The sequence below is a fragment of the Capricornis sumatraensis genome, chromosome 13 (assembly GCF_032405125.1).
Source record: "Capricornis sumatraensis isolate serow.1 chromosome 13, serow.2, whole genome shotgun sequence".
NCBI lineage: Eukaryota > Metazoa > Chordata > Mammalia > Artiodactyla > Bovidae > Capricornis > Capricornis sumatraensis.
Window position 1 is genome coordinate 57,658,358 of NC_091081.1, and position 72,089 is coordinate 57,730,446.

A 72,089-nucleotide genomic window follows, 5' to 3' on the forward strand; every position below is an offset into this window, starting at 1 on the left:
GACCTATGAAATTCTGAGATTCTTATATATGTTGGGCTAAATTCAGAGGTATCTATGTTTCTTCCTTTCACTATTATTATGCTTCTGTTAGAAATCACATAACCAGATATTTGCCTCAGGAGGATGTCACAATGTCTTTTGAGTTACAAATTGGATATGGACTTCATATTTTCTGATGTGGCTAATCATATTCTCAGTGGAAAACTGCATAGCTTTTGCTGCAACAGTAGAAATGGCTTTACTGCCCACCAGCAATTAAGACATGAAACATTTCACTTGGACAACTGTTTGGGTCCCCAGGGAGCTCTAAACAAAACTGCACTGCTAATGATGCTGCCTGACTCTGCCTATTGATATTAACTGGGACTAAACAGAGCAACTCACATGTCAGCACACGTGTGTGACATGTGTATATGTGTACAGATGTGGACTCACAGGCGTATTGGGAAATGAGCTAAGAAGAGACATATTTGCCTGCTTATAGAAAAAGGTAATGTGCTTAGTATGGCTTTGTAAAGTCTTTTTACCTCACACATTAAGACAATATTGATTCAATTCAATTAGCCTGATAAGTGCAAATATTCGGTATTAAAGATAAATAGAGATGGGAGGAGGAAACATATTTATTAAGCCCTTACTGTATACACACCTTCATTACCCTCCTGTATTTAGAGGTAGTAATAATAGGTATAATGGGCTTCCTACATGGCTCAGTGGTAAAGAATCTGCCTGCCAATGCAGGAGATGTGGGAGATGCAGGTTCAATCCCTGAGTTGGGAATATCCCCTGGAGGAGGAAATGGCAGCCCACTCCAGTATTCTTGCCAGGATAATCCTATGGACAAAGCAGCCTTGTGGGCTACAGTCTCTAGGGTCTCAAAGAGGTGGGCACAACTGAGCGACTGGACATGCACACACATGCATACACAATAGTAGGTATTCTATTTTCAGTTTATGGATTAGGAAACAGTTTAGGGAGATCAAGCCACTTTATATGTCAAAGCCAGGGTTAAAGCTCAAGTGTGAATCCAAATGTTGTGCTGTGACCATGATACTAAGATGTCTCTTCACCCAGTAGGAGTTCACGGTCCAGTCTGTTGTTATGTTCATGGATATAACTGACACTGTTCATTTACTGACACTCTGTTGATTAAGATGAAGGTGAATTTTACACATTTGTCAGAAAGGATTAAATAAACGAGGTTTTAAAAATATCTTTGTGGAAATTATAGTCATAGACACATTTACATAAAAGGAGACTCCTAACTGTGTTTTAAAAATTTTACACTTCTTCCTTGTGATGTTTAATAAGGACTGATATAGAGAAAAGTAGTGCTTAAGGTGCCTGTTTAATTATTCTGTGTAAAAAAATCTTATTGGTGTCTATGTATTTGATATCACTTAGTTTTTTGATATATTTCTTACAAGAAAAAATTAGAACAGCCTTTAAGGGGAAGACCATGGATGCCATCTTTAAAGTGTCTATGCCGTATTTGAAAGTGCAAAATACTTGACCCATATATATCTTATATGCAATTCTTTTAACAACTGTATGTTTGGCATTAATTTTCAACCATAAAACAGAGGATCTCAAAGCTGTAGAGGTTAAGTAACTTATAAGCATTGGCACCAGGGTTTAAACCAGTCTTACTGTAAAACCAGACTATTTCTAGCTAGGACACGTTGCCTTCTCAAATACAGACTTGAGTAACAGGTATCAAGGAGGCTATTCAGGATGATTGCTACATTAATTTGAACTAGAAAGGTCAGGAAATGAATGATAGAATAACAATGTATTTTTTTTTAAATCACTGAGTTAGAATAGCAGCAGGGAGAATTCAGAGGTCAAAAATAGTTTCAAGTGGTAATCTGTTAGCTCTATCAAGAGTAGCTATGAGAATGACATCACCAGGGAAAAAAAAGAGTAAATATTTTGGCAGACAGTTAATCTCCTTCAATTAGCAGATCTAAAACAAAGCATCATTGATAATCCTCCATTTCCGTTTTCCTGGCTACAGTGCTGGAAAGAGCTATATGAACATATGACTGAAATTGTTTTGCAAGACTTGGTGACCTACAGCTGGTTCACAATTAATTGCTGGAGCCTCACTGGAGATGTAAATACTGTAGTTTTGGGACACGTACCTGAAGAGCACAAACCTCTATGTAATAAATCAGAGAGCAGCAGTTCATTTCTTGATGCCTTTTTCACATATGCACCATCTGCATACTGAATAATAATGACATGCATGGAAAATGTGTTTAACAGTGAAGAAACAGAAATGTGTACTGATTTTTGAGCTCTTAGTTTTGTGTCATGAAAATAAATGTCAATCCTGTCTGTCCCATTTGTTAGCTGCATCTGTTTTTCTATCAGTACAATGCATGTGATGCTCTTGGGACAGTTATTATGTAAGTTAAATAGATGAGTGCTTGTAAAAACACTTGGCGTGGTGCCTAGAATAGAGTAAGACATCAAACAATAGCTGCTGTTATTCTGTAGGATATAGAGTTCTGCTACCTGACTCTTCTGAAAAGGAAACTAATACCCAAATTTGTCTCATGTGAGTTTTAGTCCCATGGGATCAACTATGAAGGCTGCTAGCAGAACTCAATGGGAGAAAACCCAGTGTCTGACTTGTGGCTACAGAGAGCTAGTACTTACATTTGGGTTGTGCCTTTGGTCCCTTTTAGTCTGGCCAACCTGGTCCTTTACCAGCATGAAGCTACTTCTTCCCAAGGTTTTCACTCGCAGAAACAAGAAAACCCTGGGGGCCAACAACTAGTTACTTATTTTTAAATGTTTTAAAATAAAAATAATAGTGTGAGGCTTTTGCTTCAGCTCTCTTTCTGAAATGACTCTTGACAGGAACTGGAAATAGTTCCTGCCAATGTAGTCCCCCTCTCTCTCGTGACCAAACAGGATGAAGGAGGTTGGGTGGAATTTTCTGAGTTCTTTGTATACCTAGGAATGAAATGTCTGTCATTTAGTTAAAATAAGTTATTCGTTTTATTTATTTTTTTTTCTTTTAGGATTTTATTTTTTTAATTTATTTTTATTTTTTTTATTTTTATTTTTTAAATTTTAAAATCTTTAATTCTTACATGTGTTCCCAAACATCAAATCAAAATATTGAGCCAAACAAGCAGGTACTGTACTTGAATTCTCTCTTATTTGTAAGAGCCGTTTTTCACCATTTCATGAATAGTGGGGGAAAACAAGGGGTTATAAATAACAAAAACATGTTTTGGGCTTCATGAAATGCATAGAAGCAATTACAGGACAGTCTGGAAAAAAGTTGAAATGACCATTATTTCTCAGGTGGAAAAAAAAATCTTTCTTGCCTTATCAAATAAGCAAGCTGACAATATTCTCTGAAAACAATTTTAGAATATTTAGTTCCTCCTTTCACTGGAGGCCTGTGCTGAACTCAGATCATTTCTTCTAGAGTCCTGCACTTTCTCTCCTTTCTGTGAATAAGTGTGGTAATTGTCTTCAGCATCACTTCAGGGCTTAGACTTGAAAAAAATCTTAAGAGCAAGACAGGTGATTGGTTTTGCTTGAGGGAACTAGAGAAAGCTAGACACACATTCAAGTAGAATAGTAGACTAATTACAGATAGCTTTAGCAGATCAAGTGTTGACTTCTTCCGGTAATTAAGAGATGACACAATTTTGGGTTACTGTGTTGTTCCTTCAGGACTTGCCATATTTAAATATCCATGGCCTGGGAGTAAATGGGCAATGATAACTCTAGTCTCTTGTTTAAATTACCTCCAAAGCTCTATTTGTCTCAGAAAATTAAGAAATAATTCAGAAACTCCTAGATTCTTAGCCTGAGAATCTGAATTTCCTTGCTCTGCTTCTGTCCAATTCCTGTGGTTCTATATCTCTCTTCTAAGCTTGGGCTTCACATGCTAAACAAATAACTGTCTCTGAATTCTCTCAGAAATGTGCCTCTCTGCCTTTGAATTCCATATGCCTTTTGTCTTGAATGGCCTCACTCCCTTTGTTTCCTAAAATAAGTGATAAATTATCATTTAAAACATGCTGCTGGTGGTTGTTGGTTTAGTCGCTAAGTTGTGTCTGACTCTTGCGACTCCATGGACAGAGGAGCCTGGCAGGCTACAGTCCATGGGATTCTCCAGGCAAGAATATTGAAGTGGGTTGCCATTTCCTTCTCCAGGGGATCTTCCCAACCCAGGAATCAAACCCAGGTCTCCTGCATTGTAGGCAGATTCTTTACCAACTGAGCTACGAGGGAAACCTCTTTAACATGGTACTCAGCTCCAAATCTCGGTTGCATGTACTTTCTATGTTATTTCAAAGTATCCCTTATTTATCTCAGTCATTATATTTATTACGTCATAATCTACTGCTTCATTATTTGCATCTACATCCAAACCAATGACTTTGATTTAACTGGTCTTAGGTGGGTAGAGCATGGTGGGCTGCCATCTATGGGGTCATACAGAGTCAGACACGACTGCAGCAACTTAGCAGCAGCAGCAGCAGGTGGGTTCCAAATCAGGAAAGGAGTATGTGAAGGCTGTATATTGTCACCCTGCTTATTTAATTTCTATGCAGAGTACGTCATGAGAAACGCTGGACTGGATGAAACACAAGCTGGAATCAGGACTGCAGGGAGAAATATCAATAACCTCAGATATGCAGATGACACCACCCTTATGGCAGAAAGCAAAGAAAACTAAAGAGCTTCTTGATGAAAGTGAAAGAGGAGACTGAAAAAGTTGGCTTAAAACTCAGCATTCAGAAAACTAAAATCATGGTATCTCGTCCCACCACTTCGTGGCAAATAGTTGGGGAAACAACGGAAACAGTGACAGACTTCATTTTGGGGGGCTCCAAAATGACTGCAGATGGTGACTGCAGCCATAAAATTAAAAGACACTTGCTCCTTGGAAGAAGAGTTATGACCAACCTAGAAAGCATATTCAAAAGCAGAGACATTACTTTGCCAACAAAAGTCCATCTAGTCAAGGCTATGGTTTTTCCATTAGTCACGTATAGATGTGAGAGTTGGACTATAAAGAAAGCTGAGTGCCGAAGTATTGATTCTTTTGAACTGTGGTGTAGAAGGCTCTTGAGAGTCCCTTGGACTGCAAGGAGATCCAATCAGTCCATCCTAAAGGAAATCAGTCCTGAGTATTCACTGGAAGGACTGATGCTAAAGCTGAAACTCCATAACTTTGGCCACCTGATTCGAAGAACTGACTCATTAGAAAAGACCCTGATGCTGGGAAAGATTGAAGGCAGGAGGAGAAGGGGCCGACAGAGGATGAGATGGTTGGATGGCATCACTGACTCAATGGACATGAGTTTGAGTAAACTCTGGGTGTTGGTGATGGACAGGGAGGCCTGGCGTGCTGCAGTCCATGGGGTCACAAAGAGTTGGACACAACTGAGTGACTGAACCGAACTGAGGTGGGACCTTCTTTTCAGTGGTCTGTTTTAAAAGCTGCCTGGTGATTTGGTTCACAGTGAGAATTAAGACAATGGATTAGAGTGACAACTCCATTAAGATAGGACAGTTGACTAGTTTGTCATCATACTCCATCCTAATTCAGTGCTGGAAACATGGTAAATACTCAAGAAATATCTATGGATTAAATGTCATTGTATTCTAGTGATGGATTAAATGTCATTGTATCCCCAGTGCTTGGTCCAGTATAAAACATTAATGAATACATTAAATTCTGCACAAACTAGTAAACCACTGTGTTTGCATTTTAAAAAGTGATAGATAGGGATGAGGGAAATTAGAAAAGTACACCAAGAATTCTGATGTAATCACTCATACAGTCAATGGTAAAAATATTTACAGTGGTTGTAGTACTTTCTTATGGAGAATATCTTTTGTAGTGGGGATCTTTCTTCTTTCTGAACGCACAAATTTTCCAAGTGGTTTGGCAGACATCCAGTTAAAGGAAGCTTTGAGCAAAGTCTGTTCAAATTCTTCAGAAAACTGCTAAATCTTCTGAGGTCATTCCAGACCATTTGCCTTTCTCTGTTATGCACTAAGGCAGGAAATGTTTTCCTCCTCTTTGAAATGAGCAATTCTAGGGGCAGTAAAGAATGCACGCCCTGAAACATGCTATCAGCCCCCTCCAGCTGTTTACCATGGTCTTTTTCATTCTTAACAAGGGCATCAAGTTCTTTTGGATACTAGTTATGGTTTTATATATAAGACAAAATAAACATTTCCTGGAGGGCTTCAGAAGGTTACTACTCTTAGATCTTATCTTGCATTTTCTTTCAATCAAAAGAGGAAAAAAATAAGATTTAATTTGAAAGATGACTACCATTTATCAGGTTATGCAGTAGCCAGTCAGTTGGTGCATTTCTTTCCATTTTCTTTTGTATAAGCCTGAAAGCAGTACAACCCCTCAGCCTGACTTTCTCCATCGTGAATTACTTAATTTTTTATACTTGTAAGTGGTCATGGCCCCTACCCAAGGTCATCTGAGAACAATAGTACCTGAGTCACTGACATTCTTAAGGTCTTGTTTGGAAGAGGTTGTTTGGAACTGCTGCAGTCTGACCTGAGTCATCCCACACTGGGCCAGGGAGGCTGAAGAACTGGACTTTTCCCAAAGGAACACTTGTTATTGTAGTGAATCTCCAAAAAGAGACATGGAGTGAGAGCTAGGAGAACGTGCAATTTACTGTTGTATAGGAATAGACCATGACCTTTTAATCAGGATAGGCTTAGACTGGATATTTTGTACAAAGTAAATTGGCTTCTGGTGGAATTCCCCAGAGAGACCACCCTGGAGGAAGATATGAAGATTTAGTGAGACCATGGGATTTGGAGTTAGATAGACTTAGGAGAAGGCAATGGCAACCCACTCCAGTACTCTTGCCTGGAAAATCCCATGGATGGAGGAGCCTGGTGGACTGCAGTCCATGGGGTCGCACAGAGTCAGACATGACTGAAGTGACTTAGCAGCAGCAGCAGCAGCAGACTTAGGTTTAAATCCTGTCTCAACCTGTCTTGGTATACTGTCTCTAACATGTACTATGTGAGTTAGGTAAGATGCTTAACCTCTTTGAGGCTTAGGTTTCTCATCAATAAAATATCATCACCTACTAAGTGTTAGTTGTTCAGTCCTGTTGAACTCTTTGAGACCACATGAACTGTAGCCCGTTAGGCTCCTCTGTCCATGATAACCTACTAAAGAAATACACTATTAGTGAATTTGTCAGACACACACTTTATTTTAAAATATTAGTTAAAGCTACGCTGTATGCTGTAGAAACAGAAACAGAGTTCATGTCCTACTATTCATATTAATATAGAAAAACATATAGAACAGACACTTGAATAATGGAGAGCAGAGAAGCATAATGGAAAAAGCATTGAATCTGAAATTCAAAGACCTGGTTCCTAGCCTGAACTCTATTTGTGGAACATGAGGCTCACTTAAAAGTAGAAATAGTATCTGCTTGAATATTTTTGTTTAGAAAATCGAATGGTGTAGTGTTTATAGATCTACCTTGATAGATCTATCTTGAAAAGCACCATAACCATATTAATTAATAAGAACAGGTTTCATTTCTTCTCCTGCTAACCAAACCCAGAGTATTTTAAGAGTGAGGAATGGTACACAGTTGGGGAAGGGGTATTTCAGAAGCCAGAAAGGAAGATGGTAAGTTTAGTTATAATATGTAGCTGAGAGCATAATATATGCATTTTCTCAACTGCCCCTTAGAAGCAGGGCTAATGTAGGAGGCCCAAGTATTTGTTCAGTGGTGTGATTTGATGGAGCTGAGACAGAGACCTGCCTGGAAATACAGTAGTCCTTCATAAACTGGGTGATGTGTTTGTGAAAAAGACCATGGTGTGTGAAACTATGGAGGGCGAGATTGAGGACTTAAAGAAAATAGAGGTTTGTGGAAAGAGCAATAAAAATGATGTATATGTGTTTTTATTTAAACATCACAGTTCATAAATGTTCTCAAAGGTATCCACTACTAAAACAAACTAAATTTACTGGTGTTAAAATGTTGCTTCAATAAGTAATCATTTTCTTGACTGTCCCTCTGAATTGTTCTGGAAGTCTCCCAAACAGATTTTTCCATGAGTCATATGTTTTGCAAGCTCGTTTTAAAACTTTTGGACCCTACTGACTTGAGATTTAACATTTTTTTGCACTTATCATTTGGTTAATTTCCTCAAGTATTAGAAACATGTTTGTGCAATCTCTCTGCCCGGGCCTGGTCTTCATCCTACATACCTAAGAGGTGGAGCCTAGTCAGGTGGCTCTTTTGTACTCTGTGTCTCTAGTCTTTGGGGGCATGAAGGGAAGCAGTATGCCTTCAGGGGTCTTGTTTAAAAGGATTGAAGTACACAAAATATAGATAACAATATTGCAGATTTTTAATTTGTCATGAAAACATAAAACTGCATATTCTTGTAATTTGAAGCCCATATATATAAAAAGTCACTCATTTGGCTGAGTCTTAGGAATTGGTATGGTATGTTGTTGTGAATAGATAAACACTGAGTTTCTCATTTATAAGCACTCATTTGAAGTTAGTTTATCAAACATGCAAATAAGTTGCCTATAAGGTTAGAGAAATGTTGTGAGGGTAGGAGGGGTATTCAGAGAAGGTCTGGGGACCTAGATGATGATCCCAAGGAGTACACAGTGGGAGACCCTCATGGTGGTATGAATATGATGAAGAGTTGAATGGCAGAAGGAGACACAAACAAAATTAAAGGCAGAAGACCACTGTTTTGTCCTTTCTTGTTTTTGCCTACAACTGACCCTGTTTAGAAACAAGGCCTCAGCATTGCTGGTTTTGCCATGGTGAAGAGTTTAGTTGAAAATAGAGTTGAGTCAATTATTGTGGCAACAGCTAACAGACTTCCTTATACCATCCTGTCAATTCTAATCTTCGTATATGTGAAAAGACTAAGAGTAGAAACTCAGACTTTTTGTGTAAATACTTGACTTACTGTGTTCTTTCGCTCACCTTTACAGTTTCTGTTTCCTAATGTATTTTTTGCCCACTTAGAATCAAAGAACAAGTCATGGTGGTTACATTTTATTATATATCTGTATACATCCACAGAGTGTACAACACCAAGAGTGAGCTGAAATATAAATTATGGTCTTTGGTGATAATTATGTGTCAAAATAGGTTTATCAGTTGCAATAAATGTACCACTCTGATGGGGGATGTTGATAATGGCGGAGCGGAGTGCGTAGCACTGTGCATGTATGGAGTCAGAGGTAAAGGAGAAATTTCTGTACCTTCATACTCAGATTTACTGTGAATCTAAAACTGTTCTAAAAAATAAAATCTCAATAAAAACAAAATAAAGCCCAACAAACTAGATGAGAAGTGAGAGCAAAGGCCTGTGAGAGATGGGAAAATTCAGACTTGGTTTTGGAAAGAAGGGGCACAAAGATCAAGTAAGAGCTCAGTGAGATATCAAATCTGAGATGGACCTTGAAGGGAGGATGAGATCTGAAGGAGATCAGCCCTGGGATTTCTTTGGAAGGAATGATGCTGAAGCTGAAACTCCAGTACTTTGGCCACCTCATGTGAAGAGTTGACTCATTGGAAAAGACTCTGATGCTGGGAGGGATTGAGGGCAGGAGGAGAAGGGGACAACAGAGGATGAGATGGCTGGATGGCATCACTGACTCGATGGACGTGAGTCTGAGTGAACTCCGGGAGTTAGTGATGGACAGGGAGGCCTGGCGTGCTGCGATTCATGGGGTTGCAAAGAGTCGGACACGACTGAGTGAATGAATTGAACTGAACTGAACCTTGATGTGGGAACAGAATGGACAAAAGTACTGAAGTGTGGTAACAACTCAGGTTACATAAGTGGTGTTGTGTGGAGTGGCTGGATTGCAGAGATGAAGGTGACTGATTGGTGGTAGCCACTGTCATGCTAAATATTTCTTCCTGAACTTAGAGGAAAAATTGAACTGGACAACATGTTAATTGGAAATTCTTTCCATATTACTAACATGAGACATGGGAGATCTAGAAAAGAATAATGTAAAAATTAATCAAAATAAACCATTTAACATTCCTATTTAAAACTGCTCTTTGATTTCAGATCTCCTTTGCTTTGTGAAGTATTATTTTCCATGTTAGCTAAATTATACCTTAAAAATATTTTAGTGGCTGTTTTCCCATTTCATTATAATATTAGTCATTTTTTTAAAAAAAAGCAGAATCATAAAATTAAAAGAACATAATATTTGAAGAATCTGTGAATTTATAAGCTTCTCTTTGTCTAGTTCCACATTCATAAATTGGAAAAGAAATATTTGTCCAGCCAAACGGTAAAAAAAACCTGAAAATATCAACCCAGCTATACCTTCAGATTTCAGCAATTCACCCCATGGAGCTGCCTTTGCTCGGCTCCTCATGGATCATTAGAGGACACAGAGAGATATTTGTTCACTACCAGAGCTATTACAATAGCTGCTCAGCACTATTAGACTGTTTCTAGTTAGATAATTTAGAATATATGTGGATTTATCTTTTTCAAAGTCATATGTTTTAGGTTTTGTCTTATCCACTTTCTTTCATTATAACTTTAGTTATCTACTAGGAGAACATTGTATTTTTAAAAATGTATTTAAGATTGGGAAGTGGTATCCTTACAGTTCTTTTCTAAGAAAATTATATTTTTTGAAACTGGAGATTTTAAAAAGTTAGATAAGCATCAATAAAATCTCATTATAGTCTTCAGAAGAGAACCAAACCAGTCATACTTTGTTCACACTTGACCTTTGATAGTGGTCCCTCCTAATACAGTTTGAAACCAGACATCTTCAATCATATAGGTCATTTGATCCAAAGTGCCAATTACATTCTATTCTTTGTGGATAACCTTGGTAAATTTAAATGGATCCTAGAATTATTTGCCTTTGTCACCAGCCATGATTCCAAGTGTGTAAAGAAGTGTGTGTATACAGTGCCTGTCACAAAGAAGACCCTCAAAAACTATGCTTTTGTTTAATTAATGCAGATGATTTTAGTATTATAATAGGCAAAATGTAAGTAGAAGGTATAATTGAACTCTAAATACTTACATATTAGATTTAATGTTAAATAGAAAAAAATGGTATCTTTGCTTCTTAGGTCTTTATAAGTTTCAAAGCATTCAGAACTTTGAATGCTGAATATGATTACTTCTATCCATACATGGATATCTAAAAATTCATTAACAGCAAGAGCTTTGGAAATAAGCTTGACAAAAGAAAGATACTTGGGTCCTGGGTCTATAGTCTACACTTTCAGTTTTCTCCCTTCACAATATTACAAACATGAATTGTCAAAGGTTATATATTTTTATATTGTGTTTGATGTAAGGTTGATAAGAACCGTACACATCTAACATTCAGGGTAAGTTTACAGGTGCCTTCTTATAAAAAAATAAAAATCTGGTTGTTAATAATAGAAGAACACAACAGGTTAATTTCTTTAATGACCTGTTTATTAGATAACTTCCTCATTTTGTAATGTTATTTAAAGTTATTTGTGGGTGTCAACTTTTCAGATACTGTGCACAAATCTACATCAAATCAGAAGAATGCTAGAGGAAAAAATATATTAAAATGCATGATTTAGCTGCTTTAGCTTTTAAGAACTTGAGAGACAGTTCAGGAAACACTGGCAATACTATAAACAAATTCAACACTGTTGAATATCCATTGATCTAGACAATAATGTGATTTAAAGGTGACCAAAATTGATACCTCATGCTATTTCACAACATGGCTTTAGACAACCCTAATGATTTTATTAAAGGTTATATCATGATTGAAATTTGTAACATGGTCAAGTGTTTATTTTTTCCCGATAGTTAGTTATATTAAAACATACTTTTCCAGATCCCTACAGCAACACATTATTTGAGGACCTACTATGTACTAGGCCCTGGAAATACAAAGATAAACAGATGTTGTCTTTAACCTTATGAGTAATCAACCCAATATGACTTTTCATATGAACAGTCAATCACATTGTGCCAAAGAAATGACACTCTGAATTGCTATTGAATTATGCATGGTCATGAAAAACAGAAAAATTAATCCAAAGAAAATAGAAGGAAGGAAACAATAAAGAGCAAAAAATAATAACAGTGTGGAGAAACATTCAATATAGAGGATCAACACAACAGAAGAGAGTAGTTCATTGAAAAGGCTAATAAATTTGACAAACTTCTGATGAAATTAACCAAGGAAAAGGTAGAAGTCACAAAAAATACTAGGAATACATGGATGCTTCAGACCCTGAAATGAAATAGCATGTTATGAACACCATTTTTTTGCCAGGAAATATGAAAAATTAAGTGTAATAGAAAAATTCTTGTAAAAACACTATTGACTCAGGAAGGTACAGAAAACATTAATAGTCCTATAACTATTAAATAAAACTTGTAAAAAAGCACAGGAGATTGTCACTTTCAGCCATGACATAGCAAGCAATAATGAATGGCCTCTCACTTAAAAACATGCAAATGTTTTAGATGACAGTTTTAGATACCAGCACTGAAAAACTGGTATCACAGGACTATAATCATGTAAATAAAGGACAGACACAAGATTTTCCCAGTATTTCCAAGATTTCCCAGTATTTCCCAAGATTTCCCACTAGTATTTTCCCAGGTGTTTTTGTTTGTTTTAGTTTTTCACTTGAGTAGATTCTTGCCACAGTACAGGGATGGGGGGCCCATGGTCTTGCTGAGCTTTGGAGGCAGAGATTAGGGTTTGAGTATGCCTAAAGCAGCTGGAATTTAACACGGTATGAAAGAGGAGGCTGCATGAGAGTCGGAACCAGAAACTTGTATGAGAATTCACCATACATCTGGCGAGATGTTAGCCAAGATTAAGACAAGATTCCATGGGACCTTGCTCAGCCCTGAATGAGGGCTGTTGAATGGGCTGAACAGCAATGCCAGAGGTTGTAAATTGCTGAGAGATGTTAGAGTTCTGTCTTAATACGAGAGCAAATTTAAAAAAATTTTGTTATAGATACACAGATCTTCTTCACTTTATGATAAGGCTCAGTTCAGTTCAGTGGCTCAGTCATGTCCGACTCTTTGTGACCCCATGAACTGCAGCACACCAGGCCTCCCTGTTCATCACCAATTCCCAGAGTCCACCCAAACCCATTTCCATTGGGTCGGTGATGCCATCCAACCATCTCATCCTCTGTTGGCCCCTTCTCCTCCTGCCCTCAATCTTTCCCAGCATCAGGGTCTTGTCAAATGAGTCAGCTCTTCGCATCAGGTGGCCAAAGTATTGGAGGTTCACCTTCAACATCAGTCCTTCCAATGAACCACCAGGACTGATCTCCTTTAGGATGGAATGGTTGGATCTCCTTGCAGTCCAAGGGACTCTCAAGAGTCTTCTCCAACACCATAACTCAAAAGCATCAATTCTTCTGCACTCAACTTTCTTTATAGTCCAACTCTCACATCCATACATGACCACCGGAAAAACCATAGCCTTGACTAGATAGACCTTTGTTGGCAAAGTAATGTCTCTGCTTTTGAATATGGTGTCTAGGTTGGGCATAACTTTCCTTTCAAGGAGTAAGCATCTTTTAATTTCATAGCTGCAGTCACCATTTGCAGTGATTTTGGAGCCCAGAAAAATAAGGTCAGCCACTATTTTCACTGTTTCCCCATCTATTTGCCATGAAGTGATGGGACCAGATGCCATGATCTTCGTTTTCTGAATGGTGAGTTTTAAGCCAAAATTTTCACTGTTCTCTTTCACTTTCATCAAGAGGCTCTTTAGTTTTCTTCGCTTTCTGCCATAAGGGTGGTGTCATCTGCATATCTGAGGTGATTGATATTTATCCCAGCAATTTTGATTCCAGCTTGTGCTTCCTCCAGCCCAGCATTTCTCATAATGTACTCTGCATATAAGTTAAATAAGTAGGGTGACAATATACAGGCTTGACATACTCCCTTTCCTATTTTGAACCAGTCTGTTGTTCCATGTCCAGTTCTAACTGTTGCTTCCTGACCTGCATAGAGGTTTCTCAAGAGGCAGGTCAGGTGGTCTGGTATTCCCATCTCTTTCAGAATTTTCCACAGTTAATTGTGATCCACACAGTCAAAGGCTTTGGCATAGTCAATAAATCAGACACAGATGTTTTTCTGGAACTCGTGCTTTTTCTATGATCCAGCAGATGTTGGCACTTTGATCTCTGGTTCCTCTGCCTTTTCTAAAACCAGCTTGAACATCGGGAAGTTCACAGTTCACATTCTGCTGAAGCCTGGCTTGGAGAATTTTGAGCATTACTTTACTAGTGTGTGAAATGAGTGCAATTGTGCGGTAGTTTGAGCATTCTTTGGCATTGCCTTTCTTTGGGATTGGAATGAAAACTGACCTTTTCCAGTCCTGTGGCCACTGCTGAGTTTTCCAAATTTGCTGGCATATTGAGTGCAGCACTTTCACAGCATCATCTTTCAGGATTTGAAACAGCTCAACGGGAATTGCATCACCTCCACTAGCTTTGTTCATAGTGATGCTTCCTAAGCCCATTTGACTTCATATTCCAGGATGTCTGGCTCTAGGTGAGTGACCACACCATCATGATTATCTGGGTCGTGAAGCTCTTTTTTGTACAGTTTTGTGTATTCTTGCCACCTTTTCTTAATATCTTCTGCTTCTGTTAAGTCCATACCATTTCTGTCCTTTATTGAGCCCATCTTTGCATGAAATGTTCCCTTGGTATCTCTAATTTTCTTGAAGAGATCTCTAGTCTTTCCCATTCTGTTCTTTTCCTCTATTTCTTTGCATTGATCACTGAGGAAGGCTTTATCTCTTCTTTGGAACTCTGCATTCAAATGGGTATATTTTTCCTTTTCTTTTCACTTTCCTTCTTTTCACAGCTATTTGTAAGGCCTCCTCAGATTTGCTTTATTGCATTTCTTTTTCTTGGGGATGGTCTTGATTTCTGTCTCCTATACAGCATCTGGGAGTTGGTGATGGACAGGGAGGCCTGGCGTGCTGCAATTCATGAGTCACAAAGAGTCGCACACGACTGAGCGACTGAACTGAACTGAACTGAATTGATACAGTATCACGAACCTCCATCCATAGTTCATCAGGCACTCTATCAGATCTGGTCCCTTAAATCTATTTCTCACTTCTACTGTATAATCATCAGTTCAGTGTCCGACTCTTTGCGACCCCATGAATCGCAGCACACCAGGCCTCCTTGTCCATCACCAATGCCCACAGTTCACTCAAACTCATGTCCATCGAGTCAGTGATGCCATCCAGTCATCTCATCCTCTATTGTCCCCTTCTCCTCCTGTCCCCAATCCCTCCCAGCTTCAGGGTCTTTTCCAGTGAGTCAACTGTTCACATGAGGTGGCCAAAGTATTGGAGTTTCAGCTTTAGCATCATTCCTTCCAAAGAACACCCAGGACTGATCTCCTTTAGAAGGGACTGGTTGGATCTCCTTGCAGTTCAAGGTACTCTCAAGAGTCTTCTCCAACACCACAGTTCAAAAGCATCAATTCTTCGGTGCTCAGCTTTCTTCACAGTCCAACTCTCACATCCATACACGACCACTGGAAAAACCTAAGTCTTGACTAGATGGACCTTTGTTGGCAAAGTAATGTCTCTGCTTTTGAATATACTATCTAGTTTGGTGATAACTTTCCTTCCAAGGAGTAAGCATCTTTAAATTTCATGGCTGCAATCACCAGCTGCAGTGATTTCAGAGCCCCTCAAAATAAAGTCTGACACTGTTTCCACTGTTTCTCCATCTATTTCCCATGAAGTGATGGGACTGATTTGATTTAGGTCATACCTGAATGGTCTAGTGATTTTCTCCACTTTCTTCAATTTCAGTCTGAATTTGGCAATAAGGAGTTCATGATCTGAGCCACAGTCAGCTCCCAGTCTTGTTTTTGCTGATTATATAGAGCTTCTCCATCTTTGGCTGCAAAGAATATAATCAATCTGATTTCAATGTCGACCATCTGGTGATATCCGTGTGTAGAGTCTTCTCTTGTGTTGTTGGAAGAGGGTGTTTGCTATGACCAGTGTGTTCTCTTGGCAGAACTCTATTAGCCTTTGCCCTGCTTCATTCTGTACTCCAAGGCCAAATTTGCCTGTTACTCCAGGTGTTTCTTGACTTTGTACTTTTGCATTCCAGTCCCTTATAAAGAACAGGACATCTTTTTTGGGTGTTAGTTCTAGAAGGCTATATCCCAATAAATTGTATTGTGAATTGAAAATGTCATAAGTTGAAAATGCATTTAATATACCTAATCTACCAGAACATCATAGCTTAGTCCAGCCTACTTTACCACTTATATTAGCGTGCAGTTGGACAAAATCATCTAACACAAAGCTTATTTTATAAACTGTTGAATATCTCATGTGTGCTGAAAGTGAAAAACAGAATGGTTGTGTGGGCACAGAATGATTGTATGGGTACAGAATGGTTATGTAAGTGTATCGGTTTTTATCCTCATGACTGTGTGGTTGACTGGGAGCTACAGCTCACTGCCAGTGCCCAGCATCACGAGATCTCTGTGCTGGACCAAATATTGCCAGCCTGGGAAAAGGTCAATGTTTACAATTTGAAGTACAATTTTAGCTGAGTCTGTTTCCCTTTTACAGCATTGTTAGGCTGAAAAATCATTAAGTCAAACCATCATAATTTGAGGACCTTTTATATATTTTCAATTTATGTTATCTATATACTTACCTAAATATAATAATAGTATACTCTGTTGCTCTCTCTCTAACCACCTCTGTAAATATCATTTTAAGGTAGTATAAAATAACTTGCCTGTATGAAAGTGTGTCTATTCCCCAAGTCCTGCTGTAGTAATACTTAGGAATAGAATTATCTGTAATTTATCCTGTGTTACTATTATAAAATTAGCACAAATTTGTAAAGCAGTGGGTAAAGAAGTTGCCATTTAAATCTAATAATCTTAATACAGTATTGAGTCAAAATAGAGGAACATTGAATTCACAGACTTCAAATTATTTCAAAATTGATCTTGGCTTATAGTTCTCAAAACTGATTTTTCTAATGAACTTTCAGCTTTAGATGTAAGAATTAGGATTTGAAAAATCAGTCCAGATTACATTTTTACTTTGGCATTAAATATCATATTTTTTCCTACATATACCAAAATCCTTTGATATAGAGTTAAAAACATTGAATAATTTGCAAATTAAGAACAAGAGGAAATTATATATTTCAGGAATAATTTTGAGTTTGGGTAGAAACCTATACCATTCCAGTGTTGAAAACTTTATCCCCAGACATTTTCAAACCTTGGAAAATAAAAAGTTGTCATTTGTTTAATTTAGAATAAAGTTATTTTGAGCTACCTTGTGTATGTCACTAACTCAGCACAAATTATAGACAGAAGACAAGCACAGTCTTGAATTATTAGCAGGGGAGCAAAAACAAGACCTCCTGGTATAAAATAGCCTTGAACCAGTGGCTAAGTGTACTCCACAGCTGTTTAGACTCTTCAAAAGTCTTGCTATCTTTATAATGCACAGTTTTAGCGTCCTGTGTTGTACTGCATGTATCTAAGTTTCTTCATGCTGAACCGAAAACAGTTTATGTATGTTTGTTTCTAGCATCTAAGCAACTTTACTGGTACTATTTGTTTATTTATTTTGGTCACTTTCTTTTAGCTTGGATGTTTGCCAGTTTATTCAAGTATGAAGTGCAAAAGGGGAACCATGTAGAGTGACTTTCTGTGTTTCTTGTTCAATTGGTCAGTCGTGTCCGACTCTTTGTGACTCTATGGACTGTAGCCCACTAGCCTCCTCTGTCCGTGAAATTCTCCAGGCAAGAATACTAGAGTGTATTGCCATTTCCTTCTCCATTCTGTGTTTCCTAGAGGTATTGGAAAGTGCTCACAATTATTTGTAAAATTTGAGTCCCTGGATGTGACAGATATATACATAATAAGTAAATTATATAGTATGTTAGAGAGTGATAAATGCTATGGAAAAGAAATGCAGTGGGTTAATGGATATCAGATATGTAAAGATTGAGGCTGGACTTTAGGTGTGTTGGAAAAGGGATCATTGAGAAAGTGAAGTTACAGCTAGCACTGAGTTGTAAAAATTTGGGAAGAAAGCACCCCAGGCAGAAGGAGGCACCCCAGGCATGAAACCTGAGGCAGCAGTATAGCTAATATGTTGGAGGCTGGAGGCAAGTATGGACCAAGAATAGCGTGGGCAAAAGTGGTAAGATCAGGTCAGGGACAGGAATCCAGACAGGGTAGGGCATTGTGGGCCATTGTCAAAATTAGGCATCTCCTTTTAGGAGACAGGAGGGGAATGGAGTGCTTAAACATGACTGATGTTTTTAGAAGACCTGACATTATTAAAAGAAACAATGACTCTTCTGCTGAGAATGGGACAGTGGTGGATCAGGAGAGGTCAGGGAAGAGATTACTGCAGTAATATAAAGAGATAATGGCAGCCTTTACTTGTGTGGTAGCTGTGAAACTGGTGAAAAATGGTTAAATTTTGAATATATTTTGATGGTAGATCTAAGAGATTTCCTCATGGACTGGTCAGAAATATTAAGGCAAGAGAGTTGGAGTTATGGATGAACGTAACATTTTTGGTCTGAGCAGTTGGAAAGATGGTTCATTTCTTCACCATTTCTCATCTATTTTAATCCTCTCTTTTTTAAAATATTTATCCTCATTGATTTATGCTTGTTTATATTTCTTAAATGATAGTTTAGTGGGACCCTGGGTGGAAGTGATGATAAATCCGTGTGTTTTAACTCAACATATTTATCTAGAAGTTCATATAGTTGTTTTGATAAATTAATTTTACTTAATTTTGATTTGTGGGGAAAGAAACACCTTTGGAACTTAACTGCAATGTGATACTTTATTTTTCAAAAGGTGATGGGAAAATAAATGTCCCTGACCCAAAACAGTGTGGCTCAAGGCCATGAAACACATGTGATTCAATTAGAATTTCTTTGTTGTATTTGGTTTCCATGGAGAGGGATTATTTTTACCTTTGCACCACTGCCAAGATGATGTCCACGAATTAACTTCTCTGTAATTAAACTAGTCCATTTTTGTATTTTGAAATGATGGCTGGAAATCGTCCAAGAACTTTTATGTGCCCAAAGAGACACCACAGACCCTGCATAATTCTGCAAGGCATGGAAAAAGCCCAATTAATCAGAGCAGGTATTTAACATTTTTTCTTTTTTTTTAGGTACTATTTTTTTAAATTAGAAGATAATTAGTTTACAATATTGCATTGGTTTCTGCCATGCATCAACATGAATCAGTCATAGGTATACATATGTCCCCTCCTTCTTGAACCCTTCTCCCACCTCCCTCCCCATCCTACCTTTCTAGGTTGTCATAGAGCACCAGCTTTGGGTTCCCTGCATCATACAGAAAATTCCCACTTGATATCTACTTTACTATTTAATGTTTTTCACTGAAAAATATGAGAAGGACCCATCAAAAGAGCTGGATAAATATGTAAATTTTTAGAATCAGTATTTTCTTAAATGGCTATTACTTCCTATTTGAACATAGCGCATCAGAGTTTCATGGTACTGTTGGCTTGTCACTGCTTTTCCTCCCTGTTCTGTAGAAGAATGTCAAAACTTCACTGGATTTATTTCTTTTAGATATTTTCCATATCTCTCTGACCTTTCCATAGCCCAAAAACTGATCAGCTAAAAAGTATTAACAGAGAAAAAAAGTATGTTTTCAAAATCATAATAGGTAAAGCTTTATTTATACAAAAACTCAAAAACTTTAGCAGGATAACTTGGGTAACCTGAGGCACTAATTGAAGATCAATACTGTGACTTTACGTTATTTGGAGAATCAGATATACCTCCTGAATAAATTTTTAAAAATATAAAATTTGGTAAATAAAAAGTGTACTCAGTCACATTTTAATTTTTTTCAAATTGTTAATACATTTTAAAATGATTGGAGAACCAGAATACTTGGTTTATCCTTTCTGTGCCTTATTACTTAAATAATTATGTGCCCTATTTCAGTGGCAGTGTGCTAATTGCAATTCTATTTTATATCTCCTGTTGTCACGCTTCTCAAGTTGGAGTAGCTGAATATCTGGATAGCCATGCCAGCATTGCTGGTGGCTGATACTCAGGATGAACAAGGTGACGCTTCCTAGAGCATCCGTCTTAGAGTTTCTTATAAAGACATTCTGTATTTAGGCAGATATATGGCAGTGTGTAACACAAAACATGTACAAAGGTGACATAAAAGAAATGTCTACCTGCCACAGCCTCCTTTGGGCTGTATCTCAACTTCCCTTCCATCTCCTCTGCTGTTTGTATACTTTGATATAAATATTTGAGAAGTCATTTTGGAAGTCTTCAGGAAAGTTCCTATGATAGTAGCATATCTTTCTCAGATTTCTAGGGTTACATACTGACATTCTATTTCATGACTCATAAAATTACAAAATATTCTGGAATAGCCTGCAGAGTGCAATGTAAATGTCTATCCTACTAAGTTGCCCAATTTCCTTTTTACCAGAGCCTGCTGACTTTTGTCACAGGTAAGTCAGCTTGGTGACTTTGGATGGCATTTTCAGTCCTATATAGAAAATAATCACAATGGATATGAATTGAGAGCTTTCTGTGTATGAAGAGCCATTTCTGTGTTATCTCTGTTAACTATCGCAACAATCCTCTGTGTTAGGTAGAAGTCTCATCCCTTTTTACGGATGAGAACTTGTACACAGAGTGGTCAAGCTACCTTTTCAAGATCACACAGCCTAAAAGAGAAAGATCCAGGATTAGAACCCAAGTGGTTCTACCCTTGGTAGCCCCAGCTTAACATTATTCTTTGTCTGGAAGTCATCTTGAATTAACAACACTGCTTTGTTTAAAAAAGCAATTAAAATATTTATAATCATGAACAGCAGGACTGACTCCTGCAAAGTAATGTCATCCATACTAAACTGGTGAGGGCCAGCTGCAGTAGTGCTCAGTTTCCACAAACAGCATTGATTTACACACACTTGGAGCTGCGTGGTCAATCCCAAACCAAACTATGACATTACTGAAATTTGTACTCCCTTTTTACAGCCCTCAGCTTCCACATTCTTGACCTACCTCTCACACTCTCCAACTGCTTTCTAACATTCCCCTCTTGGGTAAACAGAAGAGAACTGGATACCAGCCTTTAAAGTGTGGTTGATGGATTTCACATTGTAAGGGTGTGAATGGATTTTAGTAATTTGCATTATCTTGACTAAGCATCTTCATTCAAGACTTTGGTTTTATCTCTAATGGAAGGATTTGAGTCCATTAAAATTCCATCCTTGGTAACCATGTGCTAAGATAACTTGAGGGTGAGAAGCTCTGGAGCTACATCTATATCATCACGAGTTACCCCTTTTAATGAGACAGAGAAATGGTAAAGATGGTCTAAAGGACTAACACCGCAGACTTTGTTTGCTTATTCAGACTATCCCTCCTTTGTCATAACTAAGGCTAACAGTGACCCATCAGTTACAGCAGCAGACATTTTCCAGAAGTTCCTGGGGACAGAAGAGCATGTTTTGTCATTTTCTTCCAAGACTGAAACAGGTGCCTAGGGGACATTCATTCCTTCCACATACACTGCCGATTATCACTATCTGTACAGAGCTTTAAGACCAAACAGCTCAAACCTCCTGTACATTTTGATGTTGTGACATTTTGGTCACCAGCAATGGACAGTAGCTTTTACAGAAACAGTGCTCGTGTGACATCCTGAAATACCAATGTTTTTTTGTATTTGATCCCTGATAAGAAGTTCCCAGGTGGCTCAGTAGTAAAGAATCTGCCTGCAATACAGGGGATGTAGGTTTGATTCTGGATTGGGAAGATGCCACCCACTCCAGTATCCTTTCCTGGGAAATCCCATGGACAGAGGAGCTTGGCACACTGTAATCCATGGGATTGCCAAGAGTTGAATATGACTTAGTGACTAAACCACCACCACCAAGAAGTTACTTAAAATAAAACCATCTTATTAAAAGAGTGGCCACAGTGGGCATTTTCCTGCTATACACAGTCTCTTATCCCTTTATATTCTTCTCTCTTCCACTGGACTTATTGAAGTCATGGACTGTTTCTTTTTTATGCATCTTCAGTGCCCAGGAGAGCACTTGGCACTGAGACAGTGCTCAGTAAATGAGGACTGAAGAAATTATTGACTAAGGTAGTGGATTCATAAATTTGTATTGAATCTATATATAACTCTAGTTTCTACAGGAATGTGTTTAATTCTCCAACAGATTTTAGGAATACCATAAAGTGTCCTACACTATTAGATAATTTGTGCGACTAGAATAAGATACTAGCCTGGGCAAAAATCATCCCATTCATTAACAAAAATTTAGAATTTAGGTTATAAGTAAGTACTAATTTTAGATTATTTTCCAGACAGGCTGCAATTTGAAGAATATAGACCCACAAAAAAAATCTGAAGCTGGCTTTTTAAAATGTATGACAAGTTATATTAAAGAAAAGATAGTAGCCCTTCATTACATATCACATAAATTTATAGTCTTCTTTGAACTATGCCTACCTCCACACTCTCCTTCCAAGCTAACATCCTTCTACTTCTCACATGCCGCCTTTTTCATTACAAACTAGTAGCCTCAAAAAAGAAATCTTCAAAATCCAGCACATGGGGCTCTTAATGGTCTTTGCTTGTTCCAGTCCTCCTCCTTTTAATAATCCTCCCAGTCTTTCCTCAGTACAGCTGAGAGTCTGGTTCAAGTCCTCCCACCATGAATTGTTCCCTGACAACTCTTACTAAATGATGTTCTGTTGGTTCTTTTTCTGAATTCCTCTTGCACATATTGTTAGTGCCACACTTATGATCTTATTTCATTTTTCACTTGCCCTATGTTTATTAGTTTTCTCTCCAAATGTAAATTTTTGACATCCACAATTGTGTCAAAATCTCTGAATCTACTGCAACACAAAATAAAATGCTAAGCACATAAAAGCATACAGAGCAAACGCAACAAAAGCAAAAATAAACAAGTGGGACTACATCAAACTAAAAAGCTCCTCTGCAGCAAAGATCAACAAAATAAAAAGATAATCTACAGAATGGGAGAAAATATTTGCAAACCATATGTCTGATAGAGGGTTAATATTATAACTTATTCAACTCAATAACAAAAAGCCCAAACAATCCAGGTAAAATAAGAGCAGAGGAACTGAGCACACAGTTTTCCAAACAAGACATACAAATGGCCAACAGGTACATGAAATGGTGCTCAAGATCACCACTCATCAGGGAAATGCAAATCAAGACCACAGTGAGAGTTTGCCTCATGTCTCTTAGAGTGGCTATCCTCAAAAAGACAAGAGATGAAAAGTATTGGTAAAGATATAGAGAAAAGAAACCCTGTGTGCTGTTGGTGGGAATGTAAACTGGTGCAGCCACTATGGAAAACAGTATGGAGTTTTCTCAAGAAATTAAAAATAGAACTACCATATGATCCAGCAATCCTACATCTGGGTATATATTCAAAGGAAATGAAAACAGGATATCAGTGACTTATCTGCACCCCCATGTTCATTACAACAAGATTTGAAATAGCCAAGATGTGAAAGCAACCTTCGTGTCCATAAAAGGATGAATGGATAAAGATGTGGTGCATGTACGCAATATAATATTCAACTATGAGAAAGAAGGAAATTTTGTCATATGGGTTAGCATGGATGGAACATGAAGATGTTATGTCATGTGAAATAAGCCAAACTGAGAAAGACTTTCATGATATCATTTATATGTGGAATCTTCCCTCCCCATCTTGGAATCTTTTTGTTAAAAAAAGAAAAATTTTAACTCATGGAAACAGAGAGTAGAAAGTTATTTTTCAGAGGTTGGGTGATAGGTGAAATACGGAGAGGTTGATGAAAGGGTACAGTCTTTTAGCCGCTGGATAAATAGAGTCTGAGGATCTAAGTGTTATAGTTGTAACACTTTTGGTATAATTGAAATTTGGTAAGAGAGTAGAGTGTTTCCCCGGTGGCTCAGTGGTAAAGAATCCCCCTGCCAGTCTAGGAGATGCAGGTTCAACTCCTGGATCAGAAAGATCCCTTGGAGAAGGAAATAGCAACCCACTCCAGCTTTCTTGCCTGGGAAATCCCATGGACAGAGGAGCCTGGTGGGTTACAGTGGGGTCACGAAAGAATCAGATAGAACTTAGTGACTAAACAACAACCACAAAGAGAGTAGAACTTGAATATTTTCACTAAAAAAAAAAGATAAATATATGAGGTGAGGGGATGTGTTAATTAACAAGGTTAATGGGGTATCCTTTCATAATGTATATCAAATCAACACATTGTATACTTTAAATATCTTACAATTTTATGTATCAATTATACCTCAATGAAGCTGAAATTTATTTAAAATGTACTCAGCAATATTGCTTGCTTGGCAGAATTAGATTTTGTTAATATTTCACTGACCCCTTTATTGATACTTTGCTTCTATTATTTGATCCTTTTTCAAAATTAAAATCACTTGTCAACATCCTTTTATAACCTGTCATAGCTTAATGCTATGTCTTAACCAAATGATATCCAAACTTGTCTGAAAGGAAATTTTGTCTTCTCAACAGGAATGTTGCTCAATATTTTGCCCACCAGAAGTCAATGCTTCTTTTGGAAATAATTTTTATATGATTTTCCTTCTCATCATTCAAAGAGCACAGTCTGCAGTTTAAAGATCTTCATAATTTTCACATCTTGGGGTGACTTAAATTCAGGAAACTACATGGCCACAACCAAATGGATAAACAAGAAGTATACCAAAGGTCCTCTTATTGGAAAAAATGTTTTCCCCAACTTTGCACAGACGGTTAAGAATTGAAATAAGTAGAGAAGTAAAGGGTAACCTGTAAGTCTGAAACAGCATTTTCCCAGGTGCTAGAGAGGATGTGAAATTGCTGACACTGGTTTTTAAAAAGTGAAAATTGTAAGGAAGAGGGAAACAGTACCTGGGATAGTGGTTTTTTAACTGAAACTAAGATCAAAGCTCATCATTTCCAAGTATAAAGTAAGTGGAGGCTTTAGGAATTGCTCTAATTTTAATGAAAGACCATTTTCTAATTTACTGGCTGATGCCTTTACTATTTACACTATTTACTGGCTGATCCCTCTGTAGTTATGTTGATTTGAAATGTCTATATTTGTGAAAGAGATCATTTAACCACTTTTAACTTGGTCATATGATGATTAGCAGTGACGTCCATTTGTTTATCAGCTGGACTACTATAATACTAATTAGAAAGGTCAGTGTATTTTTCAGATCCTATGTACCTTAATACAAAAGTCCCCAACTCCTGGGCCACTGACTGGTACCTCCTGTCAGATCAGTAGCAGCATTAGATTAGATATAAAGTGAACAATAAATGTAATGTACTTGAACCATCCTGAAACCATCTCCCCAACTCCCAGTCTGTGGAAAAATTGTCTTCCATGAAATCTGTTCCTGGTACCAAAAAGACTAGAGACTGCTGAAATACACGAAACCTTCTAACATATCTAATTGTTCTTGTCATACTGTGAAATATGATGGGAAGGATTTTATAGGGAACTATGATGGAAGGATTTTATTTCTTGGCTTAAAATTTAGATGATTTACTGTCTGGATTTTAAATGATCTTTACCTACTTTGACAGGAAGAAATGGACTAAAGATCACGCTCTTTCTATTTGTTTCATGGTAAGTAGAAATTGGAAAGGTAGATTGAGCCTCCAGTATGGTTTTGAGCCATTTCAAAGCCCTGCTTTCACATTTTGAATTTTCTAACTATTCTGCTCTTTAAACTGCCTTAACGCTTTTTGAAAGCAAGCGGGTCAAAATAATAGATACTTTAATCTGAAGTTCTACTCTTTAGACTTAGACATTAGTTAATGATTACCATGATTAGGCTCTGTGCAATTAATCAAATTTCCTTATTAAAAAAGTTTACTTTTAGTTGGAGGATATTGCTTTACAGTGTTGTATTGTTTCCGCCATACAACAACATGAATTGGTCATAAATATACATATGTCCCCTCCCTCTTGAACCTCACTCACACTCCCTACCGTATCCTACCCTCTAGGTTGTCACAGAGCATTAATTAATTAATTCCATATATATGCGTTGATATATGACATTTTTCTCTTTGTGACTTAACTTCACAAAGTCAGATGGTAAAAAATCCACCTGCAATGTGGGAGACCTGAGTTCAATACCTGGGATGGGAAGATCCCCTGGAGAAGGGAACAGCTACCCACTCCACTATTCTGGCCTGGAGAATTCCATGGACTGTATAGTCCATGGGGTTGCAGAGTCGGACACAACTGAGTGACTTTCACTTTACTTCACTCTGTATAACAGGGTCTAGGTTCATTCACCTCACTAGAACTGACTCAAATTCATTCCTTTTATCGGCTAAGAAATATTTCATTGTCTATACATACCACAACTGCTTTTAAAGTTGTATATACACTTCATCTGTTTGTTGTATGTACAGTTCATTTATTGACAGACATCTAGGTTGCTTCCATGTCTGGGCTATTGTAAATAGTGCTGCCGTGAACATGGGGATACATATGTCTTTCAGTTATGCTTATCTCAGGGTATATGCCCGGCAGTATGATTGCTGGGCCATATGGTAGTTTTTCCTAGTTTTTAAAGGAATCTCCATACTGTTGACCATAGTGGCTGTATCAGAGTCATACTTTATCTGAAGAGTTTGGTGGCAGATGACATAGCACTGACGAGTCATTAATTGACCAGGAGAAAGGTGGGGTTACAGGAAATACTCCAAATGCCAAGAAGTTGAAATTTAAAAATTCTTTGAAGAAGGCATTTAAATTAAAAAACAAATATAGCCAATAATGTATATCTGCTTCTCACAGGGACAGAATCAGTTTACATAAACTTTTTATTTATTTAATTTTTATTGACATATAGTGATTTACAATGTTGTGTTAACTTCAGATATACGGCAAAGTGATTCAGAATAAAAAATAATCTCTTTTAGATTCTTTTCTATTATAGATAATTACAAGATATTGAGTATACTTCTCTGTGCTATACAGTAGGCCCTTGTTGGTTATCTATTTGATATATAGTTGTGTATATATTTTAATCCCAAGCTCCAATTTATCCCTTCCCTGCCTTTTCCTTTGGTAACCATAAATTGGTTTTCTGTGAATATCTTTCTGTTTTATAAATTAATTTTATCACTTTTTAGGTTCCACATATAAGTGATAACATATGATATTTGTCTTTGTTTTACTTCATTTAGGGTGATAATCTCTGTCTAGTCATGTTGCTGCAAATAACATTATTTCATTCTTTTTTTTAGGTCTAATATTCCATTGTGTGTGTGTGTGTGTGTATCTTCATCTAGTCATCTGTCAATGGACATTTAGGTTGCTTACATGTCTTGATTATTGTAAATAGTGCTGCTATGAACATTGGGGTGCATTTATCTTTTTGAATTAGAATTTCCTCTGGATATATTCCCAAGAGGGGGATTGCTGGATCATATAGTAACTCTATTTTTAGTTTTTAAAGAACCTCCATACTGTTCTTCATATTTCCTGCACCAATTTACTACTAATTGTGTAGTAGCAAATATAATTCTACTAATAGTATAGAAGGGCTCCTTTTTCTCCACACCCTCTCCACCATTTAGTATTTGTAGACATTTTGATGATGGCCATTCTAAATCTGTGTAAAATGATACTTCATTGTAATTTTGATGTGCATTTCTCTAGTAATTAGTAATGTGGAAGATCTCTTCATGTGCCTTTTGACCATCTCTATGTTTTCTTTGGAGAAATATCTATTTAGGTTTTCTGTTCATTTTTAATTTTTTTTAAATATTGAGCTATATTTTTGTATATTTTTGAAATTGATCATTTGTTGGTGGCATTCTCTGCAAGTATTTTCTCCCATTCTGTAGGTCATCTTTTCTTTTTGTTTATTGTTTCCTTTGCTGTGCAAAAGCTTTTAAGTTTAAGTAGGTCCCATTTGTTTATTTTTGTTATTTCCCTTACCCTCAGAGATGAATCCAAAAATGTACTGGTACAATTTATGTTAAAGAGTGTTATCTGCCTATGTTTTCCTCTAGGAGTTTTATATTTTCCAGTCTTACATTTAGATCTTTAATCCATTTTGCATTTATTTTTGCATGTGGTGTTAGAGAATGTTCTAATTTCATTCTTTCACATCTACCTGTCTGGTTTTCCTAGTATGACTTGTTGAACAGACAGTCTTTTTTCCTTTAGTATATTCTTGCTTCCTTTTTCATAGATTAGTTGACCATAGTTGCATGGGTTTACTTCTAGGATTTCTATCCTGTTCTATTGATCTATATGTCTATATCTGTTTTTGCTCTGATATCATACTGGTTTGATTACTGTAGCTTTTTAATATACTCTGAAGTCAGGGAGCCTGATTCCTCCAGCTCCTTTATTCTTTCTCAAGATTTCTTTGGCTATTCAGGGTCTTTTGTATTTTCATACAAATTTAAAAAATTTTTGCCCTAGTTCTGTGAAAAATTCTGTTGGTATTTTGATAGGAATTGCATTGAATCTGTAGATTGCCTTGGGAAGTAAGGTTGTTTTAACAATATTAATTCTTTCAATCCAAGAACATGACATATTTTTCCATCTGTTTGTGTCGTCTTCAATTTCTTTCATCAGTTACATAAGCATTTTAATAGCCTCTGAGTATTCTGCTAAATTTTGGTAAGAAGGAGAATTAACATGGACACTGTTATATTGAAAGGGAATAGGGAAGGGATTTTTTTTTAAAGAGCAATTTAAAAGATTCAATTAAATCTTATTTAGATACTCTATGAAGTCTATGTGAAAGTTTCAAATAATCCCTGTAATAAAGCTCTCGTGTGTATGTGTCATCAAGCTTTGATGGACACAGTGTCTGGGCTAGCAGAACCTTGGGTTTAGGTTCAGATTTCACTGGTTTTGAAGTGTCTCACACCTCCAACATTCTTCTACTATGTTTGCATTTCCTTGATTTTGGACAGGTTAATGTTTCTTAGACCAAGAGTTAACTAAAAAACTTTAAGAGTAATTGTTCCAATAACTTTCCTAGTTTTTATTTTAAGAATGATGTAATTGATTGTGTGCATCCATCCTCAGTCGCTGTCACATTTGACAATTTATGACCCTATAGGGTATAGCCCACCAAGCTCCTCTGTCCATGGAATTTCCCAGGCAAGAATATTGAAGCAGGTTGCCATTTCCTTCTCCAGGGGATCTTCCCGACCCAGGGACTGAATCCTCATCTCTTGCATTGGCAGGTGGATTCTTTACCACTGAGTCATCAGGAAAGGCCCTAATGTCATTGGTTGCGTTTGGTTAAGAAGTAAACTGAGGCACATTACACTTTTTTAAGAGTTTATATGAGCATGCGTGCATATGTGTATGCTAAGAGGCTTCAGTTGTGTCCAACTCTGTGCCACCCCGCCAATCTCCTCTGTCCATGAGATTCACCAGGCAAGAAAACTGGAGTGGGTTGTCATGCCTTCCTCCAGAGAATCTTCCCAACTCAGAAATCGAATCTGCGTATCTTACGTCTCCTCAGGCAGGCGGGTTCTTAACCACTGGTGCTGTCTGAGAAGCCATTCATCTGAACATACATTAATTCAAATCAAGCAGCATCAAACCAAAAGTAGTTAGGAGGACCCCTCCAAAAGGAGTAAGGGGCAAGGATTTTATAGAGAGACACTAAACCAAAGCTAAGACATGATTTGGTTGGTGATAGCTTAAGCAGTGGCCTTATTTGGAAAAGCCTAGTTGGCTATTTAGGATTGGTTGCTCCTAAATTTTATTGTTTTGGATTGCAGTACATTGACTCTGGGTGAGGTTCTGGTTCATTTATGTAGACTGCTGAGGCAGTGGAGACACATTCGATGTAATGGCTTCCTTGTTTAAATGTTTAACAACATTATAGATATAAGATGTGTTTTGGCATCACTAGAATTATGATTTACACTATAAATATGGATCAGACTAGAATTCAAAATTCTGTGACATATTGTTCAAAAGCAAACATCATATAACATCATTTCTGTAGACCATATGCTCTGAACAAAGTTTATTTATTTTAAGAATCTTCAAGAAATCCAGAACTATTAAAACTGGGTATACTGAAAAGCATACAGCATCTAACTTCCCAATTGCAGAGCAAGGGATTTAGGTCAAGAAAAGGATTACGCCTATAAAAAAAATCCAGAAATCATTGTCATGTGCAGTTGAATTCGAGATGTGGTGATCTTGCAAAAAGCACATTATCTATGTTTAAAAGACATGGAAACCCTTTAGAACTGTATTTTGTCACCACAATCAAAAGACATTTCATCATGTGCTTCCTCCTTATCTTGTAGCAGGAATGATAAATATTTCTAGGTTCGGAAATCAAAGACTCAAAATCCCCCTTACAAATATGACAGTTTACTGATGTTGAAACAGAAAAGTTTGCAGTTATTACTGTCTTCACATATTTGTTTCTTCGTGCATTATTGATTGGTTTTTATTCAAAGAGAAAACTAACTCTTTGTTTAACAATACAGAATATTTCTCACATTCACTTCTTAGTTTGAGAGGAAAAGTACAAGTCCAGTTGCTGAAACTTTGTTCCTGATTCTTTTTTTTTTTTTTTTACTGATTCAGTGGACTCAACTTGATGTCTTCTGTAATCTGTTTCCCTTCATGGCTTTCTAGATGTCCTTCTGAACAGGTCTTTACATGAACTGTATTTGTTCCTGGAGAAGGTAACATAACCACACAGATTTGGTCAAAATAATGAGCATTCCTTTAAAGGCCAACTAGAGGAGAAAGGTTTTGCTCAGCACATTTTTATTAAGATGTAACTTCCTCTCGCTCTTTCTCTCTTGCTTGCTCTCTCTCTCTTACTTATTCTTTTCTCTTGAAACATCAAATCATTCCTTAGGATGAGAAACTCACAGACTAAAAATGTAAGGCTTTCTTTGTGTCTGGAGGAAATTTTGTCATTTAACATAAAATAGCTCTTATGAAGCAGTACAACCTTCCTGAGTAGTTCATTCCTGGGACTGTTTGCATTTTTTCCCAGTGAGCTGGCCTGATAGGCAGCAGAACCTATTTATAACAGGCAAGAAGAGCTACTAAACTATTTGGGCTGGGTTAAGAATAAAAGCTGCAAGTGATTGGTCGAAATTTCAATACGCCCCTTCCCAGCAAGCATCCGTTGCCCTTTTGGGGGAGATGTGGCTGTATGTCAGGTTTGTGACAGCTCAACTCAGGAGCAGCGTGTGATGTGAAAATGGAAACAGTTGAATTGAAACCATACATGGTGAAGTCAGAAAGATGCTCTTTCTTGACCTGTTACTGAAATATGCTGGGGTTATTTCAGTGCCTGAAGAATAAATAGAACTTGAGGTACTCTGGAGGATAATGTAAAAGTATGTGAGAGGACTTTGTGAATTTTCCCAGGAAATGCCTCTCAGCCAATTATGTTTTAGGTTTCACTCTGACTTTAGAAAACATTATTCCCCTGCAACAAGGTCTGAGCACTTCAGGAGTGCACACAGACTAGCCTGCTTCTTTAAGAATGTGAGAGAGGTTCCTACCTAAACTCAGGATTAACGCACAGAAGCAAAACCAAAAGAAACTAAACCACAGCTAAAACCCCAAACAAGCACAAGAAGATATTGTAAATTACTTGGTAACTAGTGATAAACTACCCAGAATCATAGAATATTTGACCTGGGCAGGATACTAAAAACCCTTTAATCCAAACTCTTCTTCAGATGAAGAAAACAAGAAAAAAAAAATGAAAATAACTTCATAACCTAGCCATTTATAGCAAAACTGGAATCACTTCTCATGGCTTTCTATCTCCCGGTCCAAGAGTGCCCTTCCTAGGGAAATGCAAATCAATAGCAAAAATTTACAAATAGAAAGCCTGTCTACAAGGTGTTGGAGCAATGTAGTCTATTGGAACTCCTTGACTTCTCAAGCCCATGGCCCCTGGGCTGTGTAGCAGCCAGAAATAAGCCTCAGCATCTTGGTATTACAAGCACTTATGTTTATCTGGTTTGATTACTCCCAGGAAGAATAAATAAGCTGGATATTTTCAGGAACATATAGCCATTCAAACTGAAAAGGGAATGGCACTGGTATTGTGAAAAAATAAAGACAAAGGTTTAGGCAGTTAAGAAAGATGACTGATCAGAGGAGTCAGTCTTCTCTGCATTTTTAGCTTTATTTATGAAACATTGAGATGTTCTCTTTTAATTATATTAGCATTTAATACTGTGAGAATTGGTCTGTTTTACTATAACCTGCCTTGTTAGCTAAACCTTTTCTGTTGTTTAGTCACCAAGTTGTGCCCTACTCTTTGTGATCCCATGGACTGTAGCCCATCAGGCTCCTCTGTGCGTGGGATTTTTCAGGCAAAAATACTGGAGTGGGTTGCCATTTCCTTCTCCAGGGGACTGAACCCACATCTCCTGCATTGCAGGTGGATTCTTTGCTGCCTTATTTCCTAGCAAAATTGTGTATGAGAAATATACTTCCTCTCTATGAGAGTGTTTATTTAAATTGGTGATTTCAGCTCTCATGCAGACACAGACTTATTCAGCATCCAAGAAGCACATCCTACTGGAGGATAATTTTTGTTACTGGTTTCATCTTGTTTTCATGCCAGGGGACAACAGAGATGAACTTTTCTTCTAATGTGACACTGATAAACCATCCAACTTACACTAGAAAGCAATTATTGTAGTTAAATCAAGTTGTGTTATGAATTTGAGACCTAAGTCTGAAAGTCTTTCCTAAGCTTTCCTTTTCAGTATCTTGATGGATGAAACATCTTTAGAAGAAAAGTGAAAGGAAAATCTGAATCAAGCTCTCTGTTCCTCTGGGTTTTATCTTAGCAGGTTTTTGAGTGGATCAAGTGAAATAATATACACAAAGTTAAAACTATTATTATAGATTTTAAACATTGACTTGTTGAAGTTTATTTTATTTGATAATATTAAAATATTTAAAGGGATAAAATGTATCAGATAATTGTAATGACACATGTGTCATGTTAGCCACTGACCTGCATGTGTCTATCAATGATTTCACATCATCTTCTCAATCCTATGGGGGTAACTACTATTTCTGTTTTGAAATGTGAAAATTAAGGCTCAAAAGAGTCATGCAACTCATATATGGCAGGTCTACAGATCTTATGACTCCGGAATATATGCTTCTGACCATTTGGTTCTACTCCCTAAAATGAAACTGCTACTTTTCATTGTATCACAGAAAAACTTAGGAGATAACTTTGTAATTCTACTGATCATGTACTAATTTTGTCAGGTTCCAGTAGGTTTTGTTTGGTTGTCTTTTTTTTAAATGAAAAATCTTAGAACATTTAAACTATCCTATGTTTTTTCATGAAGAGAAATCAGAACAAAGCAGACTGTCAGCAACTGGCAAGAATCAGTGATTCATGTGAGAGACTATTATCTCTGGGGATAATAGAGACTGCTGGGCTAAGAGCCTAGTGACAGGACCCTGCCTTATCCAGGCTGTGAGATTTATGTAAACAATATTACTGAAATACATTGTCTACTATCCCTTTCTACCTCTAAAATTCTATAGTTCTCTTGTAGAACCTTCCATTGGAACATCTGACTATTTCTTTAAAAGGCATATATAGTTTAAATCACAGGGGAAAAAATAGTGGTATCAATATAGAATTAAACGCACACTTGAGTTCCATATTCCACGAAACATTATTTCTCAGAAAAAAAACTAGCAGCGAACTGATAGTAAAATGACCAAGGTAAAAATATAAAAATATAATATTATAAGACAATCTGATAACTACCAGGGTGGTGTAAGAAGAGATAAATTTACCTCATGGAGAAAGTGAGGCTTGATTTTAGGGAATAGTTTTTGAGCACCTCTGCTCCATAGTCATTTCCTAATGGCAGCTTTAGTGCAGGGTCAATGCTTTGGGAATTGTTTAGCTTATTGTTACCCTAAAAGTGTTCTGCCTCGAGGGTTAAGTCATTTGAAACTTCAGCCCAGGTCTGCTGCCTCTCCATTCTGTTCTTTTTATTTTTCTATCAGTCTCCTTCTCATGTCATAAATCTAGAGTAGGAGGACATAAATTACTTAGCCCTGGTCAGCTACCCAGTATCAAAAGTGAGACCAGAACCAAGGGGCATGTATTACTACTAAATATGCAAAGATAAAATGACACCTCTTGCTCTGAAATGTTTTAATTTAACACAATAAGGACTTGTGTAGACATGATGCTTGGAACTTATCCTGTATTTCTGGGTTTAATTACTGCATACACCAATTGCAGATATTTTTTTGTTTGTGGGCATTGAGTTTGTGCAGCCCTCTTTTTGCCCTTATTTGTTAGAGGATTTCAGCTTATAAATAGATCATCTGTGCTAGAAAATAAGAGGGTCATTAGGACCAATTTCTAAATGAAGAATACTACATTTTATTCATTTCTGTACACAGAGAAAGTCAAAGTAAAACACAAAAGCACACATAAAAGTTCTCTGAAGACATCTAGTTATTTCTCACATTTTTAAACCTCAATCTGCTAAGAATGTTTCAGGACCTTTTATGCTAAAGTTGAGAACCAGTTGAATTAGGAAATTCCTGATTCTCTTAGCAGAATGAGAATCTTGTGACTGAGCCGAGAAGGTAGTTTTTCTAGTACTAATGCCACGGACAGCTTTGCTCTTGGTATCACATCGCATCTCGGGAGCCTCTACCCTTCACCTAGCAGCAATAACTGAATGAAGGAAGCTTGTACCTACAAAGAAAACACACAGTAGGTTTGCAAATCATGATAATGTTATGTGTATGTTGTTCTGGATATCACTCACCAAGAATTCCACATGCATTTCATTTTTAGGACGGGAAATTTCTATTTAGTCTATGGCTTTTTATGTGACTGTCAGCCAGTTCCTTACTCAGAAGCTGATGATGGCTTATTTTTCTATCTTGATTATTTTCTTGGGATTTTTGGCCATCCTGTTTAGGCTCCTGCTGCTGCTGCTGACAGGTGGGTCTCATCAGCATCCAAGCGATACAGAATCGAGATGCTTCATAAATGACTGCCTGAGGAGGTTTGAGACATCTTTGTAGAATGTTTTTTGAAAAGATTCTTGCCACATTGCCTGAAGTCTTTTTAAAAATATGTTTCTTTTCACATATGAGACTAATTTTGCTCATTGCTTATGAATATTACTTATAGTTGGCTTTTATCCTTTATTCCCTATATCACACAGTAAATGTTTCATAATGTGCAAGTGTGAAGACTTGTTGCTATGGACTGAAGGCATGTCTCCAACTCCTCCATCTATATGTTGAAAACCTAACTCCCAGTGTGACAGCATTTGGAAATGGGTTCTTGGGGAGATAATTAGGCTTAAATGAGGTCGTGAAGATGGGGCTCTCATTATGAAATTAGTGCCCTTTACCAGGAGAGACACCATAGAACACACTTTCTCTCTCTCTCTCTAACCCCTGCTCCCTGCCATGTGAGGACAGAGGGGAAGACAGACATCCATAAGCCATAAAGAGAGTTCTCACCAGAATCAAACCTTGCAGGACCTTAATATTGAATTTTTCAGCCTCGAGAACAAAATTTGTTTCTGTTGTTTAAGCCACCTCATCTATAGTATTTTATCATGAAAGCCCACACTGACTAAAACACTTGTCGTATAGCAAATATCAATATAAATATGATTGGTCAGTTTGATTTATAAGGTAGTCAAGCTTAGTCATCCATTTAAATATCTACTTGCAATTAACCGCACAAAAATCAAGAGGTTTTATTTGTAGGATAATTTACCATATTTGTTGTTCAGTGGCTCAGTCATGTCCAACTCTTTGCAACCCCGTGGACTGCCATACACCAGGCCTTCCTGTCTATCACCATCTCCTGGAGCTTGCTCAAATTCATGTCCATTGAGTCAGTGATGCCATTCAACCATCTCATCCTCTGTTATCCCCTTCTCCTCCTGCCTTCAATCTTTCCCAGCATCAGGGTCTTTTCTGAAGAGTCGACTCTTCACATCACATAGCCAAAGTATTGGAGCTTCAGTTTCAGCATCAGTCCTTCCAATGAATATTCAGGGTTGATTTCCTTTAGGATTGACTGGCTTGATCTCCTTGTAATCCAAGGGACTCTCAAGAGTCTTCTCCAACACCACAGTTCAAAAGCATCAGTTCTCTGGTGTGCAGCCTTCTTTATGGTCCAGCTCTCACATCCATACCATATTATGTCCCCCTACAACTTTTAGAGGGTTTCCTATGGTGTCTCAGCAGTAGAGAATTCACCTGCAAAGCAGGAGAGTGCCTGCAATGCAGGAGACGTGGGTTCAGTCCCTGGGTCGGGAAGATTCCTGGAGAAGGAAATGTCAATCCACTCCAGTATTCTGGCCTGGGAAGCCCCATGGACAGAGGAGCCTGACAGGCTACAGTTCCTGGTGATACAAGTCAGTTACAATAGCAACTAAACTACCACCACCACCGCCAAAACTTTCAGCTTTCTCTAAACAGACTAGGAGCCTCCTTTCTAATAATTTGTATATTTTCTTGCATTTCTTATATGGACAGCCATGCCATTTACAAATAAAAAGATAATTTGTTTTGATCTCTGTGGTCTTGGCCATTTTAATTTTCTTGTGTTATTAAATTGTCTAGCATCCCCAGCATATTGGGGAATAAAAAACAATGTGTAGTATCCTCATATGATATTTGCAGGAGACTTTTGATAGAAAAAACCTTTATCTGGTTCAGGATGTTCCTCCTCCATTCTTATTTGCTAAGTTTTAGTTTATCTACATGAATGTGTATTGAATTGATTTTCATTACTTAGTGGGAATGTTCTTTGTTAATTATCCTTTCAGGGGTGGATTGCATATTGTTGCATTCTGAGAGAGATCATCACTTTTTTCAGGAGTGGATTTTTCTGTAGCTTTTCCTTGTTTCTTATCTGAGTCCAGTTAGTCAGTACAGGACTGAAAAAGAGTGCCACAGTATTGTGGACCCCTTCTTCCACTACCTTTTTCCTGTACTTTGTGTGGCCTTCATTCCTTATAGTCAAGAATGATCTGTTTAATAATAACTTTTCATCTGCATTACAGCCAGCTGGAAGGACTATGCGGAAGAAGAAAAGAGGCCTACACTTTGTAAAAACAAAGCTTTCTCTTATAATACTCCAGTGGCCAGAACTTACTCACATGTGCCTTCTAACTATATGAGAGGCTCGCTTTGCCAATTTCTGCTATTTATTATTTCCTGTATTCTATTTTATATTGGCATATTCTATCATTTATTGTCTAGCTTTGTAAGTCAAATGTTTAACTCATTTATACTGAATCTTTCTAGTTTTTTAATAAAATTATTGAGGGCTATAAATAAATGTTTCTTAAGAATCACTTAGATACATTTCAGTTGTTCAGGTCTGTATCTTTTATAATACTCATTGCAAATTCTACTTAAAGCCATTAGTTATTTAAAAAGTGTGTTTTTAAAATTTTTTGCGATTTAAAAATGCATTCTAACATTGATTTCTTATATAATTGGCCAGAAAACATGAAATATATGCTGTAGATTTTTTAGTATTTATTGAGATAGCCTTTTCATTTAATATATGGTCACATTTTATAACTGTTCCTTTGTGCTTGAGAGAACTTTGTATTCTCTATTTACTGGATTCATGAGTTCTATCAGATTTGGCTTATTAATCATGTCACTTAGACCTTCTACACAGGTGTTAATTAGTGTCTGCTTAATTTCTGCTTACTTCTGATAGAGGTATGTTAAAAATTTCCCATTGATTTTGGATATGTGCATTTTTCATTATATTTCTGATGCTTTTCTCATATTTATTCACATACAAGTTATTGACTTTATTTAATAAGTTATTGACGTGTATCTTTATGTGGACTTTTCTGTTAATTTTTCTGTTAAAGTCTAATGTGTCTCACATTAACTATGCTAAATTAACTTTACGTCTTCATTTGCCTGTTATTGTGTGTGTGTGTGTGTGTGTGTGTCTTTGTTGTCAGAATCAGTGCCCTTTTTTGTGTGTGTCTCTTAAAACAGAGTGGCAAGAATACACAGAAGTATACAAAGACTATCTTCATGACCCAGATAATCACGATGGTGTGATCACTCACCTAGAGCCAGACATCCTGGAATGTGAAGTCAAGTCGGCCTTAGGAAGCATCACTATGAACAAAGCTAGTGGAGGTGATGGAGTTCCAGTTGACTTATTTCAAATCCTGAAAGATGATGCTGTGAAAGTGCTGCACTCAATATGCCAGCGAATTTGGAAAACTCAGCAGTGGCCACAGGACTGGAAAAGGTCAGTTTTCATTCCAATCCCAAAGAAAGGCAATGCCAAAGAATGCTCAAACTCCTGCACAATTGCACTCGTTTCACACACTAGTAAAGTGATGCTTAGAATTCTCCAAGCCAGGCTTCAACAATACCTGAACCATGAATTCCAGATGTGCAAGCTGGTTTTAGAAAAGGCAGAGAAACCAGAGATCAAATTGCCAACATCCACTGGATCATGGAAAAAGCAAGAGAGTTCCAGAAAACCATCTATTTCTGCTTTATTGACTATGCCAAAGACTTTGACTGTGTGGATCACAATAAACTGTGGAAGATTCTGAGAGAGATGGGAATACCAGACCACCTGACCTGCCTCTTGAGAAACCTCTATGCAGGTCAGGAAGCAATGGTTAGAACTGGACATGGAACAACAGACTGGTTCCAAATAGGAAAAGGAGTACATCAAGGCTGTATATTGTCACCCTGCTTATTTAACTTATATGCAGAGTACATTGTGAGAAACGCTGTGCTGGAAGAAGCACAAGCTGGAATCAAAATTGCTGGGAGAAATATCAATCACCTCAGATATGTAGATGACACCACCCTTATGGCAGAAAGTGAAGAAGAACTAAAGAGCCTTTTGATGAAAGTGAAAGAGGAGATTGAAAAAGTTGACTTAAAGCTCAACATTCAGAAAATGAGGATCATGGCATCCGGTCCCATCACTTCATGGCAAATAGATGGGGAAACAGTGGAAACAGTGGCTGACTTTATTTTTCTGGGCTCCAAAATCACTGCAGATGGTGATTGCAGCCATGAAATTAAAAGACGCTTACTCCTTGGAAGGAAAGTTATGACCAACCTAGATAGCATATTCAAAAGCAGAGACATTACTTTGCCAACAAAGGTCCATCTAGTCAAGGCTATGGTTTTTCCAGTGGTCACGTATGGATGTGAGAGTTGGACTGTGAAGAAAGCTGCTGCTGCTGCTAAGTCGCTTCAGTCATGTCTGTCCTCTGTCCCTGGGATTCTCCAGGCAAGAACACTGGAGTGGGTTGCCATTTTCTTCTCCAATGCATGAAACTGAAAAGTGAAAGTGAAATCGCTCAGTTGTTTCCGACTCTTCACAACCCCATGGTCTGCAGCCTACCAGGCTCCTCTGTCCATGGGATTCTCCAGGCAAGAGTACTGGAGTGGGGTGCCATTGCCGAAGAAAGCTGAGCACCGAAGAATTGATACTTTTGAACTGTGGTATTGGAGAAGACTCTTGAGAGTCCCTTGGCCTGCAAGGAGATCCAACCAGTCCATCCTAAAGGAGATCAGTCCTGGGTGTTCATTGGAAGGACTGTTGTTGAAGCTGAAACTCCAGTACTTTGGCCACCTGATGTGAAGAGCTGACTCATTTGACAAGACCCTGATGCTGGGAAAGACTGAGGTCAGGAGAAGGGGCCGACAGAGATTGAGATGGTTGGATGGCACCACTGACTCAATGGACATGAGTTTGGGTGGACTCTGGGAGTTGGTGATGGACAGGGAGGCCTGGTGTGCTGCAATTCATGGGTCACAAAGAGTTGCATACGACTGAGCAACTGAGCTGAACTGAAACAGAGTTAGCTGGATTTTTTAAAGAATGATTTAATAATTTCTTCTTTTAATCTGCTAGTTTAATGCACTTGTCTTTATTATGTTTACTAATTTATAACATCATACTTTGGTTTTATTTTCCATACAAACATTTTGTTTGTTATTTGTCCTATTTTTTGCATTTTTATTAAAAATTTTTTAAAATATGCCTTTATTTCCTTAGCTGATTTGGAAACTATAGATTTAGTGGATTATAATTCTTTTCATTTCTTTTCATTTAGTGGACACTCATTAAATTTGATGCTATGCAAACTATATAAATAAGTATACATTTTGCTAACAAAGTTCAGAGTTATTCCAAATGTCTATACTTCTGTGATTGATATGGATCTCAGTTTGTTTTATCTATTCACACAACACCTAATCCCATAATCACCCTTTTTAACTATTGTATAGAATTTTATCTATCAGTTTGAAACTAGCAAATACATTTAAGCTTTTACAATCTAAATTTTTTAATTTCCCCTTATTATTGAATGATAGTTTAATTAAGTATAGAATTCTAATTGAAGATCAATCTCAATATCTAGAAGATATTACTCCATTATTTTACCCAGTCTATTGTTACTGATAAGATTTGTTCTCTCTTTCTGAATGCTTTTCACTTTTAGTTAATCCTTTTTTTCTTTCCTTTTAAAGAAGAATTTTATATTTTTTTCTTGAAACACTGTATGCTTCTAATGTGTTTAGATGTGGATTTATTTCTATCATTTCTACATTTTACATGGTGTGCTTTCAATATCAGAACTCGTATCTTTTTATCTAGTAGTTACCACGTCAATAGCCCTTTAGTCAGTAATCCTGATTCTCATATTGACAACACATTGATTAGTTTATGTTCTCTCCAGGTGAGTGAAAAATGAAAGTGTTAATTGCTCAGTCATGTCTAACTCTTTGTGACCCCATGGACTGTAGCCCACCAGGCTTCTCTGTCCATGGAATTCTTGAGGTAATACTGGAGGGAGTAGCCAGTCCCTTCTCCAGGGAATCTTCCCAACCCAAGGATCAAACCCACGTCTCCTGTATTGCAGGCATATTCTTTACTGTCTGAGCCACCAGGAAAGCCCCACTCTAGCTGAGTAATTGTGCTAAATTTGGAAAACAAGCCATTATTCTGTAGGGGCCTGTCTCAATGTGAAAATAAACTATGTTTACCATCATTTTTGGTAGGTTGTTACAATAATGGTCCTAGTGAATGATACTCAAGTATCCATACCCTTATATAGTCCCTTCCACATTGACATTGATTGGGCTTGGACTTATGGCTTTCTCTGCCTAATAGAGTCTCAGTGAATATGACCTAATCAGAGTCTTAATACATGCTTGTGCACTGGGGCTGGCCCTGTGGGAACCCTGAGATAGCCATGTCATAAGGATTCATAGTCTAGCACTTCTCCCAAGATGATCTAAGTCAACCCTCTAGATGAATGTAGTCATAGGCAAAATGAGAAGCACGACAAAGCCATCATTCAGAAGTATGAAAAATAATAAATTCTTGTTGTTTTAGGATACTGAGTTTTTGAATGGAACAATAGTTAGTTAATACAATGTCTGACTTTTTTAACTTTTCTTTCCTCAATTGTATGTTCCAAATTCCATATAGACTTTTTTATACCTAGGTGAGATGATGGCATACATACAAACTATTCAATCCTTTGTTCCTTATGAGTAGTTATTCCCAGAAAACCGTATTTTCAGAACTTATATCCAAGGTCTCAAATTGTGGATAAAAGGCAAGAACAGATTAAATATATAAATAAAACTGTTTCTTAGGGCTGTGAAAGGAGATAGTGTTTTTGTGGGTAGAATAGTGTCCATTAGAAAATGCCAATGCTCTGAAAAAAACAACAAGCAGATGTTGGTAGGTAAAGCAGAGACTGTGAATCATGCTTACTGTCTGAATTTTCCTTCGCAATGGGATGAAGTCCAAATTTTACATGAAAAAGACGCATGGTTGCCTTTCATTACACAAAGAGGTTCAAGTCATACTTCCTTGGAAGCCATTTGACTTCAAAGATAAACTTCAAGTTAGTCATTTGCTGGCCTTAAGTCAGGCAGGGTAGATTTTGTGGTTTACAAGCAACCAGCCTTCTGATTGAGTTCAGGCCAAATATTTGCAAAGGTTGTCCCAGGTTGCCTTAAGGGCAGACCCTTAAAAGCAGACCCTCCTCATTTTTTATTAACAGTGTGTCTGCCTCTCTTTGGCTCAAGATTATTCCAATTTGAGGCTAAAGAATGTATTCCAGGAACTGAGTAAATTTTATCAAAATAAAGAGAGAAGCAGTCTTTTACTGAGAGCTTGATAATTTCTGGGGAACCTGTTTAGGAAGTATAGAGGCTAAGCTGAGTTATGCCCACTCAACCTAAAGGCTCTTTATTTTTAAGAAATACTTTTATAAAAAGCTGATGTTTAGAGATGAAGTCTATAAATTTGTTTGGAATAAGATTTTAAGAAATTTTCTCTACCAAAGTAAGCAATTTGATTATCATTTTTAAGGAAACACCAGAGGTTATTAAAGAAGAGAAATGCATAATGAGAAGTGGGACATTTTTCTATTTTTTCCCCATGCATTGTGTTTTAGGATAACCCTAGTGATTACCATGGGAAAAGATTGCATAAGAAGAGCAAGTTTGAGAGTTTCAGAAATCATGAATCGCTTGAGTAGATGAAGCTAAAGACTGCTGTTGTTGGAGGGTTCTGGAAACAGGAAGCATTCTGTTTATTGGTGTGAGTCTTAAATATGAATGGAGATAAGAGGTATATAATATCAGGCCAGATGAACAATACAGTACAGTTTTGAGGCTAGGAGCAGCATTTAGACTTGAAGTCAGCTCAGAGTAGAGTTTGAGAACAGAGCCATGGATTAAGGTTCTAATTCCAGGTTGATGAAAAAAGAAATTAACAGGACCAGAATCAGGACAGAGCCTGGGAATTACGTCTCTCAATCGGGATTGAGGAGACAGGTTCACACAACAGCTCTACTGACATAACTGTTGCTCCTAGGCTGCCAATATTTATCATTCACTTTTAGGACAGTTTTTGTGGTGTGGTTATACAGTGCAAGAAAGTATAAGAAATTGTTTTGAGAAGACAGCATATTAAAGAAAGATGTCTTTTCTCCTTGGACCATATTGGGGGCACCTTGTAATTGCAGCTTTGAGAAAGATTATCAAAAGGATATCACACAACCCAATTACAAGCACTGAAATTGAAGCTGTGATCAAAAATCTCCCAGAAAACAAAAGCCCAGGACCAGATGGCTTCACGGGAGAATTCTATCAAACATTTAGAGAAGAGCTAATGCCTATCCTTCTAAAACTCATTCTACAAAGCCACCATCACCCTGATACCAAAACCAGACAAAGACAACACAAAAAAAGAAAACTGCAGGCCAATATCACTGATGAACAAAAATCCTCAACAAAATTTTAGCAAACAGAATTTAGCAACACATCAAAAAGCTCATAGACCATGATCAAGTTGTATTTATTCCAGGGATGCAAGGATTCTTCAATATACGCAAATCAATCAATGTGGTATACCATATTAACTAATTGAAAGATATAAACCACATGATAATCTCAATAGATGCAAGACTTTTGCAAAATTCAGCACCCATTTTTGATTAAAACTTTTCTAAAAATGGGAATAGAAAAAACATACCTTAACACAGTAAAGGCCATATGTGATAAGCCTACAGTAAACATTATTCTCAATGGTGAAAAACTGAAAGCATTCTCCCTATGATCAGGAACAAGACAAAGATGTCCACTTTCACCACTATTATTCAACATAGTTCTGGAAGTCCTAGCTACAGCAATCAGAGAAGAAAAAGAAGTAAAAAGAATCCAGATCAGAAAAGAAGTAAAGCTCTCACTGTTTGCAGATGACATGATACTGTACATAGAAAACCCTGAAGATAGTATCAGAAAATTACTAGAGCTAATCAGTGAATTTAGCAAAGTTGTAGGGTATAAAATCAAGACACAGAAATCACTTGCATTTCTATATACTAACAATGAAAAATCAGAAAGAGAAATTAAGGAATCAATCCCATTCACCATTGCAACAAAAAGAATTAAATATCTAGGAATAAGCTTACCTAAGGAAACGAAAGACCTGTACATAGAAAATTATAAGACACTAATGAAAGAAATCAAAGGCAACGTAAACAGATGGAGAAATGTTCCATGTAGGAAGAGTCAATACTGTGAAAATGACTATACTACCAAACACATCAATATTGTGAAAACGGCTATACTACCAAACAATCTACAGATTCAGTGTGATCCCTATTGAATTACCAATGACCATTTTCATAGAACTAGAACAAAAAATTTCACAATTCATATGGTAACAAAAAAGACCCCGAATAGCCAAAGCAGTCTTGAGAAAGAAGAATGGAGCTGGAGGAATCAACCTTTCTGACTTCAGATTATACTACAAAGCTACAGTCATCAAGACAGTATGGTACTGGCACAAAAACAGAAATATAGACCAATGGAACAAGATAGAAAGCCCAGAAATAAATCCATGCATCTATGGGTATCTTATTTTTAACAAAGGAGGCAAAAATATACAGTGGGGCAAAGACAGCCTCTTCAATAAATGGTCTTTTACAGCTACATGTAAAAGAATGACATTGGAACACTTCCTAACAGCATACACAAAGATAAACTCAAAATGGATTAAATACCTAAGTGTAAGACCAGAAACTATAAAACTCGTAGAGGAAAACATAGGCTGAACACTTGATGACATAAATCAAAGCAAGATCTTCTCATAGAGGTGGGTCATACCCACCTCTTAGAGTAATGGAAATAAACCCAAAAGTAAATAAGCGGGACCTTATTAAACTTAAAAGCTTTTGCACAGCAAAGGAAACTAAAAGCAAGGTGAAAAGACAACCGTCAGAATGAGAGAAAATAATAGTAAATGAAACAACTGACAAAGGATTAAGTTTCAAAATATATAAGCAGCTCATTCAACTCAATACCAGAAAAACAAACAACCCAATCAAAACTTGGGAAAAAGGCCTAAACAGATATTTCTCCAAAGAAGACATACAGATGGCTAACAAACACATGAAAAGATGCTCAACAGTGCTTATTATTAGAGAAATGCAAATCAAAACTAGAATGATCTATCACCTCACACCAGTCAGAATGGCCCTCATTAAAAAGTCTACAAACAATAAATGCTGGAGAGGGTATGGAGAAAAGGGAATACTCTTTCACTGTTGGTGGGAATGTAAATTGATACAGCCACTATGGAAGACGGTATGGAGATTCTTAAAAAAACTAGGAATAAAACCACCACATGACCCAGCAGTCCCAATCCTAAGCATATACCCTGAGGAAACCAAAATTGAAAAAGACACTTATATCCCACTGTTCACTGCAGCACTATTTACAGTAGCTAGAACATGGAAGCAACCTAGATATCCACTGACAGATGAATGGATAAAGAAGTTGTGGTACACATACACAATGGAATATTACTCAGCCATAAAAGGAACACATTTGAGTCAGTTCTAATAAAGTGGATGAACCTAGAACCTATTATACAGAGTGAAGTAAGTCAGAAAGAGAAAGATAAATATCGTTTTCTAACGCATATATATGGAAATGATACTGAAGAATTTATTTACAGGGTAGCCATGGAGAAACAGACATAGAGAATAGGCTAATGGACTTGGGGAAAGGAGAGGAGAGGGTGACATGTATGGAAAGAATAACATGGAAACTAACATTATCATATGTAGAACAGATGGTGAGTGAAAGTCACTCAGTCATGTCTGACTCTTTGTGACCCCATGGACTGCAGCCCACCAGGCTCTCCTCTGTCCATGGGATTCTCCAGGCAAGAATACTGGAATGTATTGCCATTCCCTTCTCCAGGGGATCTTCCCAAACCAGGGATCGAACCCAGCTCTCCTGTTTTATCTTCTTTTAGTTTTGCTTCCTTTTGGTCTTTACCCTACTGGGGGTCTTTGGGAACTGTGCATATGTGTAACAGCATCTACCATACCTCTTCATTTTAGCTTAGATTGGATTTGAAGAGCCAAAACAGGAAAACACTTAAGGAGACTTGAGACTCTCACAGAGAAATAAATTAGAACTGCTGTTTCTCTTCACTTTGCTTTCCTGTTCTTTATTATTTATTTATTTTTAAAAATGTAATCTCTCCTTTTATTAACCTTCATCATTTCATACGGTAAGAAAGTGAAATCACTAAAGGCAAATAACCTTATGTATCTGCTGAATGTGAAGAGAAAAGGCCATGATATAGATGAATGGATTAGGAGGGAGACACCTAACTCTAAGGGTTTACAGTTGGTAAAAATTCATCCTTTGTTGTACAATAAGTATCATTATGTCACACAACGACTGGGGACTGATTGCTTGCAGTGACAGAAGCATACACAATCCTTCAAAATCAAGTATAAATATAACAAGAAAAAAGCAATATGGAAAAATTCAGAAATGTCCAACTATTGCTATTTCTTGGGTGAAACTCTACTGATCAGTAATTGGGTTCCCCAAAAAAATGTGAAAACAAGAGAATTTTAGAAAGCAGCAATTTTAAAGAAATGAAAGCGGTGCAAAATGCATTGTAGTCCTTCACTATATAGTTCATAAGGATGAAAAAAAAAAGAATTCTAGGCTGTTAATTAATTCATGATTCTGGAAAATATTTTTCCATACAGTGAATCTATAACAATAACCGTTACACAGTCTCTCCCTCACTCTCTTTATGAGAGACCCTTCTTACCAAGTCTTCCTTGGATAGTCTCTATGCCACCATTTGCTTCCAGTTGCTTCACAAGCCACACTTAACACACCCCTGGAAACTATGTATAAAATCATTTAAGGTGTACTAATGATATGAGCATTTACACACCTAACCAATACGTATTTAACCAAGATAATCCCCTAAACCATGATCATATGAGAAAGTGATATTACGTCAATACTACAGACAACTATTTTTCCCATGAACTAAGGAATATTTTTTCCTTGGACAAATTCACCTCTTTCCAGAAATATGCAAAGTTCAGTGCAAAAGAGTAACAGGAAAGAATAGATAGTAGAATAGATAGCCAACAGGAATTAGCTATATGGCTCAGGAAACTCAAACAGGGGCTCTGTATCAACCTAGAGGGGTGGGATGGGAGGGAGATGGGAGGGAGGTTCAAAAGGAAGGGGATATATGTATACCTATGGCTGATTCATGCTGAGATTTGACAGAAGACCACAAAATTCTGTAAAGCAATTATTCTTTAAAAAAAAAAAGGCTATCACATGTTAAACCTGTAAGTTTGGCATAAATCTAGGGAAGAGGCCAAATGCAAAGAGATACATGAGGAAAAGCTCAGACATAGATGACCAACAGCCAGGCTTGCTGTAGAAGTACAAGTATCAAACATGACCCTACCAAGACTGCATTGATAAGATACTCCCAATAGCCAATGAAAACATGGGCAGGGGGAGGCTTAAGTCTATTTGAAGTTAGAATTATATGTGAAGACATTTAGAAATTAAATAAAATGCAGAACATATTTGGACAGGGAAATAAAGTAGGAGTCAATGATTTTTAAACTACTTATGATTTGGAATTTAAAATCCCAAAATAAACATTCTAAAGGATATTAATACAATAATGTCATTTTAAACTCAAAGAATATTTAGTTTTAAATGTTTGTGCAGAATGTCAACTGCTTCCTGAATGTTTATGAAAAGGAAGAAGTTGCTTTCTAACACACCATATCACCTCTGAGCTCCGACAGTAGCTTAAAGCAAGACAAAAAAACATAACAACTCCTGCCACTACTACCATTTCTTTAAAAAAACACAGAGCCACCTTTTATGGTGCCTTCTAATTTCATTAACATCTTTCTTGTCTTTAATACATATGCCTCCAACTTAATTTAAGCAGGTCAGTCAGTTAACTTAGCATCCAAATAAAAAATTGGAGTTGGAAAGTGATTATGAAGTAGAAAAACAAATCCTGGAATGTCAATGGCTTCTGAAGAATAGTAGAGAAGTGAGCTCATTTAATGACAGACTAAGTAATGGCAAAGTGATAAGAAAGCTCAGAAAGCTGCATAGGACTAAAGTTGTTTAGATTCCAAATTTATCAGTGTTGAATTAATTTTGTTGTGCAGGTTAAATGCTATCTCAAGAAAAAGCCCCAATTACTTCACTGCATTGGAATTTTAGTTTATCTGTTGTGATTTGCAAGGGGGTAGACCAGGAGTTTCCTTGTTATAATGCTGTTTATCCCAATCAAGTGAACTGGGGAGCTGGGAGGAGGAGAGAACAGGGAGAAGCACAGACTATATCATTTCAATAAGGAATCCAAATAGCAAGTAACTCTCTTTCTACAAAAGCACAACCTAAAATAGTTCTGAATTTTTGCCATGCCATGATTGGGACCCTGTTGTAGTTCAGCTTAAATTATGTGTCCCTCTAAATCATGGGGAAGTTCAGATATCATTATTCTTTCAATCATTATCCAATCAATATCCTGTAATTTTGGTATCTGAAAAGAAATATACGATATGAAGTAGAAGAGAATAAAGACAAATTTGATATAAGGTCAACCAATTTTTTCTGTAATATAGGGTAACCACATAACATTTTCAAACACAGATAGATTCAAATACCCTATTAACACTTATACTAAGACAACAGAAGTAAGGAGGAACTGTCCTGGGGAAATGGAACATATAGTTAGGTGAGTCATAGATACTCACATTTCCAAGTCTAATATATTACTTCTTTAGTTTTTATATGTCTAAATAGCTAAATATTACTTGAATGTATCTAGCCTTTACAAAGCATAAGCTCTTATTCTTCAAGACTATTTATCTTTCTGAGAATATTTGATTGCATAAGGCTTATACCTTTGATCTTCTGAGGAATAAAATGGGGAGGGAGGTGGGAGGGGGGTTCATGTTTGGGAACACATGTAAGAATTAAAGATTTTAAAATTAAAAAAATTAAAAAAAAATAAAATTCATGATTTTTTAAAATTAAGGTAGATAATTGTGAAATAGGTAACCTAAAGAGATCTAAGAGATCACACATGTGCAGAGTTCTACTGTATTAGTAAGTTTAATTAGTCATGGGAGAGAGTGATCTACAAGGAACTAAGGGCTTCATAAAGGATAAACAATCCAATCTATTTATAAATAACAGATTAAACTTTAAATCAATAACTATCATAGAAAATAGAAATGCATTATGGAAAGCTTCATTCATAACAGTGTCTGTGCCTTTAAATATATTTTAAATTAAACCAACTTAGGCTTTAATTCCTTCAATGGTAAGTATGAGTTTCTCATTCAAAAACTGGAGAAAGTCATGTAGTATCACAAGAGGAGAGAGAATGTATGATGTGGGTTAGAACCAAATGCCATATTCAAGCAAATATAAACCATTGTTCCTTGGGACACTTTTCACCCCCTCCCAGTATTGAAATTGTTCTGCAGTGCCAATGTCTTTCTGAATTTTTTCACCAATACATTGCAGCATCCTTTTCATAATATTCTTACATTTGGAAAAGTGTGAACATTGAACCCATTAAGTGTGAGTCTCCCCTATGAGAAGAGGTGGTACAGGTCAGCTTTCTGCATTCCTCTTCTAAACAGTCTCCCCACCTTGGGTTTCCCCTCCTGGTCCTCTCCCTGGAGGATGGCCCCCCTCCTCTTCACCACTCTGACCACCTATTTCTTTTTATAGATTTTGTTAATAAATAGAGTTCGATTTTCCTGTTTCTCTCCCCTTTTTTTCTTTCAGACTAATCAATCATTTATTGAATGTAGTTTTCCCAAAATGGAACAGGAAGAATTGTTCCTCCACTAAATGCATTTTTGTCAAGAGCTTATCATCTTCCAAGTACAGAGATTAGCAGTGAATAAAAGGGGCAGAAATCCCTGCCCACATGACTTGTACAGGATAAAACAAAGCCAATCTTTTAGGTTCATTAAAAGGAGAAATGTATATAAAACAACTGTTTCTAGCTTTAAGATTGTTGTTGTTCAGTTGCTCAGTCGTGTCCAACTCTTTGCGACCCCATGGACTGCAGCACACCAGGCTTCCGTGTCCATCACCATCTCCAGGAGCTTCTGCAAACTCATGTCCATTGAGTTGGTGATCCCATCCAATCATCTCATCTTCTGTCATCCCCTTCTCCTCCTACTTTCAATTTTTCCTAGCATCAGGGTCTTTTCTAATGAGCTGGCTCTTCGCATCAGGTGGCTAAAGTATTGGAGCTTTAACTTCAGTCTTACCAATGAATATTCAGGGTTGATTTCCTTTAGGATTGACTGGTTTGATCTCCTTGCAGTCCAAGGAACTCTCAAGAGTCTTCTCCAACACCACAGTTCAAAAGCATCAACTCTTCGACACTCGGCTTTCTTTATGGTCCAACTCTCACATCCATACATGACTGCTGGAAAAACCATAACTTTGACTAGATGGACCTTTGTCGGCAAAGTAATGTCTCTACTTTTTAATATGCTAAGTTGGTCATAGCTTTTCTTCCAAGGAGCAAGTGTCTTTTAATTTCATGGCTACAATCACCATCTGCAGTGATTTTGGAGCCCAAGAAAATAAGGTCTGTCACTGTTTCCACTGTTTCTCCATCTATTTCCCATGAAGTGATGGGACCAGATGCCATGATCTTCATTTCCTGAATGCTGAGTTTTAAGCCAACATTTTCATTCTCCTCTTTCACTTTCCTCAAGTGGCTCTTTAGTTCCTCTTCACTTTCTGCTGTAAAGGCGGTATCATCTACATATCTGAGGTTATTGACCATTAAGATTAGGCATCTTTACATCATTTCCTGGCATTCATTTAATAGGATATGTTATATTTATATGGCATATATGTGTGTGTGTGTGTGTGTGTGTGTGTGTGTAAATGCATACCAAAGTTTGGGAACAACAGTAATAAAATAGGTTCATTTTGCATGTATGTATCTGTGTTTCGTGTATGTGTATAATCACTCTACACAGTCATTTGCTTTTGGTACTTAATGGGGTTTTGTGTTTATATTTGTCACAATATAAAATATATCTCTATGACAACACATACAAGTTTATCTTACCCTTTTAACGACTGCTTAGGGACCTTGTCTCTATTGATGGGAAAATTTTTCAGTATTTCAAGCAATGCTGCATTAATCTTGTACACATCTTTTCTACAGATCTGAGTATTCATGTGGGTAGACTCCCAACTGCTAAGCCAAAAGAGACGGTTACATTATATACAGAAAAATACCACCTACTATAGGATGTACTGCAGCATCCTGAGAAAACCCAACTCAGGGGAAAATTGTAGGGCATGAGAGAAAATTGTGCTGATTTATTCAGGATCTGGCTGTATTGGCACTTTAGCAGAAGCAGATATCTGTTGTGTCACCTTTACAGCGGAGAATACATGTATGGAACACAAGAAACAAGTGTGTACATTCGGGTGTTGCAATAAGAAAGGATAAGGAAATGGAGACAGGAAAACTTCCTTTTTTTTTCCTTTCTGTACTATTTTAATAGTTTATATCACATAGGTATTCATTTCATTTGAAATTAAGTAAAATTTCAAAAAACGTGCAAAGAAAGCAATTTTTTCTATATTCTATCAGTGAAAATGATATGGCTTCATTCATCTAAGAGAAATAACAGGGACCAGTTGTTTGGGAGTTTTCTTGGTTTTTATGATTTTTGTTTTTTTTTTTTTTTAAAGTAAAGTTTAATTAAAGAGCTACTTCTAAAAACTTTCGGGTAATAGGAAAGAGTTTGCCCAAGTAATCAGCCTTTTAAACAGGCAAAATGAAAACTAAATTTAAATTGCCTCTGAAACCCAATCCTAGTTTTCCCAGATTAGATTTATAGCTCTTGATCTGATAATTAACAGTACCTCATTTTTGACATAATTTCTGTGTGTGTGTGTGTGTGTGTGTGTGTGTGTGTGTGTGTGTGTGTGTTTATTTTGGGGGTTTGGGAAGAGAGGGAGAGAAAGAAAGAGATTTCACAAAGGGTTTAAAGAAGCACTTTTTAAGAAAAGTGTATTTGGTTTTCTCCGTGGACAGTCCATGGGTTCGCAAAGAGTCGGACACGACTGAGCGACTTTCACTTTCACTTAGTTTTTCTCCATTATGTCCACTGAATGTAGATTATATTGCTAGAGTATCCACTGATGTGTTACTGTATTTGTTGGGTGGTTAAAGGATGCTAAAAAGTGGATCATTTTCCTTCAGTGAGAAAGAGCAGGTGAGGATATCAAAATCCAGGATTAGTATCAAACTCAATTGCCCCACCAAGTGTATTATCAGTATATCCCAGACATCATTAGTCGTACATCTCAGCCAGACCTGCCATGCTCAGAACCCAGTCTCCCTTCACCTTTAAAATTCATCCCCACCCCTCCCCCACCAGCATTCTCATTAGATATCACCCCCCAGGGAACAGCATCTACTAGATTGTTTAACTTCTCTGAGTAGAGTACACAATGCGGTATAAGTGGCCTGTTTACTTTTTCCAAGAGGAACTTTATTTATTAATTTTTTATTATTTTTTTGTTTTGTTTTGTTTTGATAATTTATTTTTATTTTTACTTTATTTTACTTTACAATACTGTATTGGTTTTGCCATACATTGACATGAATCCACCACAGGTGTACATGCAATCGCAAACATGAACCCCCCTCCCACCTCCCTCCCCACAACATCCCTCTGGGTCATCCCTGTGCACCAGCCCCAAGCATGCTGTATCCTGCATCGGACATAGACTGGTGATTCGATTCTTACATGATAGTATACATGTTTCAATGGCATTCTCCCAAATCATCCCACCCTCTCCCTCTCCCTCTGAGTCCAAAAGTCCATTATACACATCTGTGTCTTTTTTGCTGTCTTGCATACAGGGTCATCATTGCCATCTTTCTAAATTCCATATATATGTGTTAGTATACTGTATTGGTGTTTTTCTTTCTGCCTTACTTCACTCTGTATTATCGGCTCCAGTTTCATCCATCTCATCAGAACGATTCAAATGTATTCTTTGTAATGGCTGAGTAATACTCCATTGTGTATATGTACCACAGCTTTCTTATCTGTTCATCTGCTGATGGACATCTAGGTCGTTTCCATGTCCTGGCTATTATAAACAGTGCTGCAATGAACATTGGGGTACATGTGTCTCTTTCAATTCTGGTTTCCTCGGTGTATATGCCCAGCAGTGGGATTGCTGGGTCATATGGCAGTTCTATTTGCAATTTTTTAAGGAATCTCCACACTGTTTTCCATAGTGGCTGTACTAGTTTGCATTCCCACCAACAGTGTAGGAGGGTTCCCTTTTCTCCACAGCCTCTCCAGCATTTATTGCTTGCATATTTTTGGATCACAGACATTCTGACTGGTGTGAAGTGGTACCTCACTGTGGTTTTGATTTGCATTTCTCTAATAATGAGTGACAAGGGTGCCCACTTTCACCGCTACTATTCAACACAGTTCTGGAAGTTTTGGCCACAGCAATCAGAGCAGAAAAAGAAATAAAAGGAATCCAAATTGGAAAAGATGAAGTAAAACTCTCAGTGTTTGCAGATGACATGATCCTCTACATAGAAAACCCTAAAGACTCCACCAGAAAATTACTAGAGCTAATCAATGAATATAGTAAAGTTGCAGGATATAAAATCAACACACAGAAATCCCTTGCATTCCTGTACACTAATAATGAGAAAGTAGAAAAAGAAATTAAGGAAACAATTCCATTCACCATTGCAACGAAAAGAATAAAATACTTAGGAATATATCTACCTAAAGAAACTAAAGATCTATATATAGAAAACTATAAAACACTGATGAAAGAAATCAAAGAGGACACTAATAGATGGAGAAATATACCAAGTTCATGGATTGGAAGAATCAATATAGTGAAAATGAGTATACTACCCAAAGCAATTTACAAATTCAATGCAATCCGTATCAAGCTACCAGCCATATTTTTCACAGAACTAGAACAAATAATTTCAAGATTTGTGTGGAAATACAAAAAACCTCGAATAGCCAAAGCAATCTTGAGAAAGAATAATAGAACTGGAGGAATCAACTTGCCTGACTTCAGGCTCTACTACAAAGCCACAGTCATCAAGACAGTATGGTACTGGCACAAAGACAGAAATATAGATCAATGGAACAAAATAGAAAGCCCAGAGATAAATCACACACATATGGACACCTTATCTTTGACAAAGGAGGCAAGAATATACAATAGAGTAAAGACAATCTCTTTAACAAGTGGTGCTGGGAAAACTGGTCAACCACTTGTAAAAGAATGAAACTAGATCACTTTCTAACACCATTCACAAAAATAAACTCAAAATGGATTAAAGATCTAAATGTAAGACCAGAAACTATAAAACTCCTAGAGGAGAACATAGGCAAAACACTCTCCGACATAAATCACAGCAGGATCCTCTATGATCCACCTCCCAGAATTCTGGAAATAAAAGCAAAAATAAACAAATGGGATCTAATTAAAATTAAAAGCTTCTGCATAACAAAGGAAAATATAAGCAAGGTGAAAAGACAGCCTTCTGAATGGGAGAAAATAATAGCAAATGAAGCAACCACTCATTATCAGAGAAATGCAAATCAAAACCACAATGAGGTACCACTTCACACCAGTCAGAATGGCTGTGATCCAAAAATCTGCAAGCAATAAATGCTGGAGAGGCTGTGGAGAAAAGGGAACCCTGCTACACTGTTGGTGGGAATGCAAACTAGTACAGCCACTATGGAGAACAGTGTGGAGATTCCTTAAAAAATTGCAAATAGAACTACCTTATGACCCAGCAATCCCACTGCTGGGCATACACATGGAGGAAACCAGAACTGAAAAAGACACATGTACCCCAATGTTCATCACAGCACTGTTTATAATAGCCAGGACATGGAAACAACCTAGATGTCCATCAGCAGATGAATGGATAAGAAAGCTGTGGTACATATACACAATGGAGTATTACTCAGCCATTAAAAAGAATTCATTTGAATCAGTTCTGATGAGATGGATGAAACTGGAGCCGACTATACAGAGTGAAGTAAGGCAGAAAGAAAAACACCATTACAGTATACTAACACATATATATGGAATTTAGAAAGATGGCAATGACGACCCTGTATGCAAGACAGGAAAAAAGACACAGCGGTGTATAATGGACTTTTGGACTCAGAGGGAGAGGGAGAGGGTGGGATGATTTGGGAGAATGGCATTCTATCATGTATACTATCATGTAAGAATTGAATCGCCAGTCTATGTCTGACGCAGGATACAGCATGCTTGGGGCTGGTGCATGGGGATGACCCACAGAGATGTTATGGGGAGGGAGGTGGGAGGGGGGTTCATGTTTGGGAACACATGTAAGAATTAAAGATTTTAAAATTAAAAAAAAAATTAAAAAAAAATAAATAAATAAAATAAAATAGATGACCAACAGTGACTAATAATTGTATAGCACAAGGAACTATACTCAGTATTTTGTAATAATCTATAAGGAAAAAGTGATAAATAATATATGTATAACTGAATCTATTTGCTATAAATCTGAAATATAACACTGTAAATCAAAAAAAAAAAATACAAGCAACTTATGCAACTCAATTCCAGAAAAATAAACGACCCAATCAAAAAATGGGCCAAAGAACTAAATAGACATTTCTCCAAAGAAGACATACGGATGGCTAACAAGGAGAACTTTAAAAACAGCTCCCTCCATCACCGAGAAAACAACAGCAACAACAAAAACCCTACTATGAAGCAGAGCCTTAATTAGTAAGAATGGAGGTGAGGATTTTAGTCAGCATTGCTTGATCTTGGGAGGGTGGCATGATTCCCAGGCCTACTGTTTTGGTACTTAACACTGCCATTCCTATTTGTCCCATTCTCCCTTGTTTAACTTTCAGTGCCTTTAGGGAAACAGATTACCATTTTGATCATGTTGATGTTATTCAGAGCTGTTTTGAGGGCCTGGTAGTCTTACTTTTGGCTGCTTTGTGTGTATAATATATCAAGCAAATTAAAATCCACCCATATCCCACAGTAAATATAATTTATACTGCAATTATAAGAGAAGAGTCAGAGTTGACCAGTTGATGTAATGTTATTTTTTATAAACATTTAATTAAGTATTTATTAATTTCCATTTTTCAGCTTTCATTCTGTAGTTTGGAGTCAATACTTTTTTTTCCCCAGGTTTCAATTATTTTTGTAGACTGTAAAAATCTTACAGTCCATTGGCACTGGGCTCTAATGACTAATGGATGAAATGGCCTTGATGATGCTAATTTAATAGAGTATATTTTAAAACTCTTTTCTAAAAAGAAAAGAGACCCGTTTAGAATGTTTTTTTCTTCCTAGACCCATTTAGAATGTTTTGCCTTTTTAATAAATATGTGTTTGTTTTCTTTTACAATATAATACCTTCTTGAATTTATCTATATCTGCTAATTCTCTAATTTTCGTGAAATTCAAGTACTTTTCTTTACAGATGATTCTCTTTGATTTCATATTTGATATTTAAGATCTAAAGTTACTGTACTTTTATTTTAAGACAGTTTCTGTAATTTGCTATTAAGTGCCCATTCTCTGAAACAGTGTTGTCTAGAATACCTATTCGATCGTTCCTTTCAGAAATTAAGGTTCTGCCTTTTTTTTCTTAAAAGATATTGGATGATGTCTGGATGATGATACCTCCAAACCCCTGACTGTAATAGCTCCTACAGACACTGTGTGTATACAAGCTTTCCCTACATGTTTCTCCAGACAATAACCCTTACTAACATCTAAATTATCATGCACCATGCTGCCCTATTTTGGAAAATGATGCATGAATGCATGAATGTAGCTGGGGGATGCTCTGAAAAGAAATCCAAAATGAGGATGCAAGCTAGTTCTTTTTAAAACATTGGGCATCCTTAGTTCAGAGTTTAGAATTTCTCATCTCCTTCAAGGTTGGGGAGCATTTTAGTAGAATCTGCAAACTGTTCTTACGTTCATTGAGAAACTTCTTCCTGTGAATTCTTTCTAAACCTCCATCTTTCAACTTACAGAGACTAAAATGAAGTGCTTTTTCTTCTCTGCTCTGTCTCATGTTCTATTTGTCATTCAGGTGAAATGCACTTTCATTTTGTTTTATTCAGTGGAAAATAAAGGGAAACAGATGACCAGATGTTGTTTTGCAAGGAGAGAACATTTTCTGTGTCAAAGAGGGTGATGCTCAGTAGTAAAATCAGGAAAGTTTCAGTACTTGCATCAGGAAAACACACATTTCTATCATTAAACCTAAAGCTTGCTTTCGGATTCAGTGTTCTGTCGCCTGACTAAATTATTTTAATGAGTTTCAGGGTGGTTCAAAATGTCATGAAGAGGGTATTAAATAAAACTTTTTTTTTGCTCTTTCCTAGAGTCTTGAAGGCAAACAAAAATTGTACTCTTGTTCTCAATCACATTACCTTTTACAAGATTTCAGTTTTATAACTTTGATGTTTTCAGATGTCTGTAGAGTCAAACTTCTATTATGTGCAAAACCTGTACACAATATTGCAGCATAGAGCTTTGGTCACACTGTCCCCTCTCAGAGGGTGCCATGGAATTCACAGCGACAAGAATGTTTTGGAATGCTGGCAAAGAAGCAAAAACAGTGTGTCCTCTCCACATATTCAGAAAAATAGAGGTACGGAGGACATGGCGTACTTCTTATTAAAGGCTTTGAAAAACACCACACCTCAGTAAACATTCCTTAGGAGCTGAGGAAACAGTTCGGTCAATGGCTTACCTCAGATCCCTCAGTTCTGGTTAGTGCGAAGCAGACAATAGTACAGACACAATGCCAGCCTTGGAGGAGGGAGAGCCAAGGCCACACAGCACACTCTTTGAACAAGCCCAGTATTCTGGTTCAGGCACTTTGTGTTGTATTGTCAACCCAAGAAATGTTTGAGATTTACCGAGCACACATTGCTAGGTAACCAGGTCTTAATGCTTTCTTCTGCTTCCAAATAAGAGACTTAGTAACTTACACCTTTTTTGGTCTTCGGAGTTCTCCATGGGACTTCCTTTGTACATCCACAGAGGTCAATCCAAGTCCAGTCACCCTGACACTAGTTCATTCTCCTCCCTCTGAGTTTGAAAATGCAAGTACTACCCTCTGTGACAGTAACTAAAGAGAACCAAGTATTCAGCGAATGGTGGGAATGTGTATTGTCATTCCTTTTGCTTCCTAGATGTTTCATCCGAAGCATCTTTTCCACTGGAAAGAAAAGATGTGCTAAGAAGGTTCCCATCATTTTTGAAAAGACAAGCAACATTCTGATTTCATTCCCATGACAGGAGGTTGACACTAAACTAGCTTCCCTTCTTATTTGTGAAGCAAATACTCTCCCTCGATGGCCCTTTCCTGAATTACTAACCCACTGTTTCACCTCACTTTGGCCCCTTTTAAACAACCTAGTATCCCTGAGTGAATCTATGCTGGAGTTTTGTAGAAAGCTAGAGAAAACCCTGTTTCTCTTTCCAAATTTCTGCAGAGCAGTGGTTTCCTATGCAGCTCCACAGCCATCAGAAACCAGAAATATGTGGGGAGCTACAAAAAAAAAAAAAAAAAAAGAGAGAGAGAGAGATGCTTGGGTCCTGTTCGGAAAATTCTCTTCACCTGGGGCTGCAAAGAGTGCATTGTCCCTGACCGTATCTTTGCTCTGACTTCTAAGGTGAAATTATAAGGATTTTAGCTGGTGATAACACTAAGCAGCTGTCACATTTTGAACGAGAGCACACACAAGCAGGCAAAGTGCCAGAGTTATTTGTGATTATATGAAGCATGGTTCCAAAAGATTCAGCCACACTGGGACTACTGAAGAATAAGACCAGCATATGCTGAACTTAAAAGTCACGATCCATGCTTTAGATGCCTGTTTGGAGGCAAGTTACCAGAGCCCCTCAAAGGTTAACAGCAAACAAACAACAAGAACAAAAACAATCATATAGGAAGAAAAGAGGATATAAACTAGCCAAACCAGGCAGAAATATGTAACACTTTGGAATTGTACACTACAGTTGTATGCCAAAATGTCTAGTGTATTTTGGTAACTTTGGTGTGTATATATATAGTTAATTCTGAAGATGGAAAGTTAGCTAGAAAGCAAAATCCTTTGGGTACAAACTGTTTTCTCAGTGTTTCAAAACAGACTGCAAATAATTGGGAAAAAAAACCCTACAAGTAAAAGTTTGAGGTTATCCTGTGCACCTTTCCCAAAGACGGTTCACTGAGGCTCAGACATTTTCTTCAGAAAAATGCACTGTGCTGATATTCTGCAACTATGGTGTGTGCTGACTTCGCTGGTGGCTTAGACGGTAAAGCGTCTGCCTACAATGAGAGAGACCCGGGTTCGGTCCCTGGGTCAGGAAGATCCCCTGGAGAAGGAAATGGCAACCCACTCCAGTACTCTTGCCTGGAAAATGCCATGGACGGAGGGTCCAGGTAGACTACAGTTCATGGGGTCGCAAAGAGTTGGATACGACTGAGCGACTTCACTTTCACTTTCATGGTGTGTGCTAAGTTGCTTCAGTTGTATCTGACTCTGTGCGACCCCATGAACTGTATCTCACCAGTCTCCTCTGTCCATAGGATTCTCCAGGCAAGAAAACAGGAGTGGGTTGCCATGCCATTCTCCAGGGGATCTTCCCAACCCAGGGATCGAACCCGCGTCTCTTACATCTCCTTTGTTGGCAAGTGAATTTTTTACCACTAGTGCCATCTGGAAAATCCCAGTGGGACTAAATTTTATCATCGTCTGCTTGGTTGAGTATCAGTGAGTGATACTTGAGAGACACCGTATATGAGAGCAGCAGTACTCTTTCTGGTGGGTCAGATCTTTTTCCTTTATTTTCTGCCAGTTTCCTACTTTTTTCCCCCTCAGTTCTAACTAGTGATGTTATATCCTTTATCAACTCTCTTACAGGATATATTCTACATTTTTGTGTTTTAATATAATTTCTATGGATGTATGAAGTCTATGGATGTATGCACTTTTAGTATGCTAAAAGTGCACAAACCCTAAGTGTATAGCTTAATGAGTTATCACAAAATAAACACATGTGATTACCAATCAATAAAACATTAACAGCATCCTAAAAATTATCTCCCAACTGATTTTAATACCATAGATTAGTTTTGCCTGTTTTTGCACTTTATAAACACGGAGTTATACAGTAATTCCATGTCTGACTTAACATTATATTAGTTTGATTAGGCAATGCTGTTGGGTATACCAACAGCACATTCAAATTTTAAAAGTAAAGAATATTCTCAGGTGTGTAATATGCAAGTATGTATGTCAAAAGAAGACAATTTAAGATAATATTAAGATCAAAACATCCTTTACTTATACCAAACCCAATTCTCTCATTTACATTACCTATCTGACTCATTTTAGCTTTTATGTTGGTTGAATCAAATATACAGAATATATAGAATGGTGCACTTGTGTACAGAAAAGTAATTTTCATCAACTGAATAGATAATTATAACCCCTACTAGAATAAAAAGCAGAATATCATCAGCACCCATAAGAGTTCCACTTTTTGCCACTACTTACCACCAAAGGTAATTACTATTATGATCGCTAGCAACATGTATTAGTTTTTTCCTACTTTTATATCTTGTGAAAATGACATCATGTGGAATGTTCTTGTTTATGAAATTCATCGGTAAGTTTGCATGTAGTTATGGAACGCTCCTTCCCATCACTGTGTAGTATTCCATTTGTTCACTGTTGCTCAGTCGCTAAACTATGTCCGACTGTTTGCAACCCCATGAACTGCAGAACGCCAACCTTCCCTGTCCTTTATATCTCCCAAAGTTTGCTCAAACTCATGTCCATTGAGTTGATGATGCCATCCAGCCATCTCATCCCCCTGACCTCAATCTTTCCCAGCATCAGTGTCCTTTCCAATGAGTTGACTCTTGGTAGTCAAAGGTGTCCAAAGTATTGGAGCTTCAGCTTCAGCCTTAGTCCTTCCAGTGAATTTTCAGGGTTGATTTCCTTCAGGATTGACTAGTTTGATCTCATTGCTGTCTAAGGAACTCTCGACAGTCTTCAGCACCACAGTTTGGAAGCATCAGTTCTTCGATGCTCAGCCTTCTTTATGGTCCAGCTCTCACATCCATACATGACTGCTAGAAAAGTATTCCATTATGTGAATGTATCTCTCTCACTTTACTTATCCATTCTACTGTTTGTGAGTATTCTGCACAGTATCTATCTGTGGTTACTACAGATAATGATGCTCTGACCATTTATTTCGGGGATAACATTATGCATTTCTGTCGAGAAAATAGAAACCTACTGGTGAAATCATTAGGTCACAGATTTTTGGGGGGGATAGATAGCTAGACAGACATTGATATAGATGCAGATATCCATATATTTGCCTTTGTAGTCTCTTCATAGTCTTCTGATGAACAGAAACTTCTAATTTTAATGAAAGTCAGTTTATCAACTGTTTAAAACTAGTTCCTCATGAGTCCTACTTAAGAAATCTTTGCCTGTCCAAAATCATGAAGATACTTTTTTATGTTTTTTTCTGGAAGACTTATTGTTTTACCTTTCATATTTAGCTCTACAATATACCTAAAATTGATCTTTGTGTGTGATGTGAGGTAGGGGTCAAATTTTCTTTTCTTTTCTCATATGTATATCCAAATGACCCAGCACCATTTACTGAGAGATGTTCCATTGCCTTCAGCTTGGCAGTGCCACCTTTATCAAAAGGATAATGACCATATATGTGTATTTATTCCTGGACCCTGTGGTCTATTTCATTGTTCTATTTATCTATCATCATACTTTATTACTTTATTATATGCCATAATATCTGATAAATCTTCCAGTGTTTTTTCCCAAGAATATTCTGGCTATTCTTGGCCCTTTATATTTTCATATAAACTCCTGTTTTATGCGGATGATCTATTTCTATTGTCTAATTTTTTTTCTTGGTTTTCTGTAACCACTATTCTTAGGATGGCTTATATGCTACTCTGTGCTTGTCTCTGTCTTGGAACTTACCTGACTATATCAGTTATTCTTTTATGTGTCTGCTGTATTTCATGTGTCTTTTTCATAACTATGCACCATCACTTTGCATATTTTCTGACTCATATTAAGTATTCAGGCCACTCAGCATTAATGGCAATCTCCAAACTAGACAATTCCTGTGCAAGAGTGGCTGCTAAACAACTTGAAGTTTTATTTGTGTATTTGCTAGGGTCATTTTCATGTTTGACACTAATTTTTACATCCAGAACAACTGAGTGATGATATCCAGTAGTAATGCATGAGACTTTCTTGTGTTAAAGGCTCTTGATTTTCTAAAGTATCTTGAGCTACTTTTTTTAAGAGGAACCTTCTTACTTAAGACACTTAGCAACTTCCTCTTTCTGGCCCTTCAGTGTTTCTGTTTGGACTCCCTTCTTGATCCACATATGCTAAGTTACTTCATTTGGGTCCAACTCTTTGTGACCCTATGGACTGTAGTCTGCCAGGCTCCTCTGTCCATGAGATTCTCCAGGCAGAATACTAGAGTGGGTTGCCTTGCCCTCCTCCAGGGGATCTTCCTGACCCAGAGATTGAACTCGCATCTCTTAAGTCTCCTGCATTGGCAGGTGGGATCTTCACCACTAGTGCCACCTGGGAAGCAACATGATCCACATGCTGCTGCTGCTGCTGCTGCTGCTAAGTCACTTCAGTCGTGTCTGACTCTGTGCGACCCCATAGACAGCAGCCCACCAGGTTCCCCCGTCCCTGGGATTCTCCAGGCAAGAACACTGGAGTGGGTTGCCATTTCCTTCTCCAATGCAGGAGAGTGAAAAGTGAAAGTGAAGTCGCTCAGTCATGTCCGACTCTTCGCGACCCCATGGACTGCAGCTTACCAGGCTCCTCCATCCATGGGATTTTCCAGGCAAGAGTACTGGAGTGGGATGCCATTGCCTTCTCCGGTGATCCACATAGGTTAATCTAATTCTAGCTGCCCCTCTATAGAAGTTTGGTCTGTAAAGTTCATAGAGACTCCTTACTGAGGGAGAATTAGAGTTCTGCTGCCTTGGGACGTTAAAGCTCTGTCAGGGATTGCCAAGCAGGAGAAATGCTTCGACCAACATCTAATTGCTAATGGAAATGAATAACTTAACCTCCCACTCTCACTACATTTAAACAATCCCCAACATGTTTAATTGCTATTCTGGAAACTCCTTAATGCGCCTGATTTATATCTCTTATCAGCCCCAGTGGACTGGATTGAAATCCTAGGTAAGAACAAACTGTGTCTGATGACTTGGACATCTATGAGATATAATGTCATCTTTTCTGTGCAGTTACAGTTCTTAGCATAAGTGTAGCATTTAGCCTGTGTGTATGCATTGGAGAGGGGAGGAGGGATCAAGTAGGAATAGACTGTGCTGCCAACCAGAAGCAGTTGTTTCTTGTAGTTGAACTGGATTCTCCCAAAGAAGTGTTTCATTGAAATGTTTGCTTCAAAATGACTCTGTTCTGCTGAAGTGAGGAGAGACTTCCAGTTAAAACATTTAATTAGTTCCCAATTTAGACAGCCAGAATGATCAGTCAGCTTGTGTTTTGGAACCTGCGTCTGTACATTCCTTGGGATCGGCAAGTCTTACCCAGCGGATGTGGTCAACAGTGAATAGTTTGTATGCAGTTCACATCACAGAACAGATTTTTCTCCAGATAGTCCCTTGAAGGACAGGTAGGAAGGGATAGGATAACCTAGGTGATATAAAGATAATACATCTCTGTCTTCTTACCGTCCTCATGGAAGCATATAGTAAGAGGATCTCAAATTTTAGAAGTTGTAGAAGCTGTAAAGTGAGCGGAGATCTGGTTTAAGCTGATTAAATTGTTTTCACTCAATTTCAGGGTAATCATTACCTGGGTAGTGGCTTTAGGTACATTACTATTGAATAAATGTTTTTCAGCTAATACAAATAAATTGCTATGCAATGCTAATGTGTGTGTTTGTATGTATGAATGAATATACATGCTGTATGTCTGAAAAATTCAATTTTTTGGTCGAGCTAACCTTCCTGTTTATTTCCGTGGCACTTTTTCTGTCTGTACCACAGGATAGGAAGCTCTTACCCAAATTCTACACAGTGTTTATAAGTTAGCCTAACCAGTTTGTAATACTTTGCTGAGACAGTGCCATCAGTCTTTCCTCTCTTCTAGTCAAGGGGCTCTTGAGAAAATGGGTACTTTTTGATCATTTCCAACCCAACTCTTTCTCCTTAACAGAACACCAAGTCAGTCATTTCTCTAACCCTAGCATTTAATGTTCTAGAAGGAGCAGCTAGCATAGATTTCTGCATTGTCCATATTTCACTACTCTTCTTATGACTATACCCTTTACTTACCCAAAAAGCCCTTGCCCCTATCTTCATCTGTATAACATCAAAAATGATATTTCTTCCAGGAAGTCATCTCTAAACCCTCTTGGGCCAAGACCCTTTCCTCTGAGTTCCCATCTGCTGGCATGATCATCACAGTACCTGGCTTGGCAGGGTCCCAGTGTGTGAGTGAATACATGATGTTCACAGTGTATATTGAATCGTATCTTCAGTGTGTCTCTGTTTACTAGATGGTGAGCATCTTGAGATAAGAGGCTATATTTTATTCACATTATTCATATTTTTATTCTTCGAGTCCAGCCGAAAACCTGGATTGAATATGGGGATGCTTAATAATTGATAAGAACTAATAGAAAACATTTTAATACCTTGAAAACAACTGGGCCCCTTCCAGAAACCAACTATAGCCAGACGCTCACGTGTTGCCATGTATCACATGTCATGTCCTCCTGTCTTGGGTTTTTTCAGCTGAGGAAAGGGAAAGTGTTGGTGACATGTGAAGTTTTGATAGTGAATACAAAAACGTCTTAGAACTTCAGGAGACTAACTGACATGACCTAATAAAACATGAGTGTAAAGAAGGTTTTTATAAAGAAAAGAAGAAAGTCTTGCTAATGTCCAATGTTACTGGGGGAGAATCAAACCAGAAGTAGAAGGTAAGTAAATGCTGCTTATCAGGAATCATTTGAGCAGTATTATAACAGTCTATATAACCGTATTATAACAGTCTTCAAACACTATGCTCTCTTTTCACATTTCTAGAACATTTCATTGTTTTTGACCCAGGGAAGTGAGTTAAAGCAAGAAAGATAAAACACAAATGTGGCCTAAATGGCTAAATAATACATAATTGCTCTAATACATACATCTGATTCACTCAGTCTATTTTTATACAATAAGTTTTGTGAGCTTTGTCATTGGCAATGAATGCTTAAGTGGAATGTAAAAGATAACATTCTTGGAAAGATTTTTGAGATATTTTAGTCTCTATTTTAGAAATTAATATGAATAAAAATGAGAATGCTTTATCTAGGGGAACCTAATATCTTTGAAAGTATATACATGTAAATGATCTAGAAATTTGTTTCTTTGTTCTTAATCATGCTGTAAAACAATACAGTATTCTACTTATGGTCAGATAACCAAAACAGCCTTGGAAGCTAGTATCTACAGAAAATAAGCATAGAAGGGGAGTGATAAAATCAAAAGCAAAATAGTCTAAAACAAAACATAAGTACTGGTGAAGAATAAGGCTTGTGGGAAAACTAACACCCAGGTGAGAATATGCTGCTAAGGATATTGTTATAGGAATGTGGGTACAAAACAGGAGATGACCAGATAAATGAGCTCATCATATTTCTTTTTTTCTATCTCATGTTTCTGGGTTATTACAATGAGCCACCTACCATTATTCTAAAGAAAGCAGTCCTACTTTTCACTCACTTGCAGGGGAAGTACAGTTATTCATAAGCTGGCAATATCTTTGCACAAAGTTGAAAGTAGATTCATCAAAATGTCCAGGACTACTAGATATGCCTAGAAAGAAAAGAGTTGTCAGTTTCTGTCCATACAAGTTTTAGCAAGTCTATTTGTCCACACAGTTACAACACAAATCCCAGGTTTTGACTTGTGCTTCCATGAATTCACACTCACCTCATACCTGTTGATATGCATGAACTGAAAAACAGGACAGCCAAATAGAATACACATTGGTTTGGCCTTTAATCAACCTGAATTATTTTCTTAAGTTTATGGCAGATTCACTCAAACATCATGGCTAGTGTTTAAATGTATGAAACTGAAGTAGAAATTGGGTTTGAGAGACTGCTATAGTTTTTTTAAAATTTTGCCAAGAAATAGTACATCTAGACACAATGTGGGACAATGTGGGCTTCCCTAGTAGCTCGGTTAGTAAAGAATCTGCCTGCAGTGCAGGAGACCTGGATTCAATCCCTGGGTCAGGAAGATCCTCTGAAGAAGGAAATGGCAACCCACTCCAGTATTCTTGCCTGGAAAATCCTATGGACAGAGGAGCCTGGCAGGGTAGAGTCCATGGGGTCTCAAAGAGTTGGACATGACTGAGTGACTAAGCACAAACACAGTGAAAATAGAATAAAAATAGAGGGATTGCCTTTACTCATTTTCGTAACTATTGTAAGTGGCATGTTTAAACATGTGTTTTAGACAGCTATCATCTAATGACACAGTGTCACTGAGTCTAGAGTACATTTTGTATCTCCGTGCTCCTAATATTACCCCCTTGGATGGCTGCCTCCATTTGTACTTTTCCCATTTCCCACTCCATTCTTGGTCCTGCAGCTTTGGAAAGGAAACCTTCTGATATTATTTCACGTGGGATTTCCACTCCCCCACCTTCCAGGCAGCACTGGCAAAATCACAATTCTTTTACCAGCAAGAGACAGTGAGACTTCTCCCCATGTAAACAGAACCCTGCACTCTGGCATATCCTTTGGCTTCCCTGAAAGAGGTGGAAGGTTGTTTGTATATCTGTGGTCTCTGTGGTTGGAAGTGGTGCCATAGTGATGCTCTTTGTCACCTGAGGGGATTGAAGGGGTATAACCAGCAGGATGAAAGGATCAGACATTTTTTTTTACTGACGTTACAGAATTGTGAGCACTGGCCTTGAGTTTTGAACAGTACGCCTTAGGCTTCCTTTATTTTGTTCAACTTGGTTCCGATTGTTCAGACTGGGCCACTCCACTTCCTGCTGCCAGCTATATTGGTCAGCTGTCATGAGTTTACTGTCTAAAGATAGTGATTCTTATATTTTTGGCCTCAATATCCCTTTATAATCTTACCAGTTATTAAGAGTCCTAAGGAACTTTTGTTCATGTGGGTTATAGCTATTGCTGTCATTTCTATTAATATTTGACATCAAAACTAAGCAATGAAAAAATTGCTTGTTGATTGATTCATTTAAAATAGCAATCATAAATTCATTACATACTAGTAAAATATCCTTATGGAAAACTAAAACTAAACCAAATTTAAAAATTAGTAAGAACAGTGACATTTTTACACTTTTTCAAGTCATCTTAGTGTCTAGATCAATAAAAGAAAGGTAGATACTCATATCTGTATCTCCATCTCTTGTGATTCATTGCATTGATTAAAGTTTATGCAGAAAATCTGTCCTCACATAAATATATATTTGGAAAATGGAGGAGTAATTTAATAGCCTTTGCAGATAGTTGTGGCTATTCTTCTCTGACACTATATCAGAAATCAAAAAGTGGTAATTTCTTAAAAGTTAGTTGCAGTGTGGAATCTTAAAGCATATCAGTGAATCTTTGCATTCTTATTTCATGAACTTTCATACATCCACTGCTCTGTTCTGTATTTTGACTGTACCTTTATTTTGCAGAATCACATGTATATCATTTGAAACATATTGCTAGTTCACTAACTTTTGCCAATCTTACAAATGATGATGCATTTTATTATTTGTATATAGAGATGATGTGTTGCAATATATATTAAACACTCACTTAATATGCATATATATATAATATCATAAGTTTTAACAGGTTGGGAAGAGCTGTCAAACTCAAAGTGAGAGATTTAATTTACCAAAATCCTAATTTTCACTGTCACTCTTATTTTATCATTGATATCAAAAACTGTCAGTTGTTTTCTCTAAGGTAACAGGATAACTTCAACTCATTTTGGAGAAAATGTCTGACAAATACCCAAGTTTGAATAACTATAGTTTTGTTCTGTGAAGAAAAGCAGCTAGTTCAGCTCTAATTTGAAAAGATCACAAAGTGCTTTTCCTCGAGATAGCCATCATATTTTCCCAGAAGTACAATCAACTTAAAGGTTGAACTTAATAACACTAATACTTTTCACTATTTTACCGAAAATTGAATTATTAATAAACTGCAAGAGTATGGCAGTGAGAATAGGATTGCCATTAGTATAGTTTGAGGTCACTGCTTTGGAGTCACACTAACATATAAGAGGTTTTTCACCCTGTTGTTTTTGCCCTATAAGTATGTCAACACAATGTAAAAAGCAAGTAATATTAATATTATAATGAAAATAATTTTTATATTGCAGGTTCCTACAAGGGTTTCCAGAAGCTTAAGGGTATCAGAACCACATTTTTAAAAGTGATGCCTAAAGATATCTTTTGATGTGATTGTATTTTTTACATTTCCTTCCACTTATGTTGGCACTCAGCCTTATTGCTAGTCATTTGTTTAGAGGCCATGTTACTTGAAATGAGTTTTGTCCATCCACTTGGTTGATGAAAAACTTTAAAAAGTCATGGAAGTAAAGGTTACGTTTAGGGTTGTCAGAATTTAACAAGAAGATGCATGTAAAGTACAATACTTATCCCAGGACCTGGCATATGCTAAGACACCAGAATGTCTTTTGTGCAGTGAACTTTCAAGAAATATATCCTGTACTGCACCAGGCTTTTGGGGGGAAATGACAAGGTCTAGGTATCCATGGGATATCCAAGAGCAGTTGTATAGTTGGATATGTACACTTTGTGTTCTAGATGCAGGACTAGACTGGAAAAATATAGTTGAAGGTGTCAGCATATAAATCATAACTAAAACCTGTGGAAGGATAAGACTGAAGAGAGAAAACATACTGGATAAGTTAAGGGAACCTAGACTTTAGTACAGAAGAATACCAAATTTAATGTACATTCAGAAACATTAGGCCCACAAAGACTGAGGTAGCATGGCCAAGACTCTTCCAATAAATGTTACTGATAAATCACTAAGCATTACTCAACCTTTATCAAACTTTGTTATAGACTCTCAAGGCAGCAGGGGGATGCGGAACTCTGAAAATTAAAAAGAGTGGTAATTAAAGATTGTGACCCAAGTTGATGCATACTCTGAAGCCATTTCAGTATTTTCAGATTTTTATCAGAAAAAAAATTCTCATTTAGAATTGAAATTCAACTGGAAAAGGATAAAGAGAGAAATATTAGTTAAGTTCAGCCACTCAGTCATGCCCGACTCTTTGCAACCCCATGGACTACAGCACACCAGGCTTCCCTGTCCATCACCAACTCCCTGAGCTTACTCAGACTCATGTCCATTGAGTCGGTGGTTCCATCCAACCATCTCATCCTTTGCCCTCTCCTTCTCCTCCTGTCTTCAATCTTTCCTAGCATCAGGGTCTTTCCCAATGAGTCAGTTCTTCGCATCATGTGGCCTAAGTACTGGAGTTTCAGCTTCAGCATCAATCCTTCCAATGAATATTCAGGACTGATCTCCTTTAGGATGGACTGGTTGGATTTCCTTGCAGTCCAAGGGACTCTCAAGAGTCTTCTCCAAAACCACAGTTCAGAAGCATCAGTTCTTTGGTGCTCAACTTTCTTTATAGCCCAACTCTCACATCCATACATGAATACTGGAAAAACCATAGCTTTGACTAGATGGACCTTTGTTGGCAGAGTAATGTCTCTGCTTTTTAATGCTGTCTAGGTTGGTCATTGCTTTTCTTCCAAGCCGCAAGTGCCTTTTAATTTCATGGCTGCAGTCATCATCTGCAGTGATTTTGGAGCCCAAGAAAATAAAGTCTCTCACTGTTTCCATTGTTTCCCCATCTATTTGCCATGAAGTGATTTGACCGGATGCCATGATCTTAGTTTTCTAAATGTTGAGTTTCAAGCCAACTTTTTCACTCTCCTCTTTCACTTTCATCAAGAGGCTCTTTAGTTCTTCTTCACTTTCTGCCATAAGGGTGGTGTCATTTGTATATCTGAAGCTGTTGATATTTCTCCTAGCAATCTTGATTCTAGCTTCACTTCATCCATCCTGGCATTTTGCGTGATGTACTCTGCATATAAGTTAAATAAGCAGGGTGACAATATACAACTTTGATGTACTCCTTTTCCGAATTGGAGCCAGTCTGTTGTTCCATGTCCAGTTCTAACTGTTACTTCTTGACCTGCATATTTCTCAGGAGGTAGGTCAGATAGACTGGTATTCCCATCTCTTGAAGAATTTTCCACAGTTTGTTGTGATCCACATAGTCAAAGCCTTTGGTGTAATCAATAAACAGAAATAGATGTTTTTCTGGAACTCTCTTGCTTTTTTGATGATTCAACACAAGAGAAGACTGTACACATGGACATCACCAGATGGTCAATAATGAAATCAGATTGATTATATTCTTTTCAGCCAAAGATGGAGAAGCTCTACAGTCAGCAAAAACAAGACCGGGAGCTGACTGTGGCTCAGATCATGAACTCCTTATTGCCAGATTCAGACTGAAATTGAAGAAAGTAGGGAAAACCACTAGACCATTCAGGTATTCCTAAATCAAATCCCTATGATTATACAATGGAAGTGATGAATAGAATCAAGGGATTAGATCTGATAGACAGAGTACCTGAAGAACTATGGAAGGAGGTTTGTGACATTGTACAAGAGGCAGTGATCAAGACCATGCCCAAAAAAAAGAAATGCAAAAAGGCAAAGTGGTTGTCTGAGGAGGTCTTACAAATAGCTGAGAAAAGAAGAGAAGCTAAAGCCAAAGGAGAAAAGGAAATATATACCCATTTGAATGCAGAGTTCCAAAGAATAGCAAGGAGAGATAAGAAAGCCTTCCTCAGTGCTCAGTGCAAAGAAATAGAGGAAAATAATAGAATGGGAAAAGACTAGAGGTCTTTTCAAGAAAATTAGAGATACCAAGGGAATATTTCATGCAAATATAGGAACAGTAAAGGAGAGAAATCGTATGGACCTAACAGAAGCAGAAGATATTAAGAAGAGATAGCAAGAATACACAGAAGAACTATACAAAAAAGATCTTCATGACTCAGATAACCAGGATGGTGTGATCACTCACGTAGAGCCAGACATCCTGGAATGTGAAGTCAAGTGGGCCTTAGAAAGCATCACTACAAACAAAGCTAGTGGAGGTGATGGAATTCCAGTTGAGCTATTTCAAATCCTGAAAGATGATGCTGTGAAAGTGCTGCACTCAATATGCCAGCAAATGTGAAAAACTCAGCAGTGGCCACAGGACTGGAAAAAGTCAGTTTTCATTCTAATCCCAAAGAAAGGAAATGCAAAAGAATGCTCAAACTACTGCACAATTGCACTCATCTCATATGCTAGCGAAGTAATGCTCAAAATTCCCCAAGCCAGGCATCAACAGTACAGGAACCATGAACTTCCAGATGTTCAAGCTGGTTTTAGAAAAGGCGGAGGAACCAGAGATCAAATTGCCAACATCTGTTGGATCATCAAAAAAAAGAGAGAGAGAGAGGAGTATGGAGTTATTTATTAGCAGTACAAGGGATCCTAAAGAGAAATAATATAATTAGCCTGAAAAGAAGATAAATTATTTCACACTCTGGAAAAAGACAATTAGATGAGGCTGGTTAATGAGCTGTCAAGTAGAGCTGGCTCCTCTGGCACTTTATGGGATCCCTCTTAATCCAGGAGGGGATGGGATGGGCCCAATGATTTGGTCAAGGTGAGGCTGTGCAGATGGGAAGCCCTTTGCTATAGTCATTCTAACAGCTTAAACAAGTGCTC